Source organism: Mytilus trossulus, chromosome 3, assembly GCF_036588685.1.
Source record: "Mytilus trossulus isolate FHL-02 chromosome 3, PNRI_Mtr1.1.1.hap1, whole genome shotgun sequence".
NCBI lineage: Eukaryota > Metazoa > Mollusca > Bivalvia > Mytilida > Mytilidae > Mytilus > Mytilus trossulus.
In genome coordinates, this window is record NC_086375.1 from 30745120 (window position 1) to 30817208 (window position 72089).

General features: G+C 32.2%; 3 protein-coding genes across 3 annotated transcripts in view; all 3 read right to left on the reverse strand.

Moving 5' to 3' along the window:
* Positions 1-27676: 27676 nt before the first annotated feature.
* On the reverse strand, positions 27677-29161 carry LOC134710656 (uncharacterized). The gene has a single exon (XM_063571043.1). It carries the CDS (start codon positions 29159-29161, stop codon positions 27677-27679), a length of 1485 nt encoding a protein of 494 aa, XP_063427113.1.
* An 11512-nt stretch (positions 29162-40673) lies between these two features.
* Positions 40674-42065, reverse strand: LOC134710657 (uncharacterized). The gene has a single exon (XM_063571044.1). The coding sequence runs from the start codon at positions 42063-42065 to the stop codon at positions 40674-40676; it is 1392 nt and encodes a 463-aa protein (XP_063427114.1).
* A 14218-nt stretch (positions 42066-56283) lies between these two features.
* LOC134710658 (E3 ubiquitin-protein ligase TRIM71-like) overlaps positions 56284-72089 on the reverse strand; it is an 18652-nt gene continuing 2846 nt past the window's right edge. The window contains exon 2 of the mRNA XM_063571045.1: positions 56284-57955. Coding sequence (XP_063427115.1) covers positions 56284-57948 — 1665 coding nt within the window. The 5' untranslated portion in view covers positions 57949-57955. The remainder of the gene's footprint in view (positions 57956-72089) is intronic.

Below are 72089 nucleotides of genomic sequence, written 5' to 3' on the forward strand. Positions count from 1 at the left end.
AATATCTGTAAATAACTTAAGAAATAACTATAAAATCAAATGCAATGAGTAAAAAAACATGAAACATCAAAATAAACTTTCATTTTGTGAATATTTTATATGGTTACAAACATTTTCTGTTAATATTTATTATTTATGATTTTGATTATTATTATTTTAATGTATAATGAACTTTAAGTTGAAGAAATGTTACCAATACTAATGATGTACTAATGACAATATCTTAGGTTGAATATAATTCTTTTTGTTTTTAACAAAATAGTTCAAATACCTTGGAGTGGATGGAGTACTTGTATGTTAAAAAAGAAAAAAATAGTCTTCAAAAACCTATGTAATTTGCTAGGTATTGTTTTCGTAGTACGAAATCTTGTAAGAAATTGATACAATAAAATGTTTAAGCCGAGATTGAATGACGGCAATCTTTTATCATTCTGTGGAGTATTGTTGGAACTTCTTTCTCACAAAATTCTACAAACAATTACTATTATACATAAATTCAATTGCAACTTTAAAAGATAAATTCCAAAAATGTCAGCACAACAAATATATGCCATTTTAAATATATTTACAGAAATCTAAACACATATCATATTTTTCAGTTTTATTAAACACATTTCAAAGAATTGAATGGAATGATTGAATAAGACAAACATATTTGATAATTGAGTTTGTTAGCAGTTTACCATGTAAATGTAATTTGGAATGACATTTTCAATAACAGTATTAAATGTGTGCTGTTATTTACATTTCCGCCAACCAGTATTATTTGGTGTCGTAAAAGATTATACAATCAACAAAGAGCAATTGTTTTTGAGACTGACTGTCATTTTGTCCATTGACATGTCATAACCAATCATAATTTAATCTATATAATGTATTGTTAGATTGATAATTCAAATAAAACTGCGCTATTGTCAGAATTATATGTTATTTTATAATGCTTTTTTTGTAAATGTTTGTTTGTTTTGAGATTGTAACACACATTGATGACTGCTGTAACCATATTTTGACTATTTTACCGGTTATGTCTCTTTTGTTCACGCATCGTTGTAAAATAATGGAATTTGATGCGACTGTCATACAAGTGAGAGGTTTAGCGCTATAAAACCAAGTTTAATCCACCGTTTTCTACATCTGAAAATGCCTGTACCAAGCCAGGAATATGACAGTTGTTGTCCATTCGTTTGATGTGTTTCATCATTTGATTTTGCCATTTGATTAGGAACTTTCCGTTTTGAATTTTCCTCTGAGTTCAGTTCTTTGTGATTTCACTTTATACTACTAGTATAATGATAAATATTCAAATTCCGTAGGGATGTGATAACCATAAACAAGAACTTTTGAAATCGAACGGTCGGAAAGAATAATATGTAGCATATTCAAAATCATTGATATCAAACAGTTTACGGTTGCAGTTCTGTAAATATATAAACTATGCAACTCCTAGAATAGTAAGATCACTTGCACTAATATTTTTGCCATGGTCAAAATATTGGGTTGTACGGCATTTTTTCAACCTTAGTATGCCTCGAACTTTTAATAAGTTTAAAGTACACGTAAATTTTGTGCTACTCTTCCCTATTCTTTTAATCTCCCTGATAATTTGAGTTGTGACCACTATCCAACTGTGTTCATACTGGTAAAATCCAGAAGTTTTGTCTGTATGAGATCATATCTTGTAGCCATTATCTACACACAACAACATATCTATAAATATTAAATACCTCCCTTAAAGAGGTGAGAATTGTGATTCAGCAATAATTACAAAGTGTCCAACTGAGGGAGTTGTAACATTAGTTTTAGTACAATTTTATAACTGGACATTGCGATTTCCCAATCAATGGAATATTACATAGTATGAAATAACCGAAGAACAAACTGCAGTATGGCACATGAAAGTAAAAGCATCAAGTGTTCCTTCTAAATAAATTCTGAGCACGAAATTTATCATAAATGGGATCAACCTAATCCACAAAATCCAATATGATTACTATGGTTTCCTCCAAAAAAAATAATTTATCTTTTAGATAAATTTCATTTTTTAATGATAAATTATGACAATTATTTGAAGTATAATTTGGCTATTATTTCCGGGTACTCCAGTATTCCTTCAGAAAACAAAATAGTTATTAAAGGTACCAGGATTATAATTTAATATGCCCGACAATGGTTTCTTCTATATAAGACTCATCAGTGACGCTCAGAACTAAATTGTTATTTAGCCAAACAAGTAAAAAATTGAAGACCATGGAGGACCCAAAATTCAAAATAGTTGTGCCAAATTCGGCTAAGGTAATATATTCCTGGGATAAGAAAATCCATAGTTTTTCGAAAAAATCAAAGTTTTGTAACAGGAAATTTATTAAAATGACCATATAATTGATATTCTTGTCAACATCGAAGTGCTAAAATAGTGATTATACATCAAATGCAACTCTCCGATAAAGTGTATGCCAGGTATATTGCATTATATTAAATAGGAATTTAAAGAATTGTGAGTTTTTGTAGTAAACATGCCAAAGAATGAAATAAAATAGTTGACCAGTTGACTTCGACGAATGATTTATTGTAAGTGAATTTGAAAGCACTTTTCCATGTAAAATTTAATCTGAAATGCTATTTTCTTAACAGTATTAAATGTGCGCTGCATTTAGAGCTTAGCCAACCAGTATAATTTAGTGCCGTTAAAGTCATTTAGATTATACTATAAACAAATAGCAATTTAATTTGGAGACTCACTGTCAATGTGTGCATTGAACAGGAATACACGATCATTATTAAATTGATGTTATGTAATATTAGATCATGTAGATTGTAATTTTAAATGAAACTTCCCTGTTTTAAATATATTTTAGTTTCTAAAGGAAATGTATATAAAAAGTTATTTCACAACCCGACTACGATAACAAGGCCATCCTGTTTTTCGTTCTGTGCGTGCGTGCGTCCGACCGATAGTACATATTACTTTAAGTTGAGGAATAAGGTAGTAAACTAGGTAGTTGTAGTCAGACCAAATTATTAGATGGATTGTAAGAAGATCTAAGAAAGGTGTAATGTTTTATGAATGCATTTCGCTTTTCAATATAATTTAAGTCTACAAGCAACACATAAATACTAAAGACTTAGCAACACTCTTCACATCAAAGCTTAAGAATAGTAAGCAAAACTTATTAAACAAGTGGAGCCGTCATGTTCCTTATTGTTATGACACACCCAGTGATAAGTTTCATTACTGATATCACAATCGATAAAAAGGGAAGACAATTGTTGATTCGACAATTTGAAAAAAAAAGTAAAATAACAAATACACCGAACCCAAAAGAAAATTCAAAACGGTAAGTCCCTTATCAAATGGCAAAAGCAAAAGCTCAAACACACCCGACGCATGAAAAACAAATAAAATATAGTCGTGGTCATCTGTAACCGAAATATTCCATACCGGTCAACCAACTCTTGATGGCATCCGTAAAATTCTAGATGATGACTGAAACTTTATTACCCTTTCGGAGCACATGAGACCACCCCTAGATTTTAGTTGGGTTTCGAGTTGCTCAGTTTTTAGTTTCTATGTTGAGGTGTTTGTTGGAATATTTCTTTTTCAACCAGAGCGTTGTGAGTTTAGTTTCGATTTATAAGCTTTAAAGCCCCTTTGGAGTCTTTCGCCTCTCATCTGGAACATTTGGTTCAATTATTACTTGTTAGCAGGAACATTCTATGACGAAAATCATATAAGAAATGCAAGCTCTAGAATTCCGAAGGAAATGTATATTTCATATGCAAGAGGTGCTGCTTGGCGATTGTTGCTAAATAGAAATGGAGATTACATCTTTCGTCGTGAAGTTTAGTTCCCAACCGACCATCATTATTTCAAATTTATTGTGATAGAAAAAGTAAACAGTATCTTTGAATTATTTAGTAAAAGGACACAATCTTGTTTTTCTCAGTTTGAGATGATAACACTTATGTTGTTAATATAAAATTCTGGAATTTTTTATGATGTTAGTTTCCGTGAATTTTCTGCTTGGCTTCTAAGTAATTGTTTACAAAGTGTTATTTTCCTAAAACAATATAAAATTTATCTGAGTTGGCCATTCTTATGTTCAGGAAAATACAATTTTGGCCTATTTTTTATTCAATATGTCTACGAGTAGAATAAGGGAATACTTGTGTAAATAGTAAAGAAGTCAGTTGTCATATTTTATTGCATGAAGAGAACTTCAGGTGTGTGTATACTGACATAATGTTTATTATTTTTAATATTCACATCTGATTCACGCCACCTCTTTAGTACGTAGTTTCAATGTTACCCAGAAGATCAAGTTCTATTGCTGATAAATAATAAAAAGATAAATATTGAGTTTTTTTTTCAAGAGGTTACAGTCAAAGCAGTTTGACGTTTGTAAGGACACTTATGTAATTTCGGTATCCAGTAGAGCGAATATAGATCAATAAACTCACCATAGATACCAGGATAAAATTTTGTATTTACACCAGACGCGCGTTTCGTCTACAAAAGACTCATCAGTGACGCTCGAATCCAAAACAGTTAAAAAGGCCAAATAAAGTACGAAGTTGAAGAGCATAAGGACCAAAATTCCTAAAAGTTTTGCCAAATACAGCTAAGGTAATCTATTCCTGAGGTAGAAAAGCCTTAGTATTTCAAAAATTCAAAAGTTTTGTAAACAGTTAATTTATAAAGTTATTAATCTTTGCAGTTATTTAACATTGCAATAAAGAGCGAGGTTTGGCTAGCCACAAAACAATTTTTCTTAAAATGTCCTGTACCAAGTCAGGAATACGGCAGTTGATATCTAAAAGTTCGTTTCAATGTATGTTGCATTGTGGTTTGTTTTTTGTTGCACTTCAGTGTTCCGTTGTTTGTTGTTTTTCTCTTCTAGTTGATGTATTTCATATCCAACTAAAACAGTCATCACGTGACTTTGACGACATCACACATCACCCGTATTAAGCCCAAGTAAAATGTATAGAAATGCACAGGGGCTTTCAAGAATCGATAAAATAAAGTACTTTAAGTTCATGATACAAAAAGTGTGGGAATATGTAGTAATTCCTCATATATTAAGAAATATATTTATGCCTTTTGAAAAAGTTTAAATTTTAGTCTTCTCCCTTCCAAATGCTTTTGAAAATTTGTCTTGTTGCCTCGATAAGTTAATCATCCAACTCCGATAAATATTGGATTTTCTGTCGTTTTAAACCTAAAATTGCGATTTAAACAAAACAGATGGAATAATTGTGGGAATATGTGCTTATTACTATATTCATAAATATATGAAATATCGTATAGGCAATAGTTTAATTTTTATTATGTTCCTTCTAAATTGATTTGAAATCAGTCATTTTCAGAAAATCTGGTATTATTTTAGAAGATGGCGACCTCATTGACAGCGTGGGACGACTTGGTAAAAATATATTTTGTAAGATTGTTACATTGAAAATAAAATAACCGTTGGATGCTCGCGTTTTCAATCATTGTCTTACCTTTAAGCAGCATAGAATCAAACATTGGTTCCTTTTGATAAAGCTGTTACATGCTGTTTATTTTCTAAAATTTAAAAAAAAAATGGCGACCAAATAATTCTCAAACGTGGACGATGTTCGACACTTATTTTGTACATGCACATAATTCAATTTAATTTCACTGTTTACATTGCAATTAAATATGACATGTTATAGTCACTATAATGATAGCCAAGGACATAGCTAGATAAAGGAGATACTAATTAAGTCATAACATCAACGTGATCAAAGATCGAAAATAAACATGGCACCTAATCACGATGTAAGTTTTGACAATACCTAAATAATAAATAATGATAATACCAATGTAGATAAATTAGTGTTCTCGATGCAATTTATTACGATATTATTTTATATTTATAAAAAAAGACCTCGAATGGATATTAAATAACCAAGGTGAAATAAATATATTGTTTAATTTTCTTTAAATCATTCATCGGGTAACCAGTAAATTTTACATAATTCTAATTAAACCAGTAACATGCAGAGTTATCGAACGTAATTATGATTGGAATAGTTGCATATGCTCTCGGTTTCAGTTTGTAACCCGGATGTGTTTTTTCTCAATTGATTTATGACTTTTGAACAGCTGTACGGTTGACATTCAAAATCACCATAAAACCTTTCTTTCATTAATCAGGATTTCCTCCTTATAAATGTCGTGGGAGTGTATTTTGTGATTCAAAATATAAAATCACCAACTAATTCCTTTATCAAGCAGTTAATTTAATGTGATTTTTCTAACAAAATCGATATTGTCCATTAACTGACTTACATATCGTCAAAAACATTACTTACTGCAAAAATTTGTTGTAATGTATCTTTTTATAGCATTAAAGTTTGATATTATTTTCTATGTTTAGGTATAACTTACGATTCTCAATAGAATGACATAACTCGACATAACAAACCTTTCTAAATGTATCTCAGTCTATTGCACTAAGGCATGACAGAGGGGAGCATAGACTACAACTGCATGATATTTTTGCGGGTTGAATACACATTTTTGGTTGAAATAGATGTAATTAAAAAAATTAACCAAATCTGCAATTTTAAATATTTGCATATTTGCAAATAACCCAATAATTAATCTAAATACTGGCAATCAAGCGCACTGATCATTACGTGGTCATTGCACTTGACCTTCATTTTTGTTCTTCAAGAATGAAATCTTAAAATAACTGAAATCTAAACTAAGTTTGATGATATTCTCATTTTTGATTTATAAGTTATAAGGTTGTAAAAGGAGTTTCAAATACGCCGGAAAGTTAAAGGTGTACACTATTAAACTTACTTTTCATTTATTTCAAGATATCTTTGTCATTTGCAGAAATTCAGATCACTTTTGCATAAAGATATTTATCATTTTTCTGTGGAATTTTATCAGATGGAACTTATAAGAATGCATCTTCAAGAGAACAAAATGAATACACATTATTGTTACTTTTTGTTCTAAAATATAAAAATGCTTTGGTTCCATGGATAGGATTCATAGAACGTAATTTTACGTCATTGCTCACAAAATGTTTTAATGAAATGTTTGGCGTTCATCGTTTACAAACACGTCTGAAAAGACGGACATGTATGGAATATTTGATTTCAATATTGTTAAGTACGATACTTTTATTTTCATGAACAACTAATGATATCAAAGATGTTATATGTTTTGCTTTGTGCGTCCGTTTATTCGCCCGTCCCGTTCCAAACTTAAAACTTTAGAAGTTATTACCCAAATAAGGGTTTTACTAGGATTAAGTGGTTATAAACTTAACATACATGTGTGATAATGTGAGAGAGCACGGTGTCTTATGACCAGATACTCTAGTTTCAATATCGTTTTAATATACATATACATATATGTGTATTTAAAATATTCATAACCGCCTTAGTGACCTTGTGGTGGCGTGCTCGCCTCGACTATTAGTGGTCTTTGGTTCGGTCATCGTCTGGTTCAAATAAAACATTGGCTGCTCCTCTGCTAAGCACGCGATATTTAGGAGTAAGAGCAAAAACAATTCTGTCCAGAGTCAGAATAATGTGTCCTAGTATAATGACTATTATCCTGATTACTCTACTACAATTTCCTACATTAGAAAATGCCTGTACCAAATTAGGAATATGAAAGTTGATGTATTTGAGCTTTTGATTTGAAATTTGATAAAGGACTTTCCGTGAAGAATTTTCCTTGTAAATGAATATATTAGCGTGCCGTTTTGAATAAAATGCGAATCGGAGACTTATTACCTTATTGTTTTTTTTTTTTTTTATGTTTCTGACTTATGAAACATACACTTCAATGATGTATGTAGTAAAAACAAATTCTGAGACCCAAATTGTTTATCAATAAAATGGAAAAAGTACTATATTAAACAAGTGGCTCTCGAGAGCCTGAATCGCTCACCTGTAATTTTTTATTTGATTTTTTCATCAAAGTTTTTCTTATGCTTTTAAGTTATTAATGTATAAATAATAAGTGTTGACACAAACCAGTGTGGATAGTATCCACCATTCTGAGAGTATTGCATGGCAATAAGGAAAGGTGAGCTAAAACAATAAACGAAAGGAAAATATGAAACACAGCAACAAATGACAACCACTCAAATTATTGGATTTTGACTTGTGCAAGGCGGGATCAAAATTTATGTACTGTATCCAAACCCTGTCTTTAACATGGGACTGTAGTGTTACAGGACAACATAAGAACAAACATTTTTTGTAATTTTTTTTTTTTAAATAGACTAACTGTATGTAACAGTGTGTTTATTTATTCCACATTAGCTAGAGGTACACAATTTATTGGTGATAGGTCTATATCTCACAAAACATGTATAACTTGCTGAATTTGTGTGCATGTTCTAATTCAGGAACATCTAGGTAGCTTTTGTTAGTCTTGTAAGATTTTTTTTCTTGTTTCATATCTGTTTTTAAGTGAAGTGACGTCCATTTTGTTTGGGTACTTGAATACATTAATGAATAAGGCGCCAAACCAGCCTACTTCTGCGTATTGGATTACGGATTGTGTTGAAGGTCCATTGGTGGCCTTAAGCTATTTCCTGTTTAATTTTCAGGTTGTTGTTTCTTTGACACATTCCCAGTTTCCATTCTTTGTTTATTGTAATAAGTCAAAACGGGTACTATGCCAAACATTTTGTTTCATGCTAAACTTTGATTTTTCTTGACGTTTAAGAAAATAAAACATAAAATGCATACTAGTTACCCTAAGGTTCATTCAGCTTAAGTTTGACTGAATTTGCTGCAATAGTTTCAGAGAAGATTTATGAAAGTAACAAACATGATGAACAAATTATGTAAAATTACCTTTAAAGGGCAAAAACTCCTTAAGGGGTCAATCGACAATTTTGAACATTTGACTTGAACGTTTATCTGTATCTTTAATAATATTTAAGATAATAACCAAAACTGCAAAATTTCCTTTACTTTATCAATTCAGGGCTAATAACCTAAAAATCAGTTATCCAATTTTGCTGAAAATTCCAGGGCAGGTAAATCTTGTCCTAATGAACACTCATTGTCAGATTTGCTCAATAACCTTTGTTTTAGAGATATAAGCACAAAAAACACATTTTACTTCTATGTTTTATTTTTAGCAAGGACAGCCTTGTTTTTTATGAAACATTATATAAAAAACAAACTTTATACTAGATACCATGAGGATCATTCAGCTTAAGTTTAGCTGACATTGCTTCGGTAGTTTCAGGGGAGAAGGTTTTTTAAAGTTTATAATCATGATGAATAAATTGTGTAAAATTGCCTTTAAAGGGCAACACCTCCTGAATGGGTCAATTGACAATTTTGGACATTTGATTTATTTGAAACCTTACTTTGCTGAACATCTACTGTTAATATTTTATCTTTATCTATGTTAATACTCAAGATAATAACCATAAACTGCAAAATTTCATTAAAATTATCAATTTAGGGTCAATAACCCAAAAAAACGGTTATCTGATTCGTCTGAAATTAAAGGGCAGGTACTTCTTGACCTAATGAAAACTTGTAGCCTATAAGATTTGCTCTAAATGCTTTAGTTGTAAAGATATAAGCCAAAAACTGCATGTTATACCTATGTTCTATTTATATCCATGGCGGCCATGTATTATGACGAAACAGAAAATAAAACACAAACTTTATACAAGATACCATAAGGATCATTCAGCATAAGTTTGGCTGAAATTGGTTTTGTAGTTTCAGAGAGAGAGTGAAAAGGTGAGCTAAAAAGAGCAGATAACAAGGTATAATTTAAAATGAATATGAAAAAAAAAATATAAACCAAACCTTTGGCCAAAAAACTGGGTTTTTTTCATACATAGAACACTTGATTTCCTAGAATATAGAAAAAATAATACAAGAAATGAAATCCAACATTGTTTTGTGTATTTTAAAAATGTTCATTTACAATTGAATATCATAACATTGCTATCTAAATCAACATTTGAAACATACATTTTTCTGTAGGTCTTGTTGAAAACAATGGCAAAGGGAAGATCTAATCCGTCGGATTTCTTTAAAAGTATATCATCTACTTTACCATTTGATGATAGTCGATGTAAATCTTCAGAATCTATTTCTATCACATAAATGTTTTCCTTAGAATCTAATGCTAAAGCTACTGGTTCTTTCAAAACACATGAGAAAATACGTGTTCCATCGAATTTTATACAGCTTACTAAGTTTCCACCAGTATGTTCGCAGTAATATAACAGTCAACAACGGGAATGAGTGACGATATTATACCACTTCCAACATTCAAAGTCTGATGACACTCTTCAGTATTGAGCACTATGAAAGAAATTTTTCCATCACCGCAACCGACAAGCACTTTGTCTTTTACAACTCCCACACCATACGGGCGAACACCTGGTACCTCAATTTGTTTTCCTCCGGTGAAGGTAGTTAAATTGATGAACTGAAGTAACTCTTCATCAGATCCCGAGATGAAAGTTATGCCGAATACTCTTCCTTTAGTGCAAGTATAGGATTGCAAATACTGTTCCGTTTCTGTCCATGCTGAGATGTTGTTTTCACTTGTCATATCGTTACAAAGGAGCAATATTTTCTCGTCAGTTAATGTCATACAGGTGATTCTGCCTAATGGTATAGGAACCTTCTTTTCGAACTCAAACTGTGTAGGCACTATTTGATATACTTCTCCAGTTTGTGCTTGCATGTGTTTAGTTTGTTGATAGGTCATTGGGCATGGAAAAGATGTTACTTTTATGGATCCTAAAGGTCTTATTACAGAAATTATATCCCAAGGTTCGTAACATAGATCATTCGTTTCCAAAACTTGAATAAGGTTTTGAAAACTTTGAGACTGTTTTGATATATCTGAATTAATTTTGTTCAGAAGGATGAATAATTGACTTTCTGAACCATGTTTAGTAAAAAATTCAACTTGCTTTTGTATGTCCTCGATTACCTTTCGTCTTTTATCCGCATCACGGAGATTATTGTCTGTTTTTTGGCAAATTTCTTTGTCTATGATATCCATTTCAGAAAAAAAGTTTACTTTCAAGCTCATTTAGGTGCTCATTAATATTTTTTTTGCTATCTGTTTTAATTTTATTGATTTAATTTGTCCCACATGTGTCTCATTCTTCTTTCTATCTTCTAACAACTCCTTCGTCGATTTAAGTAATGCAGCAATGTCTTGTGTAATATCTTCTCATTTTGATGATGATCTACATCCTTTCGACGCAACATCTATTGGTTGAATTTTACCACAAGTGCGGTGCGTGTTTGCTATGCATGTTCGACATATCAAACAATCATGATCGGTGCAATAAAACTCAAAACACACGTTGTCATGGTCGTCGCAGTTCTTGCTTATGTTGAAAGTATTCCCACTTGTGACAGACACATCAACCAAGTGATGAGACGAAAGAACATTGACAACACTGTGTAGAGAAGTACATTCAGCAGATTTTGGAAATTTCTATATATATCTGCGGCTGTCGAACGGATGTAATTTAAGATATGCTAATCAACAGACTGACCCCCACAAGTTGGATGCTACACGAAAGCCGAAACCATGCTTTAAATGAATTAGAACGTTTTTTATTTACTAAGAAAAATATAGGCAAGTTGAAATAATTTACAATAGCATAATAGAAAATTGGATATAGGTAAGTGTACATTATCAAAAATAGTTTAATATGTCTGTTTATTTCACCATCTGCTGCAGTGACAAAAACAAAATCCATCTTGAAGTCCCGAAAGTTTTCAATTTATCTGAAACCCAATCATATCCCTTTATATACGAAGTTCCTGTATGACATGAAGTATTTCAATTTGCATATGTTTATCAGAGCAAAAAATTAATTCTGAAGTAAACCATTAATTTCTTTTACTTAAAAGGTTATAATGATTCTAAAAACAAATTTTAAAGCATAAGCAAATTTATAAACATGTGTATACAAAGCGCTTGACAGTATTCATAGCCTTTGTAAGAATTGTGGTACAGGATTAAACTCAGATATGTTTACCTTTTATGTATAATCGCTTCCTGTTCAATATCAAAAACAAAATCTATTAAATATTCTACGGTTATCTTCCTTTGATAGTCTGTTAACAGACTATCTTCCTTTGATAGTCTGTTGTATATAACACCAGAGTAGTTATTTTGATCTTTTAAAAAAAAAAAACAGCGAATAAAATCTTTGTGGCACTCATAAAAGCAGTCAACAATTTGCACTGCGCATGACACTTTCTAAGCATGACAAACAGAGCATTGTGGTATTGTTATCGATCCATTCGAAATTAATGTTTCAAACTAAGTATAAACATATACGAAAATTACTAACGCGATTTTTTTTTAGCATTTTCTAAGGTTAAATCAATAAACGTCTCAGCTTGCAAAACTATGAAATAAAACACTATGAATATCGAATATTTCTTAAAATATAAGCAGTAGGTTTAATATCACCAAATAAACATTCAGGTATTGATAAATAAACATTGTATAATTGGCACACAATTATCACTACACTTTTATTCCAAAGATATTTGTTTTCGATCTTTGAAATAATGAATTTGTCGACTCATTGTTACAAATCATATTTGTCAAATATCTTGATACAATAAAAAAAAATACAATTTTGCATGATATCATTAATGTTTTACATAGTTCGTTAATTCAGTTTGGCATTGAAAGTATATAGATTTGCAAAAGAATAAAAACAACACGTTATATAAATTTCATGCGTCCGAAGCACTTTTCAGAATTTACCTTCATCAGGAACGCTCAAAGCCAAATATTTGAAAGCCAAGAATTTATAAGAACAGAAAAAAATTGTAGAGCTATATGACCAAAAATAACCTAAAAAAATAGCCAAATACATCTAAGGCCAACTTTGCCTGAGGGAGTTAAATGTTAATCTATTTAAGTACATTTAGGTTAGGTGAAAATTGATAAATCAAGGACTTAAAATTGATACTATAAGCCGGTAGAGCATTCGCTAAGGATAAAAATAAGCTCAAAATAATGATAGGTCATGGACCTCCTTTTCGAAATATTTGAGATTAAAAATATGGCAGGAAAAGGCTGTCTCGGACTTTTACCTTACATTTACATTGAATTATTTGGGTCTCAAAACAACGGAAAGAAAACCAAGAATCTTCTAAAATTTTGGTAAATGACCTTTCATGAGATATTAAGTCTTATGAGAAAAAATAAATGGGTGTCATGGGGCAAAATATTTTACCTTGTATTGTATGGAAAAATTCCAAGAAGTCCGAACATTTGACATGAATTCCAAAACCTCACCTAAGTACATCCTTAACAACATTTTAGTATCAAACTATTCTTCACCAGCCCAGTAGTCAGCACTTCTGTGCTGACTTGAGTTACCATTGATATGTATATTATTATAAATTAACTGTTTACAAAACATAGAATTTTTGAAATAATAAGGCTTTTCTACCTCAGGAACAGATCACTTTAACTGTATTTGGCAAACATTTTAGAAATTTTTGGTCTTTAATGCTCTTCAACTTCATATTTTATTTTGCCTTTTTAATATTTTTTGATTCGAGCGTCACTGATGAGTCTTTTGTAGACGAAACGCGCGTCTAGCGCAGCTATAAAATTTCAATCCTGGTATCTGTGATGAGTTTATTTTCATGAAGTTCTATTCAAATTTTATGCAACTGTCATACAAGTGAGAGGCTTAAGTAGCTTTAAAACCAGGTTTAATCCACCATTTTCTACATAAAGAAATGCCTGCACCAAGTCAGGAATATGACAGTTGTTTTCCATTCGTTTGATGTTTTTGAGCTTTTGATTTTGCAATTTGATAAGGAACTTTCCGATTCGAATTTTCCTTCGAGTTCGGTATTTTTATTATTTTACTTTTTACAGCGGATTTTAAAGATTCATCGTTTAGCTTTACCATTGTGATTCGTGTTACGTACAGTTAAAAGGAAAAATGACACAGTTTTCAAAACATGATCATGTGACTTAAATATTTCATTTCGAGTGTACGATATATTTGGGGCTATGAAAAGAATTATTTTGAGATGGACATACCAATCAAAAGATACCAAAATAACAAAAATGATAACAAAATATAATGAAAAAATAGGGCCACCGACTTCGTTTTGTCGCTAAATCAACATCCGTTTCTTGTTTTTCCGAATTTTAATATTATTTGGGTGTTATATAAAGTTGCTAATAATCCAATAATATAGGGTTATTGCATGAATATTGGGGAATATTGTCCCGAGTAGAATTTTATATTGCACGAGCTTGCGAGTGCAATATATGTTCTACGAGGGACAATATTCCCCAATATTCATGCAATAACCCTTTTATTGTATAGCAATATACTATTTGAAAGTAAAAAATGGTTTTAGATAAGATTTTGTCGTTGATGACGTCATGAATATTGAAGACTTATTGCACTAGTGCAATATTAGAATTTATTGCACGCTAACTTTTGGTTACGTTCTGTGGGAAATATTATATTGCTATACAATAATATCAAATCTACAAGCATATTAAGTCTTTTTTTATGTTAAACAGTAGATATGTATCTATCAATTAAAGCTAGCAGAGTTTAAGATTCTTGCTGTTTTGATCTTTAAAAGTATTATTTATTTCATTCCCGCCCAAACTAATATGTAAGAATGAAAAGTGTTTCCAGGATTACTACTAACATGAGCAACACGAATGGTGCCACATGTGGAGCAGAATCTGATTACCCTTCCAAAGCCACCTGATATTACCCCCAGTTTTGGTGGGGTTCATGTTCAGTACTGAGTGTTCTATGATGTGTTTTGTGTACTGTTGTTTGTCTGTTGGTCTTTTTTAGCCATGACATTTCCAATGGAAATGTTGTAATATCGTCTCATGATGCTGGATAAGCCAATCAAATTTACGCAGATTTTCGTATCACTTTTTCGTATCACAATCCGTGCAGTGTGATACGAGATATATCTCTCCATGCAAGAAATAGATATCAGGCCACAACCATAAGAGACATAGTTATTCAATACGTGCATTTTGCCATCAGATAGTTAAAGCAGTTTACCATAAGAACGTTATTTTAATGAGTAATAAAATTTTCCAACATTATTGCTTGCAATTTGTTCCACTACAAAACAGTTCTCCTTAATAACCTAATAAAAGATTGTCAAAAGAGCAATGCTCCTGAAGAATTTATGGTTTAAAATTTGCTCTTTGATTTTAAATGTAGCTATGATGACTAAATCTAATTCAATGAAATTTGCTTTAAAACATCAAATCAAGCTTTCTTAAATTATGTTTCTTGAATAGGAAAGGAATATGTAAAAAAAAAATGAAATATCAAAGTGAATTACAATGAGGTTTTTGAGTCGCCAAAACTGTCGTCAATAACTACTAATGATGTTATGACTGTTACTTAAAGCAGATATATGTGTTTTTTTTTTCTCAAAAAGAAACAAACTTTTCAATATTCCCCCCTTAAAAAAACCCAATAGCGATATGTAAAATAAGGGACAATTAAGTACCGGTATACCCGTTTGATGGGTTTCCTCATAATAATAAAAAATTGTACCTATGTTTTGGTAAATCACAATTAAAATTGGTATTTCGAGTTGAATGATTGCAAAAAATTTAATTATGATTCGGATCATACATGCCCTTTGGTTATCACTTTGTGAAATGTTATTGAATGTAAGCCTTTCTCACTATATTCTGAATACAAAATACTGCAGAAAAATCAATTGCATTTTTTTTTTTGATAAATTTGATAAAAAAAATAAACATCACAATCGTATGTCATATATCATATATTTTAACAGATTTACATTTTTCGCATTTTGTTTTATTGAAATTAAAACAATTTATTTTTCAACGAATGAAATAGAATGATTAAAGGAAACAAAACATTTATTTTAAGACAGTTTGAAAGGAGTTTACCATGTTAATGTAATCTCGAATGAAATGTTCAATAACAGTATTAAATCGGAGATGCAATTTTTGTCTCGGTATAATAGTATTATTTGATGTCGTAAATGTCATTCAGATTACACAATCAACCTATAGTCGTTTCGTTTTAAGAATAACTGTCGTTTTGTGCATCGACATGACACAAGTAGTCATAATTTATTTTATATTATGTAATGTTAGATTGAAAATTTAAACAACACAATAATTTGAACTGTTAAGTACTGTATAATGAAAAGGTAGACGTAACCAAAAGGACAATACCAATATCATAAGTGGTAGAAAAAAACCAGACAACTGCATAGCAAGCAAGAAACGACAGACGTCGAAAAGACTGTGTTCAGCAAGATAAACAACTGAATTTCAGAACCGTGTTAAGCAAAATAGTTTACTTGTTTCTACAGATTTTCAAAAGTATTTTGCATTTTGTCCGCTTCATGCAGATCATTGCCTGCCTTTTGTTTTGTTTTTAATAATTCTTCTTATGATAACCACTTCAGACAACAGATTTTTTTCAAGTTGATCAAGTAGAATATTGATGTTCTCTTTGAAATCTGCTATCTTTTTTAGTACTTTTGTTTTAATTTGGCCTACTCCTGTCTTATTCTTTTATCTATCTTCTACAAACTCCTCATCTTCGCTAGCCAAGGGTTACGATCCACTCCCGCTCTCTTCACCCTTGGCAGATTGAGCCAACATTTGTGATATCAATGTTGCGCCATCTATCGGAAGTTTAAAGTCACGCCCATTCCGAATAAATTATTCTTGACCAATGGTAGCACTTGAACTCTTCAATTTGGAGATAAAAACACGGTAGCGTCTAGATTCTAACCACTTGGTAAAGCCGGAAACGAAAATATATGTCAATATTCATGCATTTGTGCATGAAACATACACAGAAACTTCTATAAGTTGATTAAAAACATTCAAGTTGTCACTAAATATAGTCCTATGTTAAGTGATGTAAAGACTTGTTGCACAATAAACACGTGGCAATTGTTTACAAACACTTTCAACATTTACACGTGATCATGTTACAGGCGATTTTTGATTGGATGCAGCGAGTATCTACTGCAACCAATAAAAATCCTTACCTTGTGTCTCCGAAATATTATCTCAATCCGCCAAGGGTGAAGAGAGCGGGAGTGGATCGTAACCCTTGGCTAGCGAAGATGCAAACTCCTTTGTCGATTTGAGTAATGATGCAATATCTTTTGTGACAGCTTCTAACAATTAATGCGAATCTACATCTTTTAATAGTGACTATTTTTTTTAACTTTACCATAGACTGTGAAAGTTTTAAACAAGACCAAGAAAACCAAGGTTATAGTAAGCATGGTCCGGAAAATATTGAGGGTAGACAAGACACTAAATTAGATGCACACTCAGATACACATTCAGTTTGTGATAACGACACCTTTTCCGAAAGTGGGAAAAATGACACTACAGATACTCTTAATATCCTTATTGGCGCGTCCAATTGTACAAGACTCGGCGAAACTAATGAAAATTTATTGAATGCTTCAAAATCAGGTGCAAATTTTGAAAATTTCACACAAATTTTAGACATCGCTGTTCAGAAAACTGATAGTTTCAAAGTTGACAAGGTTGCTATTTGTCTCGGTACAAATGATGTAAGTAAACATAAGGATGACAGTGACCAAATAAATTTACTTGTGACAAAAGCAGTGGCTCAAGTGAAATCTGCCTATCCAGAGTCCCATGTTGGTCTTTGTAGCATCATACCACGTAAAGGTAACAGTGCGCAAATAAACAGATTAAACCAATCGGCAACAAGCGTTAACAAGTTTATCAGAAAATTGTGCGCTCGCGAAGACAATGTAGATTATGTTGATTTAGAAAAACTATTCTTTAAAAATGGAACAATCATCAGATCTTTGTTTGACAAAGCCGACAACAGCGGTGTGCATATAAGCACTGAAGGTGCACAAAGTATAAACAGAAAACTTGACGATTTCTTTCATTCTCCGAAACCGTGCGTACAGGAAATACACACACCAATGGACCCAAAACGAAAGAGAAGTGACGGAACAACCACACCTACCTCCGCGGATAGAATGAGCAAACGTTCCAATACTGAACCGAAAAAAGCTTAACTCAAAATATGTCAAATCAAACTGTATATGTTAATAAGAAATCAAAAACCTAAAATTGAAAAAAAAAATGCATGCCTGAGTTTTTTAAATTTGTAAATATATCCACTACTTTCAAACATCATATTTGTATATTGTTTCTATTGATTGTAGACTGTAGTTTTTATTTCATCTATTATATGTATAAAAATAACTGTTTCAGGAAAGGTGAGCAGTATAAAGTCAAATTATTGAATATTTATGATAGGTTGTTATGTTTAACCAAATACGGTAATGCAAACGCATTATATGTGATATGTAGTGTATATAGTGTACATGTATGTGTTCAAGTTTACGTAAAGGTAAATACTTTTCATGAAGTCAAAAGTCTATTGTTTAGAAACAAAATTAAAGATCATCACGTGTCATTAAACGTTACATCAGAAGTAAACAAATTTACCTTTTCAAACTTCTACAATGAGTATAAAAATAGCATCAATAAACGTAAATGGCTTAAGAAATGTTAAAAAACGTACATTAGTTTATAATTGGATTGTTTTACAAAACATAGATCTTGTCTGTTTACAAGAAACACATTGTACACAGGACCAAACTTGGCTTTGGAGCAAAGAATGGAAAGAATTTGGGGGTGGTGAAAGTTTTTGGAATTGTGGTACAAACGAATCGAGAGGTGTGGGAATTTTATTAAAAAAAGATTTTACGCTTAGCTTTGATGTCCCAATGATAGATGATAAAGGTAGAATGCAAATTGGTGAATTTAAAACTAACACTGCGGTTTACCATATTTTTAATTTGTACACCCCAAATAAGGGTTCTGAAAGGAAACATTTTTTTGAAAACTTGAAAAACTTTAAAAATGACTTATATTCAGATGATAGCACAGACCATTATAATATCTTTTTAGGAGATTTTAACTGTGCGTTAGATAGAAAGTTAGATAGGTCCCCTTCACACCAAAATGATGATACAGGCTTAAACGAGTTGAAAAATCTTCTATTGCATTTTGATTTATATGATATATGGCGATCTAAATTTCCAACAAATAGACGGTATAGTTTTCAAAGAGGCAATTCAAAATCACGAATAGATTATATTTTTTGTACGAAATCCCTTAGCTGTAAAGTTTTAAACACACGTATAATCACATTTCCTTTTAGTGATCATGACATAGTTACTTCAAAAATAAAATTAGATGACATTGAAAGAGGACCGGGATTGTGGATCATGAATCTAAATACAATTAAGACTGATGAATTTTCAAATGCATTTAAAACGTTTTGGGAAAATTGGGTTAAAAACAAGAATCGATTCAATAGCATTCAAGAGTGGTGGGATGTTACAAAATCAAAAATTAAATTTTTGACCATGGAAATTAGTCAAAAACTAAACCGTTTATCAAAACAAAATAATGTCATTGATTTAGAAAAACAGCTTGAAAAATTGAAACTTCAATTAAACGAATCAAATAAATCATGTGACAAAATTTCAGAATTAGAAAATAAAATTAAGGAATACTATACTAAAAAAGCAGTCTCTGCAAAAATTAGATCAAGAACTAAATGGGCCGAAGACGGGGAAAAGTCGACAAAATACTTTTTTAATTTAGAAAAGAAAAATGGGCAGAACAAACTGTGGCAACGTGTAAAAACAGAAAACGGTGAGTATAAATGTGACATTGATTCAATCTTAAATGAACAAGTAAAATTTTATACTAAACTTTTTGCCACGGAAGGGTGGGACAAAACAGCGGGCGAACAACTTTGTCAATTTATCGTAGACAAGGTAAGTAAGGAAGATCAAGAGATGTTAGATAGAGATATAAATATCTCTGAAGTAGAAAAGGTACTAAAATTACTTAAACAAAACAAATCACCTGGCGAAGATGGTATAATATCAGAATTTTATGTTTTATACTGGGATATAATAAAAGACGATTTCTTTAGTTTATTACAAGAAATTTTTAATGATACTATATTGAGTAACTCTCAACATAAGGGGGTCTTAACCTTATTACATAAAGGAGGGGAAAGGGAAAATATAAAAAATTGGAGACCACTAACTTTACTAAATTGTGATTACAAAATTATTGCAAAGATTCTATCTGAAAGACTTAAAATAGTATTGCCTAAAATTATTCATACCGATCAGAAGGGGTTTGTTAAAGGTAGAAATATAAGCGAGGCTAACCGAATGATTCAGGACATTATAGAATATATTGACAACGAAGATGAAGAAGGAATTATATTATTTTTGGATCAACAAAAAGCTTTTGATAGGGTTGAATGGGAATGGATAGATTTTGTATTGGAGAAATTTGAATTTGGCGGGAAATTTAGAGCATGGATAAAGATGCTATTATATAATGCTACTACGTGTATCAAAACTAATGGGTTTGTATCAAGATACTTTTCTATTACTCGCTCCACTAGGCAAGGGTGTCCAATAGCGCCTCTGTTGTATATCATACAAGCTGAACCCATGGCATGTGCAATAAGGGGTGACATTAAAATAGAAGGATTAAAATTACCAGGAGGGGGAGGGAACTTTATAGAAACCAAATTATGTATGTTTGCAGATGACACCCAGGTATTTAATAAAAATGAAAAATCTGTAGAAAATACTTTTAAAGTTTTGTCCTTATACGAAAAAGCTTCGGGTTCTAAAATAAACTATGACAAAACAAAAGGCTTACTATTAGGGGCTTCTAAAAGAAAACGATTTAAATTTGATAAAATCAAATGGATCACAGGCAATGTTAAAACTTTAGGGGTGTGCCATGGTTATGAAATAGATGACAATGATATTTGGAGAAAAATAATAGAAAAGGTTAAAAACTGTGTACATGTATGGAAAAGTAGGAAGCTTACATTTAAAGGTAAAACACTTATAGTAAAAAATATGATACTTTCTCTTTGTTCTTACGAGATCGAAATACGAGGAATTCCGGATAAATATACTAAAGAGCTAAATAATATAATTTGGAACTTTATATGGGACGGTAAAGTGAACCAGGTAGATAGAAATGTCTGTTGTTTGGACGAAATAAAAGGGGGGATGGGAATGGTAAGTATAGATACGTTTATAAAAAGCAAACAAACAAAACTAGTATATCGTTTAATTCATGAGCCATTGGAAAGCTGGAATGCGATCGGTAAGTATTGGCTTCGGAAATTTGACGAAAAATATAATGACACTTTTTTTGTATGTAAATGTTCAAGTTTAAACGGTTTAGATATGAACCAACTACCACAAATTTATCAGAAAATTATAAATACGTGGTCAGGATTTATTCAAAATGTTGAAATACCTCCCTATAAAAGTGCTATTTTAAATACGAGGTTATTTGGAAACTCTTCTATTCGTTTCAAAAATAAATCATTGTTCTACTCTTCTTTTTTAAAAAGCGGTTTCACAACTATCCAGGACATTTGGAATTTAGAAACTACAGATTTCATCAGCTGCAATGAAATTTATAAGAAGTTGATTGATCGAAGAAATTGTATTTCCGAATTTTCAAAAATTAAACAGGCAATTCCTAAAGATTTCGTGCAAATTTTGAAATCTTGCGGAAACCAGAATTTGCATCATGAAAGTAAATTAAAGATTTCAAATGACCTTGAGATCATTAATTTAAACAACAAAAAAATCAAACCATCAAAGTTAAAACTCAATTATATTCGTACGGTTTTAAATAAAGATGTATCTCCAAAATGTCAAATTAAGTGGGAGGAAATATATGGAACAAATTTACCTTGGGAAAATATGTGGTCGGGACTAAATTTTTTGAAAATTGAAAATAAAGTAAAAGAATTCCAATGGAAATCCTTGCACAATATTTTATATACTGAAGAAAGATTAAAAAAAATGAAGATATCAAATGGAAAATGCCACATTTGTCAAAATGACAATAATATAGAAACCCTGCAACACTTATTTTTCAGTTGTAGTACATCACAGTTAATTTTAAAAAACCTCCAAGAAATACTTATTAAGTCAAAAATAGGAATAAGTAATCCTTTTGGTGAAAAGGAGGTTCTATTGGGTATAAACACGAAACAACTAAAATATGATAATTTTTTAAACATAATAATCATATATTTTAAATGGACACTATGGAAAATTAGGAATTCAATAAAATTTAATAAATCGCCTAAAACACCACAAGATATTTATAAAATCTGGAAACAAAACTTGAAATATAATCTAAAATTTGTTCTTCTTTTGAAAGGCGTTGATATCATTGATAAGACAAAATTGGAGTCTGTAATAATGAGAATTTAGACCTTTTTTATACAGCTTGAGTCAAAGTACATTTTTTATGGTTTATAGTATTAGAATAATAATTGTATCAAAAACAAATGATAAAAAAAAAGTATTAGCCTATCATGGTTATTGTAGTAAATGCACATCTTTTATGTGGGTATCTTATAATTATTTACTTACTATTTTGAAATTAAAGTGTAGAACTGTTAGATGCTTCTAACATTATATGGATATTATATTTTTTACACTAAATGTATTCCAAGGTTAAAAGTGGATAACTTTTTTTTATTGCCTTCTATTTCCCCTGGATAGATGGTTTCATGTTGTAAACAGGGACCCTTAGCCTGATCCTGGACGACTAAGGTAATTGTACACAGGAAATATTTAGAAATAAAACGTTTGTATGTCTTAAAAAAAAAAAAATAAAAAAAAGTTAACATCAAGCAAATTTCAAATTTGAAAAAAAAACAAAAAAACTTTACCATAGTTATAATGAATTTCGTCAATGCATGTTTGACACACCAGACAGTTATGATCGGATCAGTAAATAAAGGCAACAGTAGTATACAGATGTTCAAAACTCACAATACATGTTCGTTGCAGATTTTTGACTTTGAACACATTTCCATAAACATCAAATAAGTGATTAGAAGCTGTAAATTTGACAGTTGGTATATAAAGAGGCTTCACAATCTGTACAATAATTCATTCCTGATTTATTTTGCCTAAAGAGGGGGTCACAAATTACAAAAAAAAAATTAAATTAATTTAGTGGTTCTAAATTAAAAAGATGCATGAAATAAACTAGATATGGACAATGCCCCCCTTTTTTTTTGCTCTGCCATATGCATGGGTATTGTTCCACATATTTTAGATTTGACAAACAATGATGTTGGCCTACAACTTGAAATTGTTACGCTGTATGCAAGACACAAATGATGGCCCCGCCTGACCATAGGATATTCAACACTATGTATGATGATGTAACTGTAGGAGGTGATAGCCGGACAAACCATGATCTCTTTATACAGCTAGTCCCCCCTAAAAAAAAATGACTAAGTCCAATTTCCTGTCCTTTTTAGAATATTTAAAAGAAATCGAAATCCTGTGACCATGCACACCTTAATTATGTGTATGAACATCCTACAAAATATTACAGTTGTACCTCCAAAACTGTAGGAGGATATAGCCGGACAAACAATGAATCCTTATCCGGACAGACAGACGCACAGACGACCAAGGGTAAATTAATATGCCCCCCCCCCCCCCGACATTTTGTAGCGGGGGCATCAATATCGAGCAAAATGTATTCCAAAGTGTTATCTCACTGACGTTAACTCAACAGCTCCTCTTAAACAAAGTTGTAAAAATAACAGCTACTATATTTTGGACGCATCTATACATCTTTAGCTTTCAAACCTGTTTTGGTTTGAGTGTTTCTGACGAAGGTAAATTAAGAAAAGCGATTCGGCTACACAAAGTTTAGAGTCTATAAAAGGTTATTTTCATTTTCTTGAACTTTGTAGCTAATGCTGCTGATGGACAGGTAGTCCCAGGGATGTCATCATCAATTGTCAGTGATTAGGTACTGACATCATTTACCTTTTTTAAATTCTCTGTTGATAAATTTAGAAATTATTTAGAAACTAAGGTTCCAACTCTCTCAGGCAAAGTTCAAATAGATGGATTTGACTATTCTTTTAATGTCCGTTTTGGCAAAATAGCTAGTAGTATATAAACATTCTTAGCTTTAAAAAGTGCTCTGGTATGAGCGTTCTTGATGAAGGAAAATAAAAAAGGGCTTCGGACGCACCACATTTAAAAAGAGTTATTTTCATAGTTCAAATCACACGTAGATGTCGTTAATTGTCACAATTTGATGATCGGCATATTAAAATTTAAACAAATTGATATTTTGTTGTGCATATATTCGGTTATAGATTTCCAAAATATTGATAATAAAATAGCCACATTCTCAGGTAATCCTGTCTGATCTCCTCAGATTACCCACGGTGTTTGGTTTTGTTCGTGTTGTCAATCCCTTATTTTGTGTTAGGTGTTTTGAGGACGCGTTTGTTTATTCGTCGTGTTTCAGTTTTAGTATGGTATGGTTCGTTTTATCGACGACTTGTATATTTGATATCCCACTTGGTATCTTCTTACTCCTTTTTCTAAAGCATTAAAAGGCATAAAAAGTATATAGTAACATGCTCAGCATCTTATATCGATCAGTTTGTTGCCATGTTTTAATGACACATTGACGGACTGATTGCTGTTGCTAAATGCCCATTGGCAAAAGTATCATGGATGTTCAGGACGAATAAACAAAAAGACGATTATGGACAAGTCAAGTCTAGTCTACAGAGCTTTGCTTTTGGACTAAACGCATAATCTTTCTGACCCAAAACAGTGATTTAAAATCAAACAATGATGCTCTCAACTGGAAAAATAGTTGATATTGACTTAACTCTTGATCTTCTTTGATTAACAACTTTGTACAACTCACAAAACATATATAGTGGGGTCATTTTAATTTTACTTCTGTAAGATAATTGTTATTAGTATTTATTTATCTAAGTCTCATCGCTTAATAACACATTAGAGAGTCATTATATGTAGAATTATAAGAGACTATATATCATTAGATCAATGAATGATCAAGAGAAAAAATTAAGAGAAACGGACTTAACTCTTGATCTTCTTGAGTTGTATTTACTAGACAACTTGGTACTCAGTAAAAAACATGTATAGCGTGGTCATTCTGGACTTTAACTTTAAATCAATTTAATAATTATTAAATTAATAATATCACCTCTCGATTACCTTATCATGCTTATTTTACAACATTTGCTTTTGAATACGGTAAATATACAAATTAGAGAGTCATTTTATGCACAATTGTAAGAGACCATATATCATTGTTAGATCATTGAACAGAATTCGCTAACCGTGAAGTATGTTTATATTATACATACACTGTAAAATATTGTTAGCCTATTTAGAATAAGATGACATGCTTTAGTACAGCAACGGATCGTTTTGAATTATGCGAATCAAAACACTTATTCTGTTTATAATTTTTATTATATATAAATTTATCAAAACAGAATGTAAATGATATATAACAATTGTTAACATTCCAGTTTATAAATAACTAAATATTGTAGGTAAAAACAACCAGAGTACATAACTGTGCGTTCACTACAAAATCATTTAATATAGCATGGTAACTAGAGGTTCCAAGGAGCCTGTGTCACTCACCTGATATTTTTGTTCACAATTGATGCATGAAATTATTATACTTTTGCTTAAGTTTCAGAGATATAAGCCAAAAACTGCATTTAATCTTATGTTCTATTTTTAGCCATGTCGGCCATGTTGGTTGGCAGGCGGGGTCATCGTACACATCTTTTTTTAACTAGATACCCCAATAATGAGTGTTGCCAAGTTTGATTAAATTTGTCTCAGTAGTATCAGAGGAGAAGATTTTTGTAAAAAATGACTTTCAAGGGCAAGAACTTCTTAAGGGGTCAATTGACGATTTTGGTCATGTTGATTTATTTGTAGATCTTACTTTGATAAACATTATTGCTGTTTACAGTTATCTTTATCTATAATAATATTCAGGATTCAGGGGCAGCAGCCCAACAACTGATTGACTGATTCTTCTGAAAATTTCAGGGCAGATAGATCTTAACTTGATGAACATTTGTACTCATCATCAGATTTGCTCTAAATAGTTTTGTTTCAAAGATATAAGCCAAAAATTGCATTTTACCCCTATGTTTCATTTTTAGCCATGTAGGCAATTTTGATTGGCAGGCGGGGTCATCGGACACATTTTGAAACCTAGATACCCTAATGATGATTGTGGCCAAGTTTGGTTGAATTTGTCTATGTAGTTTTAGAGGAGAAGCTTTTTGTAAAAGATTACAAAAATTTACCAAAAAAAGTTAAAAATTGACTATAAAGGGCAATAACTCCTTAAGGGGTCAATTGACATTTTAGATCATGTTGACTTATTTGTAGATCTTACTTTGCTGAAAATTATTGCTGTTTACAGTTTACATGTATCTCTATCTATAATAATAAGCAAGATAATAACAAAACAACTGCAAAATTTCCTTAAAATTACTATTTATGGGGCAGTAACACAATAGGTTGTCTGATTCATCTGAAAATGACAGGGCAGATAGGTCTAAACCTAATTAAACGTGTTTACCCCATGTCAGTTTACTCTAAATGCCCTATGTTTAATTTTTAGCCATGGCGGCAATGTTAGTTGGCAGACGGGTTCGTCGGACACATTTTATAAACTAGATACCCCAATGATGATTTCGGCCAAGTTTGGTTAAATTTGGCCCATTAGTTTCAGAGGAGAAGATTTTTGTAAAAGTTAAAGCACGACGGACGCCAAGTGATGAGAAAAGCTCACTTGGTCCATTGGGTCAGGTTAGCAAAAAAGAGGCGGACGATACCAAGGGGGTCACTCAAAAGTCGTAGAGAAACTGACAACACCATTTCAAATTATAGAAAGACGACGAAAAGACGAAAAACAATACATTAAAAACAAAATCAGAGCAAACGAACCACACAAAAAATAAGAATGTCTCAGATACTCCAGAAGGGTAAGCAATCCATCTCTACTAGTGGCACACGTCATGTTGCGCATTTCATTTGGTAAGTACAAATTCGGTGTATCAACGACTATTCAAATATAACTATATCCGAAATGTTGAACATAAATTGATTCGAGACAGGGATAGGGTATATGTGAATGATGGATGGCAGTATGGACGAACGGTTTATAAAAAGTAAACATGACTGACGTCTTTGTCTCAAATCCTCCAAACGTCAAATATGCTAACTTATATTATATCGACCACAGAAATCGTTCATGTAGAAAGAAATGAATCCCCTTAGCTTATTCAAGCACTAAAGACTGCAAGGCTTAGCGTTGTCCTGTACAGAAATATAAAGCAGGAAGTACAAATAACAAACGTATAAATTTCATTTTTTGATTTCTTCTAACTGTTACAGTAGCGGTTTTTCACAAATTCTATTCTAAGGAATATTTAAAAGAAATACATAGAATGATGTCTCTAATCGTTTTCATCTGAATTTAAAGGTATGCTCAGTTACAGTTGAATATCATGAAATTGCTAATAGAACCAAAATTTGAAATATACATTTTGTTGTAGGTTTTGTTGAAAATAACTGCTAATGGGCAATTTAACCCGTCTGCCTCCTTCAGAAGTATATTATCTACTTCCCCATTTGGTGATAGAAGATGTAAATTGTTACAATTTTATTCTGTCACATATGCATATCCCTGAGAATCTAATGATAAAGCTACTGGTTCTTTCAAAACGCAACAGAAAATACGTGTTCCATCCAACTTTAGACAAATAACAGCGTTCCCACAATTATGTTCACAGAAATATAACCGTTCATCTTCTTGGTCGCACAAATTAGTAACGAGTGCCGTTAAAACACCTCTACAAACTTTCAGTTTCTTTTGACACTTTCCACTAGTTTTGTTAACGAAAGAAACTTTTCCATCTTTGGAACCGACAAGCACTGTTTCTCTTATGACTGCAATGCCATGCGGAGACACTGCCGACACCTGGATTTCTTTTCCTTTTGTAAAACTGTTGATATTGAAAAACTGAATTAATCCATCTCCAGGCATCGATAAAACAGCTTCGTCTGTTCCTGGTATGATAGCTATGGCGAAAACTCTTCGTCCAGGAATGGTTAAAGATTGCAGGTGTTGTCCTGTTTCTGTCCATGCTGAAATGTTATTTTCTCTGGTATCATCATTGCAGAGGATTAACCTATTGTCGTTAGTTATTGCCATACCAGTTATTCTTCCTGATGGTATATCAACTTTCTTTTCGAACTCAAACTGTTTCAACATCTTTTGACGATTGTCTACTGTTTGTACTTGTAATTGCCCATTATTTTGAGAGGTCACTGCTCTTTTGGTAGAAATTTCTTTTACGGACCCAAGAGATTGTATTACTTCAATCATATTCGATGGTTCGAAACTGATATTGTTCGTATTAAAACATGGAATCAAGGTTTGCAGACCTGACGCTTGTCTTGAGATATCCGACTTTAGTGTGTTTAAAAGGATGAATAACTGACTTTCTGAACCATGTTTAGTATAAAAATCCACTTGCTTCCATACATTTTCAACGAAATTTTGCCTCTCGTTCGCCTCACAGAACTCTTTGTCTGCCTTTTTGCAAATCGTTTTGTCTATAATATCCACTTCAGGGTTAAGTTTCCGTTCCAGTTGATCAAGATGATCATTGATGATATGTCTGAACCTAGATATTTCCTTTAATACTTTTCCCTTTATTTGCCCTACACTTGTCTTATTCTTTTGACTTTCTTCTACCAACTCCTTTGTCGATTTGAGTAATGACGTAATGTCTTTTGTAACATCTTCTAACATTAATGAGGATCTACATCCTTTAGCAGGTATATCTATTGTTTGAATTTTACCGCAGTTACGATGATTGTTGTCAAGGCATTTTTGACATATCAGACAATTATGATCGGAACAGTAAAAATCATAAGACAAGTCATCATGTTCATTGCAGTTTTTCTTGATTCTGAACGCAGACGCATCGACCAAGTGGTGAGAAGAAATATGTTGAAAAACACAGTGCATAGAAGTACACTCGGTACATAAAGTGTCTTCACAATCTGTACAATACTTTATTCCATTAGATGATTTGTTATGTCTAGAGCAGGGATCACACATTACAATTGTAGATGCCATCGTCTGCCTGGTTCAAATATAGAATATAACTACTAGTAATCAAAATGTTCTAAGCTTAAAAGTTACATAAAATACCAAACCGAATATCTTTTATTTCAAAGTTTCATGTTATATTAGTTTAGTCAGCTGCTGATTGACTAATAGTCTTTGAGTACTACTGTACTAGATCCTCTAGTATTTGTACATCCTTAGCTCTCGAATGTTTTGATTTGAACGTTCCTGAGGACAGTAAATCTCGAGAGAAAAAACATTTCCGGCGCACCGCATTTATAAAGTGCTATTTTCATTGTACCAAATGCCTACAATACAAGTTGTTTTGTTGCTATCTCACTGAGGTATACCTCACATCTCTTTTTTGTTTATTATTTAAGAATCAAAATATAAGGATTGCTACTTTATCACCACTTTAAAACTCTTAAGAGTTTTTATTTAAATTCTCAAATTTAAAAGTAAACAATATAGCGTACATGACATGTAGATGTCGTAAAATGTATGTCACTTTTTTTTTATTACCGACATATGCAAAGTATATTCGTTTGTAATCTTTTGTTGTGCATATAATCGGTTTAAAGCTTTCTAAATGAAAATAATACTTTATAAATTTCATGCGTCCTAAAGGCTTTTATGAATCTACCTTCGCCAAGAACGCTATAAAACTTCAATATTTGAAAGTCAGGGAATCCGATGTACATTTAACATCCGCAATTGCGCAAGAACGTAGCATTTATATGACCAAGAGGGATCCAAATTTATCCCAGGTCAACTTTGCCTTAGGGAGTTGGAACTTTTGGGAATTTTTCAACTGGGAAACTTTAGAAATATGTGTTAAATGTACTAAATCATGTCAGTACCGAAGCAATGACTACTGAGCTGACGATACAGTCCACCAGAAGTGGTATCGACCCAGTGTTAGTAAATGAAATAAAAATTTATAAATTGTGTGTAAATTTATCGTAAGATATAATTATTTAAAAAAAAAGCTTAATGTATACATCACACCAATTTATAATTGCCATTTCATTATGTTCATTATAAAGTTGAAGAACATTTGATTATTGACATATTTAAAAGCAGTCAAATTTAATTTTGTACATTTGGACCGTAATGTGGAACAATTTGAAAACAGGCCCTAAAATTAAAAAAATCTAAATACACGGTTGGATTCGCCATATCAAAGAACACCAATATTTCAATTTAGATGAAATCAAACAAAGTTTAATTTTGGACCTAAATACGTGCCAATTCAAAACAGGGTCCAAAACCTTAATTCTAAATATCCGGTTATATTCAGCATATCAAAGAACCCAAAGATTTCAAGACGTTGTAAATGGTCAAGAAATAATCAATTTATAGTATTGTTTTTGGCCTCTTTTTCCTAAATCGTTAGGGTCATGGTTACCAAAATCAATCTCAATCTTCCTTTTGCGGTATGAAATAGTGTGGTACAATTTCATAGCGATCCATAGACCTATACTCAAGGAAGTGTCCAGAAATAAAAAAAATCCTATTTTTGGTCCCTTTTCTATCTCTAATCATTAAAAGGTTTGGATCATGACCCCCCCCCCCCAAAAAAAAAAAAAAAACCCAGCCATAACCATGATAACAATAACCCGAAAAAGATTTTCATCCCTGCTATCCTATTGTGGTATGGAACCTTGTGCAAAAATTTAATGGAGATCCATACACTTATTCTCAAGTTATTGTCTATGAACCAGAAAAAAATTGTTTTTGTTAGGTCCTTCATTTGTCCTTTAGTTAAGTTATTGTCTGCCAACCATTTCATTTTCTATGAACCAGTAAAACCGCAGGGACAATAGACCCAAAAACAACCCCAACCATCCTTTATTGGTATGGAACCTTCATAGAGAGAGATCCATACACTTATACACTTGTACACAAGTTATTGTCTGCGAACCAAAATGTCATCAGACGCAGACGCAGACATCGCCATTACATAATATGAACGCAAAAATGTAGGACGTTTATAGATTGTCTTTTCTTTCAAATCATCTTATATGGTGTGGAGATTTTTTCGAAAAAAATGGAGCTTAATGTATTTCCCGAGATAGTATAAACAGATGATTTTATCAGTCTGTATTGTTGGATATATTTTATAAATAAATGTTTGCGATGAAAAAGGACTTAAACACGCGATGTATTAATACCAGTTAGGTATATTTATACATAGCCAACTATAATCGTTCTTGTTTATAATTTATTTCAATATTGAATTTTCTGCGTACGACTCTAAGGGTTGACTGGTGTAGAAAAATATTGTATCCTGAACATGCATGGAATAATTGCCACTGGACGTTAATCTAACAATAAACAACCATTCAATCGTTCGGTGAATTTATTGTCTCAATATTAAAAATAAATTGCTTCGCTCAGCACAGCTGGATACGACCGCAGATGTCCAAATCTGAAAAGTTGGGGCCAAAATGGACACAATATTCATGCTTGATACAGGTTTGAATTTGGATTGTAATTAAATATTTGACACATAAAAGGTTTCAGCCAAAGTACCTGTAGTCAAAGAACTTAAAAATTGGTTATATAATTTGAATTGATATTTTTTTCTTCTTTTGCTATTGTGCAATACACTATGTTGTTGCGAATTGACCCCCTCCCTTCTAAATAAAATTGACCCTGATTTTTGCTTTTGTGCAATACACTATCCTGTTGAATATTGACCTTCAAAAATATTTGAAGAAATTATATTTTCTAATTTCTGAAATTTGAAATGAGAAAAAATAGTTCCCCCCACATTTTCGTATTTCCCCTCCCCCATTTTTTTCAAGATATAGTCAAATCTCAATTCAAATTTCTAATAAAGTTAGCAACCATAATTACCCTTTTAAGTACAACATACAAGTCTTAAAATATAAACTGTAACATTGAGAAAGGAAATGGGGAATGTGTCAAAGAGACAACAACCCGACCAAATAAAAAAAACAACAGCATGACATACATAGTCTAAATTCAACATTAGTTAATAGTAAATTTTTAAAAATAAATTGACAGCTAACCCCTCATAGTCAACTCTTACCATCCCTTTGTTGTATGGAAACTTGTGGTATAATTTCAGAGCGCTTCATACACTTTAACACAAGTTATTGTCTGGAAACTACAACAATGTTTATTTGGGCCCATTGTTGGTCCCTAACTCCTAAACAGTTGAGACCATAACCCAAAAAATCAATTCCAACCTCGTTGTAGTGGTTATAAACTTTGTGTTAACATTTCTATTAATGTCTATTTACTAATACTTAAGTTATTATACGGAAACTATCTGTCTTTAGACGACACTGACGACGACGACGACAACGTGATACAAATAAAAATTTGTAATTTTTGCGGTCGTATAAAAATCAAACTGACTTAAAATGGATATGAGTACTGTAACATTGTACAAGTGAATACAAAAAAATAAAAAATAAAAAAATAGACCGACGAAGGACATATGATATACCCAAATATATGGCTTTCAATAAGATATGATATCAGCTTATTCGAATACAATTATATCTTGCACATATTACATGTGATTCATTTCCAAATTGAGAGTAAGTATAACCCAATGTATGGTATGCTTCAACTTGACAACAACACAAACACATCTAGAGGTCAGAGTACAGTGTTCAACAATAGACAGATGTCTTTACAATTTGTTAAGCTCTAGTTCTCCTAGGATTTAGAAAAGTTCTGACATGAAAAGTAAATTAATTTCAGAAAATTTATGTTATATATTAATATAAACACTAGATATACACTAAATATACACATTCAACAGTATGTATACTGAAGTTTTTGTCAAAAGTAATGGAGTAATATATAAATCACGGATAGTTGTCACATTGGAGAAGACGTTACTAAGTTGTAAAACTTGTGTCTGATCCTTTTGTCATTTTGAACAATAAAATATGTTTAAAATATTGGTTCTCATACCCAATTAATCAAAACAAAACCAAAACCAAATAAAATGCTTCGGTGAGCGCAGTCTGATACAACCGCAGGGGTCGAACCCTGAACAGTTGGGGCAAATTTGGTCACAATATTCAAGCTCGATACTGTCTGAATTTGGATTCTGATCAAAGTTTTGACCTAATAAAGGTTTTTGACACAAAATAAATGTGGTCAAAGATTTTTCTTGAAACTTTTCAAAATCGGAATTTGAAAAATTTTGCTAAAAAAATGAATCCCGTAAAAGAAAAATGCACCCCCCCCCCCCCCCTTATAGAAAACGACTTTGGGGCAATAACCCAAAACTCAATTCTATCTTTTCCATTGTAGTATGGAACCTTGTAGTACAATTTCAGAGAGATCCATACACTTAAACACAAGTTATTGTCTGGAAACTAGAAACATGCTTCTTTTTGTCCCTTTTTGGCCTCTAATTCCTACATGTTTTTGGGCATTTAACCCAAAACTCAATCCCAGCCTCCTGGTTGTTATATGAAACATTGTGGCACAGTTTTAGAGAGATCCATACAATTATACACGATTTATTGTCTGGAAGATAGAACAAAAATACTTGCTTTTGGCCCTTAATTCTTGAAACTGTTGACCCCATAACCCCTAAAATGAATCCCAACCTTCTACTTGTGGTTGTAAACATTGTGGTACAGTTTTAGAGCAACTGAAATAATACACAAGTTATTATCCTGAAACTAGAAAAATGCTTGTTTTGGACCCCTTTTGGGCCCCTAATTTCTAAACAGTTAGGACCATCATCCCAAAAATCAGTCCCAACCTATCATTTTTGATATTGAACCTTCTCAAATTTCAAAAAGATCTATTCATTTAAACTAAAGTTATTGTCGGGAAACCAATGTGTCTTAGGACGACGACGACGACGCAGACGATAACGACATCATACCATTATACGATCTCAAAAATTATTTTGCGGTCGTATAAAAAATCGAAAAAAAGGAGGGGTTCCAACCCCTTGCAAATCCCCTGGATCCGCCAATGATACCACATCCTTTTTGCTATATTTAAGTTAACAAATTCTTCTGATTGGTCTTATTAATTCACGTTGAAGTCAAAGCAATAATTGTCTTTACTGCCCCTCACTCCCTCCCTCCTCAAAAAACACAAAAAATAAAGAATAGTTAACTAAACTAGATATTCTATTTCATGCAATTTCTCAGTCAAAAAACTTTTATTTCCTTATTACAAATCATTAAGGTAGTTCAATATCTCAAATCGTTACGAACAACTGGTGTTTCACTTACAATAATGTTTTCTTTGCATAACCTTGTGAATTGGAAAAAAAAGTGTACATAACCATATAGATGCACTTTGACGTGTAACATGTATTCCTAGGTTACGAGGTATATTTGGATTACACAATGACCATATATATTTTTTATCATTTTAACAGTGAGTGGTTTACCTGGTTGAACCTAATGTCATTTCACAATCTTGTGTAATGATTGATTTAAATAATGAACAACTATGATAAAAGCAAAAACGAGCATCTAGAATATTTTGTTCTAGTTAAAAGTTTCATAAACTGTAGAAAACTAGTAGCTCCTAGCACATATTTGAATAGAGGTTCGAACAAATCGAAGCTTGTGTGATATTTATATTTTAACTATTAACTATCAATGTTTACCATTTACCTGTTTACGTTAAAAATTAACCTGCAAAGAAATGATCAGTCTCCGTAAACATGGTAAAGTAAGTTTCTAACTTTGTCACTTTGTGCTTGAACAATTTTGAAACCTATATAAACAATTTTTATTAGTTGATGATAAAATACATCAATGTATCTGACATTTTTAGCACAGTATAAACATTTAAAGGCGTTTACCTTTTATATATCCCGATATAACTGTTTTCTGTTTTACATCAAAATACCTGACAAATATTTTACAGTTATCTACCTTTGATATTCTATTTTTATAATCAAGGACACGCTATTTAATTTTCAGTTTGTTAAGTAAAAATCGACGAATTTCATCAGAAACAGTCTGTTATGAGCATTTGACATATTAGTTTTTTCTAACTACGACAACTAGAGGCTTTAAAGAGCCGGTGTCGCTCACATTGGTATATGTGAATTAAATAAAGGAAGAAGACAGTTCATGACAAAATTGTGTTTAGGTGATTGTGATGTGTTTGTACATCTTACTTTACTGAACATTCTTGTTGCTTACAATTATCTCTATCTATAATGAACTTGTCCGTGTAGTTTCAGTGGAAAATGTTAGTAAAAATTTACAAATTTTATGAAAATTGTTAAAAATTGATTATAAGATTATAAAGGACAATTATAACTTCTTAGCCCGGTAGTTTCAGAGAAGAAGATTTTTCTAAAAGATCATGGAGAAATACGAAAAATGGTTAAAAATTGACTTTAAAGGGCAATAGCTCCTAAAGGGGTCAACTGACCATTTTGATCATTTTGACTTATTTTTGAGTCTTAAAGTGCTGTACATTATTGCTGTTTGCAGTTTATCTATATCTATAATAATATTCAAGATAATAACCCAAAACAGCAAAATTTCCTTAAAATTACCAATTTAGGGGCAGCAACCTGTTGTCTGATTCATCTAAAAATTTCAGGGCAGATAGATCTTGACCAGATAAACAATTTTACCTCTTGTCAGATTGCTCTAAATGCTGTGGTTTTTGAGTTATAAGCCAAAAACTGCATTTAACCCCATATGTTCTATTTTTAGCCGTAGCGGCAATCTTAGTTGGTTTGCCCGGTCACAAAACACATTTTTTTTTAACTAGATAGCCTAATAATGATTCTGGCTATGTTTGGTAAAATTTGGCCCAATTGTTTCAGAGGAGAAGATTTTTGTAAAAGTTAACTAAGATTTACGAAAAATGGTTGAAAATTGACCATAAAGGGCAATAACTCCTAAAGGGGTCATATGACCATTTTGGTCCTGTTGACTTATTTGTAAATCTTACTTTGCTGAACTTTTTTGCTGTTTACAGTTTATCTCTATCCATAATAATATTCAAGATAATATCCCAAAACAGCAACATTTCCTTAAAATTACCAATTCAGGGGCAGCAACCCAACAACGGGTTATCTCATCCTGCCTTTTTTTCCTCAAAACTCCTGTCCTGCCTATTTTTTTCAAATTTCATCCTAGTCACCCATTACAATCAAATGGTAGCTCCCTTATGGAAGATTTTTTGTTGTCGTTTCTCTTTAATTTATATTATTTTTATATAAATAAGTGACGATATTGTGTAGACACCTTTCTATTTGAAAACTATACTATATGTTGCCCTCTAGATGTCATTAATTTAATTGTTTTTGTCGTTTGATTGCTTTCTTATTGACGTATAATCTACATCTCTTACAGTTTTAGTTCCGTTTGTTGTACTGTTTAAATGTGAAAGAAAAAAGAAAACTGAAAGAATTATTGAGTATAAATTGCTTGCCTTTCTTTCCCTCAATAATATGCTTAGAGGAAGATGAACCGAGGAGAGATTAACGTAAATTCAAAATATTAAGTAAACTGAAGAAATAAATGTTTCTCTTTTCAATCTCCAACCCCCCTCCGAAATTTTGTTTCATACTGTATTAATTTTTGGAGACATGTCTTAGCCTGATTGATCTCTTGCTCCCCCTAAAATATTAAGTTAACTGAATATTTTTTTTCTCTTTGCAATCTTGAATTCCCCCTCCCTCTCCAAATTTTGTTTTCTACAGTATTATTTTTTGAAGACATGGCTCATTTAATCCAAGTTCGATTGATCTGCTGCTTACCCCCCTTAAATATAATCCTCATCAAATTCAATTCTAGTCACTAAAAAGCCGGGCAAACTTATCTAATTAGTCGTAAAAAAATTCCATTTAGTATAAAACTGATTTATTTGTATATTCCAGAATACATCCCTATTTGACAAAAGTTACATAAAATATTTTTTATCCGGTTTGACTCTGAAACACTGATTTAATAATTATATTGATGTTATCAAATATTTTATTTCACACCCCACCCTTTGTCTTGAAAACATATCAATTTTTAGCATAAAATCGTCAAAATTTTGTTTTAGTCTCGCTACACTCGGTGATATCTTTTTAGTTTTATTGAATTACACGCCTTCCAAAATCCAGGGTCCGCCCCTATAAGGTCAGAGTACTTTTGAACTGTGCAGTATATCTGAGGTAGTCAAATTGAATGCACACCTTTGCTGTGCATTATCCAGATTATAGCACAGTAAGAACAAAGAGATTTCAGCCATGCCATGTGTTAACATTGTTTAATAGTTTGCTTATGAATTAAAAAAGATAAAAGCTTAAAGATTTAAGAGATGTTCTCCATTAAACTAATTTTTAATGATTTTCACAAGTTAAATCGTGGTCTAGATTCAATAAATTATAGGCAGAGTCTGAAGTAAAAATAAGGTAAATGATTTGAATAAAAGGTTCTAAACTTAAACAAAACGATATTTAACTTAATCGTATACTAGACAACTTTTGAGGTCCCGTTGTCATGCCGAGTCCAAGCTAGTTTCCAAATAATGTCACATCAACATGAGCAGTTCCCCACGAAAATAATTGATAAAATCATGAAAGAAAGACTACATCACGAATTACAAAGACGGGACTCAGTTCTCGCATAATATATTTTGGTGGAGGCGAAGTTGTAAAATCATCAGTACCTACAACAATGAACAACATACAAAGATCGACTTCAGCAAAGTTCGACAAAATACAACTTGCAGTCAACCGATGGACAACTAAAGAAAAAGAACAAGACAACATAATTTAACCAAGAGAACATCATGGCAAACCATATGGTAATGTACATTTTTATTATTTTAACATAACAACACCTCCTATGTACAATGGTTCGGGTAACCCGTCAAATTGGCTATTATACTTTAATTTAGAAAACGGATAAAAATTAATTCAATATTAAACGAAAATGCTTGGCATTACTTGCCGTTTTATTTGAAAGAATCAGCTAAAGTTTGGTTTGATTGTTTAAATGAAAATTTTAGAATAGTACAGAAAATTTAGAAATAGGTTTGGTTGAACGTTTTTGTAGAGCTGGAGACGATATTGGATAAGATGTAAAACAAAAGGCAATTAAATCTGTTTTCGAATTTTTCGACATACTAAGAATAATTGCAAAGGATTCAGAAATACCGGAAAATTACAATTAGTCATTGGTAAAAAGGGATTACAACTTCAGTTAAATACTAGACGTATAATTTTGAGTAACCCGAAACATTTGAATGAATTAAATCAAGAGCCAATAACAGCTAAAAAATGTGCTAACGTACGTAAAACGATAAAGATTCTGATTGTTCAAATTTAAACATAAAAGAGCATATAAAGATCTAGATGAAAAAATCGAGAACATAAAAACATTTAAAAAATTAAAAAACAGATGCCACAGATGCGGGAGTATAAAAATAACAAAGTCAACATAATAACAAAGCAAAAATTATGTTTGTAAATATTGTGGTATGTCATATTACCATAAAAACCATAAATGTAAGGCAAGACATAAGGAATGCTTTAATTGTATAAAAAGGTAGGACATTTAGCAAGAGTCTGTTTCACTAAATCTTATAGAAATGTGGTAAAAACTAAAAGTTTTAATAGTAGACAGAAACCACACAAGAAGAAGAGAGAACACATTATATAAATCTAATGACTAATATTGAAGGAAACACTGTAAATGTTGATATATTAGGAATTAAAACAAAAGAATTGATTGATACAGGAGCTGTTGTATCCTGTATTTCAAGTTTCTTATTTAATAAACAAAATAAAACTAAAATAAAAGTCATCTTGTCAAAGATACACAATATTTGTGGTGTAGGCGGTGAAATAATTTCTGTCAAAAGGCCAGGTAAAATTTTCACTTAAATTTTATAAAAAGTCAGTTGTTTACCAGAATTTTTACATAATTGATCAAATTTAACACTCTTTATTAATTGGAAATGACATTTTGAAATATAATAAAGCTAACAATGAATATCCTACTAAAACTTCAAACTTGTATGATGAAATTGCACAAATCGCACTTATAAGTATTAAACAAAATGAAGCTAAAACACTAAAATACATTGAGCTTACAGCTAGGAAAAGAAGCATTATTTCCTCTTAAAATTCCTATTCAATATATAAGAAAGCAAATAGTACTTGAACCTTGTCAATCTTTGCAAATTTAAAATAAAAGCATTGTAGATGCTGCTTGTCTTGTGCCGCCTTAAACCCAACAAGCAGTAATGCAAGTCATAAACCCATATAAAGAAAACGTGGTGCAAAACAGAAATGAAATAGTTGCTTTAATATCAGAAATGCAACCCAACTCTATTCAGAATTGGTCTAAAAAAACTGAAATATTTCATATAAATAACATTGAAAAAGGTCATAAAAAGCAAAAAACCAAACTTAAACATTGATCTTTCTGAAGCAGACTTAACAATTGAGCAAAAGGAAAAATTAAGATAATTTGTTGATAAAAATAGGAATGTGTTTGCAACAGATTTAAATGAAATTGGCATGACAGATGTACACTCTTATGCAATTGACACTGGGAACAACCAGCCTGTAAGTTTACTCCCACATAGAGCTGCACCCAATACCAGGACAGAGATTGAAAGACAAGTTAGAGAGATGTTGAAGTACAAAATAATTGAGCCTTCTAATTCTGTTTAGCATAGGCCCGTTTGTCTCACTCGTAAAAAGGACAACAGTTGGCGATTTTGCGTTGATTATAGAAGGATTAATGTTTTTACCCCTCGATGCATGCTACGCTTGGAAACACGCATGATGTCTTTGATAATATGGGAGAAATGCAACTACATATATTTAGTCGTTATCTAAAACTATTTGTATACTAAAGGAATAAAAACAAATTTCACGCAAAACAAATGAAATATTGACGAGCAAATTTGACAAGGTACAGGACTGTGATTAAAAATACTTTAGTCTACGTCTTTGGATACATGGGGATCTTCTTATTTATTTCATAGTAAAACAATACAGTGTAAATCATTGGCTTTCCTGAATGGATTTGAACCTCCCAGAAGTAAAATTCTTTACATACCGACAGAAATGAGATATAGAACGTTATTCTTATAACAAAAATGTTCCATTAAGGGGACAATGCAGATCATACCAAACATACATCAAATTTCCATCCCCTTTCTGTTCTTTGCACAATTTACAAACATGTATAAATAAAGGCAACAGTAGTATACCGCTGTTCAAAACTCATAAATCCATGGACAAAAAACAAAATCGGGGTAACAAACCAAAACCGAGCGAAACGCATTAAATATAAGAGGAGAACAACGACACAACACCGAAACGCAACACACACAGAAACTGATCAATCATTAGACAAAACACCACGAGAATAACAAATATAACATGAAAACCAAAAACATGAATTTGGGATAGACAAATTTTTCACTGGTTTCAATTCAAAGTGTGTCGGTGTAATTCAGTAACATTTCACAAGAAGTACAATTTATTGGTGAAATGAGTTTGATTTCTGAGCATCTAATTCGTTCATTTACAGTTGAAAATCAAAACACTCTTATTATTGCCTCCGTTTGAAATGTACAATTTTTCAAAGGTCATGTTGAAGGCAACAGCTAATGGGTGGTCTAAACCATCAGCATTCCCGAGGAGTATATCGTCTACTGTTGCGTCTGCTGATAGACGATGTAAATCATTTGAATCGTATCCTGTTACATACGAATTCCTTTTTGAATCTAATGCTAAACACATTGGTCCGCTCAACGAGTGGGAGAAAATAGGAGTTCCATCAAACTTTAAACCAATGACCATGTTTCCACCAGCATAATCGCAGCAATATAATAGTTCATCTTGATCATTCACAACAGAAACGATTGACACTATAGTTCCGAATCCAACATTCAGAGTGTTCAGCCACTTTCCGCTCACTCTCTGAATGAAAACTACTTCTCCCCGATTGGAACCTACGATCACAATGTCTTTCACTACTGCAACACCATATGGGTCAATGTCAACCTTGATTTGTCTTCCTAAGGTGAAGCTGGTAACATTGAAAAACTGGATTAATCGATTATCAGGCAATGTAACAATTGCTTCAGGTGTTCCTGTTATTAGAGCTATTCCCCATACCCTACCCGCTGCAACAGTACAAGTTTGCAGATGTTGTCCAGTTTCATTCATTGATGAAATTTGCTTTGTTTCATCATTACACAATAATAACGTATTATCGACTGTAACTGCAATACATGTGATTCTTCCTTTTGATATATTGACTTTTTTTTCGAACTCAAACTTTGTTGGCACTTTTTGAAGTATTTTACGTGTTTGTGCTTGCATGTGTTTATGATGTTGATAGTTCACTGTACATGGGATAGAACATTTTTTTACGGATCCAAAAGATTTCATTACCGAAATCAAATCTAACGGTTCGAATTCTAAATCATTAGGTTCAAGTGATGGAATTATGTCTTGTAGACTTGCAGCTTGTCTCGAGATGTCCGACTTTACTGTGTTTAGGAAGATGAATAACTGACTTTCGGATCCGTGTTTAGTAAAGAAATCCACTTGTTGCCATATATTTTGAATAACATGTTGCCGTTTGTCTGCTTCAATCAGTTCCTTGCCTACCGTTTTGCTAATTGTGTGTTCGAGGATATCCACTTCAGAGCAACATTTGTTTTCAAGTTGATCAAGATGGTCATTGATTTCCTGTCTGAACCTAGATATTTCCTTTAATACTTTTGCCTTACTTTGCCCTACATTTGTCTTCTTCTTTTGTCTATCTTCGAACAATGCTTTTGATGAAATAAGTAATGAGGTAATATCTTTACTTACATCTTCTAACATTGATGAGGTTTTGCATCCTTTGGCAGCGACATCTATTGGTTGAATTTTTCCACAAGTGCGATGAGTGTTAGCCATGCATGTTCGATGAAGGTAAATCCAGAAAAGCGCTTCGGACGCAAGAAATTAATAACGTGTTGTTTTCAATATTCGACATATCAAGCAATCATGATCTGAACAATACAACTCGTAACTCATGTCTTCATGATCGTTGCAGTCTTTTATTATGATGAAAGTATTTCCGGTTGTTACAGACACATCAACCAAATGGTGAGATGCCAGGAGTTTGACGGCACTGTGTAGAGCGGCACAATCTGTACACAAAGTATCTTCACAGTCTGTACAATATTTTAATCCCTCAGAGGATTTACTTAGTCTGGAACATGGGCCACACATTACCATTTTTGATGCCATCTCTTGTCCTGAAAGATGAACTTAGAGATATGATTTTGATCGATATTAAATTAAATTCTCTGAATATATTTAGGCTATGTCACGCAGAGATCTCTGACACATATATTCCATCATGGATGATAAAGAATGATTGATGATGTCCGAACAACATCTTATCTTATATTTTTATTTTCAGGGTTCTGAACGTTTCTAAATACAGAATTATTGAGCAGCATGATTTGATGGGAAAAAAGACGATGGCACAGAATGTAGGTAGATCCTGAAATTGAGAGGTTTTTTTTACTCTTACTAGTAGATTTTATCTATTTGTTATGGTTTTCTATATTTAATACATCTAATGCATCATAATTTTATGGTAAAGTTGAGTCATGTTTTTTGACTGACTGAAAAAGACAAACTTTCCATTAGATACTCTAGAAATCATTTAGCAAAGTAGCAAAGTATATTTTGAAATTGGTTTACTCTTTCGTAGGAGATTTTTAAGTAAAAAATTACTAGCACAAAAAATAGTCAAAAAATATAAATTTTTGAGGGATCATCAAGATTTCTGGCAAATTCACATGTTGGTAGATCTTGCTGATCATATTTGCCTAACAGTTTCTACACGTGTACCTATATAAGATTTTGAGATAAATACAAAGAAAATTAGCTAATAATCGTAATTTAGGGACAACTGCTCTTAAAGGGGCACTAGCTGTCAAATCCATGTTCACCAATTTTATTCAAATTCTCATATTTGATTTATAACCATGTAAATCACTCCACATCTTCCTTTATCTAAATCATTTATCCAACTTATACAAAAGTCTAAAATAAACAATTATTTGGGCATGGGCTTGATAATATAAAGCTTCGTTTCGTGTGCATTTTAGTCTTGACGCTATCTAATTAATTATCACGGTGACCACAGAAGACCTCCGATGGTCATATAACCGATATAACCAGAAATATAGAATGAAATAGAAATAGAAAGCCAACAAGTGCAATTGGATTTTTCTAGGTCTTTTTGATTTCATATTATAGATGACAAATATAGGTTAATCACAATTTTTAACTGTATAAGAATTATCTTTTTGTGTATCGAATCAGTCAGTCGAATTATTTAACTTTGTTTTCCTTTCAATGTTGACATTCTCTTCCTTCAAATAACCTACCACGATCACTTTATGCGTTATCTATCTCTAGGTATTACTAAGGGGTTACATTGAAATTCACTTGAATACGGATTCATTAAGCATGATGAGGTCGTATTATTCACTTGCAAATAAATAATTCATCATCAAAGTTTCTTTGCTTAATTTGACAAAATTGAACCATACTGGCTGCTAAAAGCGAATTATTTAACTTTCATAAATGATTGAACAACAAAAATCATGCCATCAAACTTTTATATATCTCGTAACTAGTGTTCCTGTGAAAAGTCGTCTGAAAGTTTTATTGCATGTATGAAAAGGGGTTTTCAATAACTCAGAAACTACATTTTGCCCCTATGTTCAATTTCTATTACTGTGGGTAATGGTTGACTGCCGAAAACATACATGGAAATGTTTTACTGAATACCATAATGATCATAAGTCTAAACTTAAGTTGAAATTGATTGTATGATTTTTGCGGAGAAGATCTGTGAAAATGACACACTCAAAATGGTGCCAACAGCTCACTAGGCCTTATTGCCAGTTGGTTCTAACAAATAAAACCGAACGAAATGAAAATCATATCGTGATATATATTTTACGTCAAAATGATTACTGTGTTCACTTATTTTTCATCAAGAAAACTACCATACGTATTGAACGTTTTAGATCACAAGCAAATGTCTCTATAAAATAACTGGTTCTTGATTTTCAAAAGATTTCCGAAATACAATTTTCTACTGATTTACACTTAAATCAATCAGATATATATCAGCGAATGGATTTAAAACAAAAAAAACCTACTTTATAATTTGGCCTTAATAGGCTTCAACGAGAGATGCGTAACGTTTTAAAGAGTATTTAGCCGTTAAATTTCTTAGTTGGCTGAAAAATTGTATGGTTAATATTTTAAGATCAGAGTTTGTTTCCCCATTATATTATGAACAGAAAGGGTAATTAAATAAGTTATAATTCTAACAGGAAGTAAAATGCTAATGTATTTTGTTTTATGTTGTTGTATATCTAAAATGTATATTAATTCGCAAATCCTCACATTGCACTGGTATCGACCGCCTCTATCGACAGTATTCTATAATATTTTTTGTTTAATTTAAATTCGTTTACCTTCTAAATATTCATAGTGTTATCTTCAATCACAATACCAAGTACACTGTCTCAATTTTACACAGTTGTCTACCGTGGATATTGATAACCTCTATGTGTAATCAAGGCCACGGTATATACATTTTATTTGTGGTATCAATGTTGTAAAAAAAAGTAAAAGAAAAAAAATACTGAACTCCGAGGAAAATTCAAAACGAAAAGTCCCGAATCAAATGGCAAAATCAAATGATAAAACGCATCAAACGAATGGACAACAACTGTCATATTCCTGATTTGGTACAGGCATTTGAAAATGTAGAAACTGGTGGATTGAACCTGGTTTTATAACGCTAAACCTTTTACTTGTATAAAAGTCGCATCAAATTCTAGTATATCATGTATATTATCGATGTGTGAACAAAACAAACAAAATAGGCAAAGTAGTCACGATATGTCAAACTTAACCTGTTGACACAGTGAACATAGAATTTTAAAAGTGCACTGTCTGTAGCTATTGCCTGTTACTACAAACGAACACTGATCTTAGGAAATCCATTTGTTTTCGTTGATCACCATCTGCAAGTCCAACTCTATGTTTATTCAACGTCATTTAGGAACTTAAAGGTATCAAAACTAAACACATTGTATTTGATATTACTAGATGATGACAATGTGTTAATGCATTCTTTTTTATCCTGGTTTTTCATGGACTTGTATATAATTTTTTTTTAACTTTATTTGTATTGTATAGTGCCTGTTTATTTTTCATATAGAATGTATTTATTACTTCCAGGAAAGCGTCTCTGTCTTTTAAATGTTTCACAATATGGAGGGATAATGAGGTACAGTAAGTCAGAACTTTCTGAAATATAAAAACCTGTTTTGGAAGTAAATTTATAAAACAAAATCATAGAAATTCCATTTTCTCATTGAACATTAAAGGCATTTACATTTGATGTTACATGTGTTTATAAATTCAAAATAGCAGACCAAAGCAGTAAAGCTGCAAACGTATTACTTAAACCAAACAACGATTATAAATCCATGATTTTCCTGAATAAAGTTTAGTATTTAAAAAATCTGTACACCACAGACTAAAACAAAGGAAACATTTCTGATGTACATGTACGCACACTTTGTTTTGAGTTAGTTTTCACGAAGTGCGCTGGAGATTCCAAGTTCGAAATTGAAACATATAGAATAATAGTGGGTTAAAGAACAAAATTCTACGGCAATCTTTTTTCTGGCATACTGTAAAACATGGTATTGTACGATGAGACGGTATGTGTTATGTAATTGTGGTATGGTACAAATACAACCATATTATGGTACGCGTGAATAGTACCATAATATGGTATGATGGTATGGTACAAGTTAATATACAATGGTAATATATAATGGTATGACGCCTGGTATGGTTTATTTTTTAAAAGAAAATACTACTAAAAGAGAGAGTGAATGTAGAAAAAACCGATTACTTACATAAATTTCGAACTTAAACCTTTTAGCTAAGATTATTAAGACAGAACATGATGTCCTTGCCTGACAAATGGAAAATTGCTGTGAATTATGCTTTAAAAGGAGTAGGTCCGGTAAGGACCGATTTTGGCCTCAAATTTCAGATTCATCTGACAAAAGGTTTTGACCACTTTTTAAACACTTAAGTGTCTATTTCATTAGATTCCATTAATTTATGTGAAAGATTTTAACTTATTTAGGAATTAAAAACGTTCTAATTCAAGCTTAAATAAGAAAAAATCTACCAAATATGCCGAAAAGTGTCACTTTTCAGATGGTTTTTGTCAAAAATAAAAGTTCATCCTCAACTTTTATATATGTTATGTATTATCATCAAATACAACTTACATTTCAATATTTAGGATTAACACGAATGCGGCCACTTTCGTTTTACAAGGAAACCGTCTAAAATTTAACTTAAATGCTAGAATTATGAAGATTTTAGTATAGCATAATTTATTGGTGTTAGTTCTCGATATATGTGCATTGTATTGTAAAAAAACAGCCCACATTTATGAAGCAGAAGCATTCTACAGTCTATTAAATAAATAAAAGTTTACATTTTAACAATTTTGTAAAACTGCTATATTTTGGGGCAAAAAAGGGGTCTTACTGGACCTACTCCTTTTGGTAAGTGCTACATATCTTATGATTATAATCTAGATGATGTAGTTAAAGTTATGTTACTTAACCTTCTGTCAATGACCAACTTTTATATGGTTTCGAACTATAACACTTTCAACAGTTGCATATTCTAATTAATACATGTATGCCTAAGAAATCAAATACCAAGTTTTCCAGTTTGCCATTTTTTCGTAAAAAGTTCCATCCTTAGTCTTTATTTAAATGTATTTGATTAACTTAAATTGTAAAAGTAGACGACCTAGTTTAAAAATGGGGATTACAGATATAAAGAACGGGAATTCATGTATTGATCACAACTAAGTGAACGAGTTTTGAAGACAGACCTAATTTTAGTACGGTAAACTTACCTCTGTTCAATTCAAGAAAAGAAGTACACACACTCTGAGGACATTTTCATAAAAAATACAATTTGATTTGGGAACATCATTTATACATGTTAAATTTAACACTCACTAAAATGATAATTATAGTTGGGCATTTGTAACATACGCGCTACCGTTAGTGAAACGGATATTCCATAAGTTCCAACCAACTCATGAAATTAACGAAGGATGATTTCAACATCACCTTTTGGAACTCGTGGCTTGATAGCTTCCTCGTCATCTATTTTATTCTTTTTAGTTGACTATAATGCAAAATCATCAACAAGAGGCTTATATGACCTCACATGGCATCTTTGTAAAAATAAATTGATATAATCCAACAATAATATTTATTCATTCATTATAAGTAATTTAATTGCAATGACTCCTTAACAATAGGTCTGTAAATTCTGCTGCACATAGAAAACATGTAGATTTTAGTTCTGAGAAACTTTTTCTATCAATAATGCAATCTTTTGATCTATTTCAACCACAATAGCCGTGTTTTTTAACTGACCATAAGGATGGTTGACCCCGGTTTTGATCGAAATAAGTAATATCATTTGAAAGGAGAAGATCTTTGATAGAGTAAAGGACGACAGACGGAGCTAACGACGAAGTTGGTCTTGTAATGAGTTGATATATATACAACTGACTCTTCTCATATATTGTTTCGATTATATGTTATTTTTATCGAAAATGTGTTTCGTAGTGAATAGGCATATAACACCGTGATTTAAAGTTTGTCTTCAAACTGTATTAAGAACAGGAAATAATATCTTCTTCACAATCAAATGATGCGCATGCATGACCAGACACAGTCGTCAATAAAAACAGAGAGAAAATCTGTATATACACTGAATATTTAACCGAGTCTATATTGAAAACTACGTTCAAACCTATGATTGCGTTGGATAAAAACCGCAATTTTTATACGTGTGCATGTCAAACAAATTTCGTTGTAGAAGGGTCTAAAAACAGCACAAACAACATTTTCCCAAAGAATATTTAATATATTTTATTTACATATCTTATTCCATTTGTTACCTGGAACACTTTTTTATCTTTAGATATAGCTACGGAGTGTTTTAGATATAACTCCACAAAATTAATTTCAATAACAATATAGCTCAACCTTTAGACCTGAGACTTCCGAAAACCGGAAGTAAACAAAAGCAGAATTAAAACATTCTTTTATTTTTGCACAAACAGATAAAAATTTCCTAAAAAGAACATTGATTTAAATACATAAGTATTATTGAGAGAGAAAAATCTTATTCTTGAAAGTTTAATCACAAAGAAAGACAAATGCTTCTCCCTTGTGGCTTAGCCACCTTCATTTAAACCTTTTGTATTAGAAGCAACGGGTAGTAGCTAACTAGCTTAACAAGTTGCTTTCTTTAAAAAAAAAGAAATGCAATCGTAAACCCAAATGCTTGTTTGGCATTATATATATATTAGATAATTGTTTAATAAAGATGTGTTGTCTTATATTACTTTTGTTGTGCACAAGAATTAGAAACTGACATTGCCTGTTTACTTAATGTTATACCGGCACCACACATCAGCGTATAGATCCGACGGACGTCGTCCGTGGTAAAAAAAATCATGCACGCTACCAATTATACGCTAGTAATTTTGATGCATTCAACCTGTCAATCATATCTGTATCGTGTGCACAACGTGCTTAAAGCGTGTATTGGGTGTGCGTGAAGCATGGGGGGTCACTTCCTATTATTGGGTATACGGGGATGTGCCCAAAATATGGGTCATAATTTTGCGAGATTTTATATAAAAATGACCCTCCTTTTTAATGACATCCTATATTAAAATGCATTTACGTTTGATAACTGTATATTGGTTTAGTGTATGATCTACATATCATATATAAATATGCTATTGAGAATATATAACGATAACATATATGTGCACCAAATGATGTCAATTCATATATAAAAATTTAAGGGTAGTTGGTATATTTATGAATTATGAGCGGTGATGAGTTAGTGCTTATATAAGCATGGGTCATATTTTAAATATTATATATAAGTATAGGTCATTCTTTCTTAAATATTTATATAACTATAGGTACTGGATTTCAGTGAATGTTATATTAAAATGGGTACGTTTTTTGAGGCAAAAATGGCACACCCCTACCAAAAAAATATCGAAGTTATCCTTTAGCTTTCGGTAAGTGCGATTATTTCAGTGATTTGTGTCTATTGTTTTTATGTAAGTGATTATTGTGCACCGTACCCATATTTTTAGGGACGCGAATTGCAACTGATATTTTACAGTTTTTTCTTGCGATGTGATGTCCTTAAGGTTTGGTTCATTTGGGAGGGTTGGGTTTATGGCAACCACATTGTTTATGTGCCAATATCCATTATAAAGCCAGGAACATGTAGTACAGTGGTTGTTGTTCATAATTCATGTCGGTCAAGTTTTTTTCGTAAATTATTTTGTTATCAATAAGGCTGTTTAGTTTTGTTTGATTTTTGTTTTTAAATCTTAATGGTCGGGACATTTAATAGCCGACTAAATAGTGTTTTTGTTTTCATTTTTGGAGGCCGCTCGATGGTCTTTAAAGACTTACTACCACGTCATTGTAACTCTGGTTGGTACTTGTATCATTAGTGCAGGACGATGGTCGATCCTATACACCTTTGAGGCAGGCGGGATATTTTTTGTAGATCTTGTACAGCTCAAACTAATGGTAGTAGTTTCTGTACTTCTATGTCTAGTCCCATGCTGCATGGTTGGAGAGGGTGTAATATCTTCCGTAGGTTTGATGAAGTTTCGCCCGTATCGGACTTCTTCTCCTGAATGAAAGCTTTAAGGCGACGAGTATTTTTGTATGCAATGTGCCCTTAATGTGTCTCAAACTTATCTGTAGCGTTTTCAACGTTGGTGAAGGGTGTATATATATATTATGTGCGTGCAGTTTACAGGTATACGCTGGACAAACGCTTGAGCTGAATGAAATTTTTTATGTTTCATTAAAATTTTCCTGAAGTAAAAGCGTTCACCAAGCGTATATATACCTTGGCATTTCGACGTACTTCAAACTTATGGAACGCGGGTTTAAACGCTTGCGTAGTGTTCCTCTGGTGAGCAACTAAGTTACGCATACGATGATACGGACTTTGTTAATTTTCTTTTTGGACTGATTGTTTTAAATTGACATTTCGGGGCCTTTTATAGCCGACTATGCGATACGTGCTTTGCCTGTTGTCGAAGGCCGTACGGTGACCCATAGTTTGTATTTCTGTGTTATTTTGGTTTCCTGTAGATAGTTGTCTCATTGACACCAAACCATATCTTCTTTTTTATATTCGATATCTTATCGCCGACCTGGTTAAGTCTGCTAGAAATGCATGCACGATTCATTTTTTGGTTATCAGTCGTAATTAAAGTGGCACATTTAATTCGTTGTTTCATTGCTTGAAGTATCATTTCTTATATTATCCGCATGGTCAAATGTGTATGTTCTAAAATAAATTTTAGATTTAGATTTCAGTCACGGTTATTCCCCCCACCCCTGAATATCTATACTTATCAGTCGCATTTTAATGACGAAAAGGATTCAGAGGTTATTATGTGACCTTCTTGTTTTTAAAAAAAGGAAATAATGTTGCAATATTTAAACAAAGTAAATAATTTTAAATTTCAGTATTAATGAAAATAAATACGGACAAAAATATTTTATTTTTAATTGTTCTCGTTCAAAATATTTTATTTTTTCATATTCGATATCTTTTTAATTTTATTTTTAATAACCATTTTTTTTTTATTAAAGTTGCAATATTTAACAAAAAAAATTTGTAATTTAATCATATGCAAGAAAGACTTCCCTTTAATTTCAGTATAAAAAAATAAATAGCTTGCTTTATAGAACATGTACATCTTCACTAAACGTAAAATCTAAAATAAAATGCTACTAAAACTCTAAAAATTTAATTTTTAATTTTTAATTATTCTCGTTCAGAATATAAAGCGCATTGTTTACATGAAATCTTATCTCATATCTAAACACAGCTTGTTACATCGTTTGACTAGTTATTTCTAGCCTTTTTCAATATAGCAAACAGATTCCTTTCGGATCTCTCGGAAGTAAATAAAGTTATGATTGTGCCTAAAAAAAAGTGTTAAGCCCCGTGTCAGTAATGTATTTTAAAAGCGAAAATTTCCTTGAGTTTTTGCTAATCTTTATCAATGATATTTATCTTAAACCATTTATGATAACTAGGTATAAATGAAAAACTACTAGCCATCATTTTCGGTGGTGTACAGGTGAAATCATCCATAAATCAGTCCGACACCTTCTGGAATTTAACTTCTAATTTGGGTACAGATGCTCATTAGTTTTTCCATAGGCCGTAATGGTAACGTTTTCTTCTGTTGCTCAGTCCATATAGTTAACTTGGATATGTGTGATGACTCGTTTCGAAGCTGACATTTTTACATATGTGGTTAAATTTTCGGGGTACGAAGTGAGATTACTTTTTCCGTAAATTAGCAAACCCCGAGTATCTTTTTGTGATGCGGCTTCTCATGGTAAATAATCCCTTTTTTAACACAATAAGTTCTTTGAAAATTTAATACTTTGAACACATTTAATAGCTCCATAGGTTTTACACATTTATTCTGTGTTCCCCTACTTTCTAAATGAACTCAAATGGTTAAGCTCAGTCACTTGTTTATCATAGAAAAGTGTCAAATATCACTACACAGAGAATTTTTGTTTACACGTGACTTTTGAGTTCCTCATTTCAAGGCGCATTAGGGATCTTGTCCCACCTGGCCTCCTACTGTAGGAATAACCCAACGATGAGTAGCACAGCGTGAGAAGAACTAACAACCAAAGTAAGAATTAACCTTGATACTATCATTGTTGCACTTCTGGCCTCATAAATAAAACAAGCACTAACACAACATCCTGGAATTTTTTAGCTTTGTTGTATCAATTTTATGGAATATGAATTTAAAGACACCTATCATATTTTACATATCCAAACATTTATTAGCCACCTATCTTGGTGTAGAGAGCTTCCTCCCAAAGGTAGAGACATTCACTAACAACATAAGTTGCGACAAATGGTACCACAAAAACTGCTTAGGCATGGATACTCATTTCTATAAAGGTTTGCAAAATATATCCTGGGAATATAATCTTTGCGGATTGCCTAATTTCCCATCATGCATATTTGACTCAACACATCTTGAATGCACAAACACGTATGAACCATTAATTAAACAAACTTGCAGTAAAAACCAGTTACATGTAAACTATGCAGACAGACCGTCAACCTATCAGAGTTCCAAAGTCTTGCCTGACACAAATATAACTGCCAATAAATCAAACACTAAATCAGTCAAAAAGGTATATTCTAAACCACCAAAATATCCTTGTGGATCATGCAATGGAGCAGTAACATGGAAAACTGCTGTTTTTTGTTTATTCATATGAGAAATGATAGCAGAAAGAATGCATAGGTATGAGCACTCTTGTTTATAAGGGTTTAAATAATGCACAATGGGAATGTGACCAATGTGGATTACCAAACTTCTCCAAATGTCTGTTCGATACATCTATAGTTATGAATACAAACACATGTAACTTTGATTTATCTTCTGATTCATCCTTTTGTGTAGGCAATATAGGGAGCCCATCAGCAGCATCTTTCCCTATTTAAGAACATCTAAACAGCCATACAATCTAACAAGAAATAAAAGGTCAAACTTACCATTACGCATCATAGTGGTTAATTGTCAGTCCATAATTAGGAGCAAAAAAGCTGACATTGATAATCTCATTAAGACAAGTAAACCAGACATTATTATTGGTAATGAATCATGGTTGCACAAAGATATAAGTTCTACTGAGGTTTTCCCACAAGGGTACATTGCATACAGAAAATACCGCAAAACAGACGCTCACGGTGGGGTATTCATACTCATATATGATAAATATCTCAGCTCAGAGCCACCAGATCTAAAAATGATAACATTAGTGAACAACTGTGGGTCATCGGATTTATACATAGGTAGTTTTTACAAACCTCCAAATAAAATTGAGGAGGAATATTTATCACACTTAGGAAAATCTATCTCCAGAATAAAGCGTAGTGAAAATTGTCACCTTTTGCTGTTGATTGTAACCTTGGCGGAATCGATTGGAACAACTACTCTATAAAACAGAAGTCATACAACTCAAAACAATGTCAACAACTTATAGACACATGCCAAGACAATTATTTGGAACAAGTCGTAACAAAACCAACACATTACACAGAAACATCACAGTCTACACTTGATCTCTTTTTTACTAATAACAGCTCTCTAGTAAATAAAACTAAAGTCATTCCCGGAATTTCCGATCACGAAATTGTTCATATTGAATCCAACTTAAAACCTAGAAGAGCTAAAAACGCCTAGAAAATTTTTCCTATACAAAAAAGCAAATACGGAACAAATTAAAGAAAAACTAAATAACATACACCTTAACGATATAACAAACCTAGAAAATCTCACAATGGACGAACTTTGGGATAATTTCAAAACAAAGGTATTAAAAACCATGGAAGAGTCAATCCCTACTAAAATGATAAATAACACCAAACAAAAACTACCATGGATTAATAAAGAAACTCACATAGTAAAATTAATAAACAATACAGGGAAACAAAAAAAATGCCTCAGAAAGAGACAAGAAAAGCTTATTGGACATAACTGGAAAACATCATTTGTTACGACGAAAGCTTACTAACCTCGCAAAAACAGAAGAAAAAAAATGAATTATATTAGGTCCACCAAAAAGACAGTTTTGGAGTTGCATCATTAAGATCTGAGGGACGACACAAAACAAAAAGCTGAAATACTCAATAAACAATACCATTCTGTTATTACACCTGAAAAGGATAAGGAACAAATACCAACTCTATCAGACAACTATCCATCTATGGCAGAAATACATGTTACACCAAATGCCATAGAAAAACTTTTGAAAAATCTTGATCCATCTAAAGCTACAGGTCCAGACGAAATACCAGCACGAATTCTTAAACAATTTGCACCTCATCTCGCTTTCATCTTCAATACATCTTTCTTGAACGGAGATGTACCAACAGACTGAAGACAGGCAAATGTGATCCCTATTTTTAAAAAAGGCGAAAAATACCTAGCCAATAACTACAGACCTGTCTCCCTAACCTGCATTTGCTGCAAACTGCTTGAAAACATTGTTGTAAGTAACATACTGAAACATCTGGACACACATAACATCCTTGAGGATTATCAGCATGGCTTCAAATCTAAACGCAGCTGTGAAACACAGCTACTTACTTTATGTCATGACCTACTTAGTAACCTCCATCATGGCGTACAAACCGATCTTATTATTTTAGACTTTTCCAAGGCATTTGACAAGGTACCTCACAAAATATTAAAAAGGAAGATGAATAATTTAATTAACGGTACCAATATTCTTGCACCAGATGCGCATTTCGACAATACATGTTTTTCTTCAGTGATGCTCGTGGCCAAAATATTTGAAATCCATAGCTTATATAAAAGATGAAGAGCTATAATCCAAAAGGTCCAAAAAGTAAAGCCAAATCCGTGAAAAGAACACTGATAGCTATGGCATAAGGGAAAATACCTGGAATTGGGTATCAGCCTTCCTTAATAACAGAACGCAACCGGTTGCCCTTGACGGAGAGGTATCTAGTCAAATGCCTGTGGTAAGTGGGGTGCCCCAAGGCTCAGTCCTGGGACCACTACTTTTTCTTATCTTCACTAATGTCCTACCTGCAACAGTAACATCAAAAACACGCTTGTTTGCAGATGCTTGTATATTATACAGAAACAAAACAAATCACCAAGATTGTACGATACTACAAAATGATCTAAACTGCCTAGCCAACTGGGAACAAACTTGGGGTATGCAATTCCATCCAGAAAAATGCAACTCTCTCTGTGACTGTGACAAGATCACAGTCACCATTCAAACATGACTACATATTAAAAGGCCACAAGAATCCGTCAGCACTGCAAAATATCTCGGTATCACCCTTGCTCACAACATGTCTTGGAACACGCTTATCAACAACATTACTGTAAAAGCAAATAAGATCTTATGCTTTCTTAAAAGAAACTTAAAAATAAACCAGGAAGAAACAAAAAATTTATCATACAAATCCATGGTACGTTCGAATTTAGAATACTGCTCTTCAGTTTGGTCACCTCACATCCAAAAACAAAAAAACAACATTGAAAAGGTACAAAGAAGGGCAGAACGCTACGTCACCAACAGGTACCACAACACTTATAATGTCACTTCCATGATTGACCATCTTCAATGGAAGTCACTTGAAACTATCAGAAACATCAATCGAGTAGCTATGCTGTACAAAATCTCACACCAACTCATTGCAGTAGACCCCAACCTTTACTTTTTTTACAACAGCTTGTGAAAAACACCAGATTCACTAATTCATTACAATATCAAACAATTAGCACAAGAACAGATTACTTCAAGTACAGCTGTTTTCCCATTCACAGTTGTATTGTGGAATTCACTTCCACATAACGTCATCAGTGTTAACTCCCTGGATCAGTTTAAAATACTGATCCAGAGTCAGTATATTTAGATATCCAACCTGTTTGTAAATATGTAAACGTGTTAATTTTTGTTTTGTTTTTGCACAAAATTGTCTTTTTGAATTATTGCACTCATTGGTTATTATATTTTATTAAGTGTCTGTTTGCGATGCGCCGACGTATAGTCATCAATGTAATGATGTATCGTCGTATGATGTAGATGAAGATGTGAAAACAACCCTTCTTTAAGTAAGTTATGCTAGCTGTTGTTGCAACTTGATAAAAAAAAAAAGCACATATTCCGAGGACAGTTTTATAGAAATTAAGATTACATTGGGAAAAGTCAATAAAACATGTCATCTGAAACAAACAAAATTAGAACAAATACGATTGTATTTCAAACAAATTCAAATCTGAAACATTTCGTTCACAAGCGATCGCGATATAGTCATATAGCAATATGTTAAAATGTTTTATCAAACAAAACGGTTGTCCGTTTATTTTTACTTGAATGTCTGTTCATTTACAATTGAAAATCATAACATTTTTAGCACCGGCATTTGAAATGTACAATCTGGTGTAGGTGTTGTTAAAAGCAACAGCCAAGGGTTGATTTAACCCATCAGAATTCTTTAAAATTATATCATCTACCTTACCGTCAGGTGAAATACGATGTAAGTCATTAGAATCGTATCCTGTTACATACAAACTTCCCTTAGAATCTAGTGCTAAAGTCATTGGTCCGTAAACAGGACAAGAGAAAACACGTGTTCCATCTAACTTTATACAACTGACAAGATTCGCACCACCATATTCGCAGCAATATAATCTTTCATCTCTATCCTTTACGAATGCAATTACAGCTGTAATAAATGTTCTTCCAATTTTTAACGTCTTTTGACACTTTCCGCTTGTAAGGTTAATAATTGAAACTTTACCATCATTTGAACCGACATAAACACTGTCCCTGATAACTGCAACACCATTGGGGCATGACACATCGATGGCAATTAGTCTACCTGTTGTTACAGTTGTTAAATTTATAAACTGAATGGATTTAGCATTACTCAATGTCACCACTCCTTCATTTGTTCCTGGGACGATAGCTATTCCAAACGGCCGACCATCAGCAGTACATGACTTTATGTGTTGTCCTGTTTCTGTCCACATTGAAACGTTATTTCCATCGATACCATCCTTACAGAGGATTAACTTGTTGTCGTTTGTAACAACCATGCCTGTGATTCTTCCAGCGGGAATTTCAACTTTCTTTTCGAGCTCAAATGTTGATGGCACTTTTGAAAATATTTCCCGTGTTTGTGCTTGTAAGTGTTTTGGGGGTTGATATGCCACTGTACATGAGCTAGACTTTATTTTTACGGACCCGAAAGATTTTATTACAGAAATAAAATCTGTTGCTTCGAAATCCATATCATTTGATTCCAAGCATGACATGAGGTATTGAAAACTTTGAGCTTGTTTTGAGACATCAGGCTTTATCGTGTTCAGATGAATGAATAATTGACTTTCTGAACCGTGTTTAGTGAAAAAAACTACTTTTTGCCACATATCTTTAATGTCATTTTGCCTTTTATCCGCCTCACCGAGATCATAGCAAGCCTTTTCGCGAATTGTTTTGTCTAATGTTTCTACTTCAAAGATCAATTTCTTCTCAAGTTGATCTAAGTGACCGTTTATGTCCTGTCTGATCTTTGCTGTCTGTTTTAATATTTTTGCCTTTATTTCTCCTACTCGTGTTTTATTTTCCTGTCTATCAACTACCAGTTCCTTTGTCGCTTTGAGTAGCGAAGTAATTTCTTTTGTTATATCTTCCACCATTGCAGATGATTTACAACCTTTCGCAGCGACATCTATTGGTTGAATTTTACCACAAGTGCGATGCGTGTTTGCCATACAAGTTCGGCATATCAAGCAATCATGGTCTGAACAATAAAACTCGAAATACATGCCTTCGTGATCACTGCAGTCTCTCTTGATGTGGAACTCATTCTCCGCTGATACAGACAAATCCACCAGGTGGTGAGTAGCAAGGATTTTGACAGCACTGTGTATAGCAACACAATCGGTACATAACACATCTTCACAATCAGTACAAACCCTTATTCCCTCGGATGATTTATTCAGTCTAGAACAGGGATCACACATCGCCATTTTAGATGCCATTTTTTACCTGAAATAAAAAATTGCAACAAAAATTGTTACAGGTAGTTTTACATATATTTGTAACTGGATATGACCATGAGTTTACTCCCGTTTTTGTAAAGGTTTATGTTGCTGGATGTTTAGTTTTTTATTTATTGTTCTGCAGAATATTTTTTTTTTTTCTATATTTAGTATTTTCGTTTGAAGACATTAATTTTGACTTTGTGATCAGCTGCACTCGTTGAGGGATGTAATAATCCAGGAAAGGAAGGCAGAATTGTTGCTTCTACAAAGCGATCGTATCAATGAATCGAAATATGTGGAACAGATATTCCATAACGGTTAATGAAGTTACGATGGTGTTCGTAAAACTTTCGATAAGATTTTTACTGATTAGGACACTTGGTATTATAGTCACCTCGACTTGTACAGCATGCTTTTTGTTACATTATAGTCTTAGATAGTGAACATAACATATAAAAAATACTGTCTACCATTTAAAGATTAAACCGATGAGATAAATAAGTGTCCCTGAGAGAGTGAGCTTTAAAAGGGCAAACGATTACAAAATGTGTAAAATTTGAATAAAAAGAACTAACGAATTGGTTTCTGTTAAAAGAAAATATCCAAAGCAAAACAGTATAAGATAAGTTGTAAGTATCATTTAAATGTATTTTTTTGGTATATTTAGAAACAATCTTCATTAAAATGGTGATGCAAAAATTTCGAACGGAACATTCATAAATCGAAAACAAACTTTAATCCCGCTGCAATTATTTGCACCTGTCTTAAGTCAGGAATCTGATGTTCAGTGGTTGTTATCTATTTATGTGGTTCATAAGTTTTTCTCGTTTTCTCATTTTTATGAAGATTAGACCGTTGGTTTTCCAATTGGAATGGTTTTACACCAGTATTTTTGGGGGCCCTTTATAGCTTGCTGTTCGGTGTGAGCCAAGGGTCCGTGTTGAAGGTCGTACCTTGATCTATATAACGTTTCACTTTTATAAATTGTTACGTGGATGGAGAGTTGTCTAATTGGAATTCATACCTACTTGTATATCTATTCACAACAACATGGCAAAAATCGGAATACGACCAAAATACACACAACAGTTTACAATTTACTATATAGAAAATTAAATACAATGGGAACCCCACCAAAACCCAGGGAGATTACATGTGCTCCGTAAAGGTACGTAGAGACTGCTCTACATGTTTTAAGTTTCTTTAACTGCTATTCAAAAAGGTCTTTATTGGAAATACCCCAGGGTTAATCAAACAATTATAAAAAAAAGTCTTATTTTCCATGGATGCAATTGATACCAACAGGCCTAGTAATACCAATATCCTACCGATAAACGATATTGAGGAAACCTTTCTAAATGTAGATGTGTTCATTAAATATAAATATTGCATTTGACAAAGATATTGTTAAAGTGTAAAATGATATGAATTCCAAATCGTTTGTGCCAATGAACCTGATAGAAAATTTAGAAGCACGCTAAACAGTTATTCGTACATTTTGTATCATCCATGCAAAAATTTGCACTTTATAATATTCATAATATATAAACACTATAACTCCATTATCAGATTAATAATGATACCAGATGACCTTGCTTATTTTCAAAGTTATAAATCTATAGTTAGGACGCTGTGACCTTAATGATTATACATAAATTAGTATCTTACTCTTTCTATTTCTTTTTATCACTTTTCTCGTGTCCATAGATATATCTTATTTAAAGTTTACATGAACATTTGTCTTCATAAACCATTACGTTACAATTTCGGATATATTTTCATAATGCATTGTTACTATAATTATTTATAAAACCAAGTTCTTTAATAATTGTTACTATGCATATTTAGTGGGCTTTAGAGTATTACAATAGTAATGGCTAAAACAGTTTATTAAATTGCAGTTTGAATTCTTCTCCAACAAACTGATAAATGGTAATTTAAAAATTAAATTATAGTTTATACCTATTTTGATAAATTCCTTGGGTTGAACTTCCCTGGTTTTATTTTCATTAATGATAAGGTCACCTTGTTAGCTTGTCAGCTTGGCAGTTTTGTTTTAATTAAGAGATTAAGGGATAGGTATTAGATCATAGATAGGAAACAGCTTGATGACAGCATTGGTGTTATCATACATGTCAGAGAAACATCTGTATATAATTTTGATGGGATGGTCAGTTTTTGTTTGAGCACTGCACTGTATGCAGTCATAGTTTTACTTGTGGATAATTTATTCAAACAATTTTACTTTTCGTTCTCTTCAAAGTGTAGTTTTATCAATTGTGAATCAAAACTGGACATTATATTTTTAGTGGATTATAATACGTTTTGTCTTTGGACTCTTCTCGTAGTGACAATACAACGGAAACAGTGAATATTTCAGACAATGCAGATGAATCAACTACTATATATGGTGGTGTGCGACCCCATGATGCATCAGTTCGCATTCAAGAGGAACGAGTGGCTTCAACTACAACTTCATCAAATGAGGGAAGAACTCTTATAAACTTAGTTTCGAGACTATCCTCGACCGTACAGTCTCTCCAGCAGAATGTGTCTTCTTTAAACGGGAAGGTGAACTCCCTTTTAGTGGTACAACCTAATACTCAACAGGAAGAGGTAGCTGTCTCTACTTTCACTTTAACCGGAAGTCAGCGTGGCGAAGCTATAAACAACTCTGGGGATTCCCATAACTTAGAGTCGGCATACGCATCTTTATATAGAACTACTATACCAGCAGAGGCAGCTGGGAGCGAAAATCAGGAAGCGAAAAGTGTAAGAACGTCTAGGGGATATTCAGCAGAAACACTGCCATTCGTAGAGACTATTTCTCCCCAGCTTAGGAAGAACATAATTTCAGGTTTGAACATTAACCTTGCATCCGTCCTTATTCCGTATTATGTGGGGTCGGGGACTAATGAAATGTTTGACGGGGATGATAAGAATTACAAAACTGACCCTAGGCTTACTAGATCTCTTTCCATTGGAGAGTTCATCCAGGCGTTTAGTATATATAAAAGTGTAATGTGCTCTGCCTTCCCCCACAGGAGTAGTGAACTTGATTCTTATGAGAGGGATATCGTCGATATGGCCTCTCGCTACCCAGGTAAGGGTTTCTACGAATACCACAACAGATTTTCATTAGATGCCGCAGCTCATATGCGTTTTAACAACATAGCAGTCGATTGGTCAATTAGAAATAATATTCTCTTTTGTAATATTTTTGTAAATTCACGTCCTAACAGCTGCAACCTTTATGGTAGCACTTTCCACACTTCTGGGTTTTGTAACCAAAACAGTCAGAATAGCAGAGTAAAGACTGATGAATCCGTGGACTCCTATGGAAGAAACAGATCATTTCATTTAGGTCGGGAAATTTGTAACAATTTCAATGGCATAAAAGGATGTTCAGCTGTAAGGTGTCACAATAATCATATTTGTTTGAACTGTCAAGGGGAGCATCCAAAAACAATGTGTATGCAGACAAAAAACGGGAACAATGGGCCTCAGAGGAGTTGAAGAACTATGGGAGGCATCCTTATGTTAAGTACAAGAAAGACTTCTAATTCTGGATTTCTATGTTTTAAAACATTTATGGCTATGACTAATCAGAATCATATAAATAGTGTACCAATAATAGATGAAGATAGTTTAATTTATTTTGTAACCTATTGCAGAATTCTCTAAAGCTAGCCCATGCTACATTAAATGGTATTTAGCAGGGATTAGGCATAATTACTTAAGAATAGGACATCCTGACCCTTTGTCAAATTGTGCACGCTTAGAGTGTGTATTAAGAGGTATTTAAAAGTCTCACAATAACGTTAAACAAAAGAGATTACCTATTACATCTCAATTTGATAACAGTTGTGGTGTATATTAAGCAAGTGTTTTTTTCTCCATTCGTCGACTTAATGTTACAGTGCTCTTTTAATCTAGCTTTTTGGATTTCTCCGATGTGGTGCATTTGTGTAAAGTAGTAAGATTGCCAGGCAGGACACACTATTAATTACAAATATCGATTAGGCATAAATTTTCAAAATTTCACATTACATCTGAATTTCTCCAAATGTGACCCATTTTGAGAGGTATTAACATTACTATTTTTGAAAATGATATTTTCAAACCAGTTGATTTGATGAGAAGATATATACAAGTACGAAAAAATTATGGAGCTAGACCAGATTCTTATTTATTTGTTAATGATGAGTATAATAACGCTCCTTTGTCTAGAAATACATTTATATCTCTGCTTCGAGAGTCCCTGTTCAGATTAGGGTATAATGAAAGTGAATTTTGTGGTCATTCTTTTCGAATTGGTGCTGCTACACTAGCAGCAGTGGCAGGGGTTGAGGACCACATTATTCAGACTTTAGGTAGATGGTCATCTGATTGTTATATACGTTACATTAGAACTGACCCATAAACTGTTTGCAAAGCACAAAGCAGAATGTGTTGTTCCAAAATTTTTATGCATGTTTTGTACTATATCAAGGAGTTAAAAGAACTACATTTTGTTAAATCTTTTTAGTATGATAGTTATTTTATTTTATGCATTTTCATTTTCATATATGAAAATCTATTCAAGTACTTATTCTTTTAATGATACAAATGTATATTATTTTTTTTTATAAATATGTATATGTATCATTTCTTGGGGGCTTTCACTCATGCTACTCGTTCAATTTGGCCTACTAGTACTTAATTTCAGGGAAATTATTTTCCCCCAATTCATTAATACATTTTATATTGATATGTACCCCGGATGGGTCATTTTTATCAAACAATGTTTTAATGGGGTTGACACCCATGCCTGGTCGACAAAAATCATCCCAAAGATCGATAAAAGATAGCCTTTGGTCTTTTGAACATACCTTTTCCATATACAAATTAACAGAATGAGATGTTAAATTACATTTTGTTAAAGTTTGACCTTTGCCCTTTCTTGGCAGTATACTGAATATGCATATATCCGCATTTGGAAACTCTGCTTTAACTTTATTTATAGCATTTGTCATATTAACACAAATCATTTCTTTATCTGTCATGTTTCTTGTGACGTCGTTTGTACCCAAACAAAAGATGACCTTCGACACATAATTTTTATCAACACTTTTGTCCAGTGTGACTAAAAGTTTGTCAATGTCTTCTGCTGTACTACCAGAAACAGATGCATTGTGTATTCTGTTGTCAGATATCTTGAGACGGCAACAGTTTGATGCACCTAAAATGATTGTAATAGGGGGTAATGGTAAACAGTTGTCTTCGTTTTCAGGAACAGATTGTTCATAATCCGAGTGTTTGGTGGTATCGTTGTCAATATAGACATTCAATTCCTCGATCTGATCTTGTTCCGTAGTTTCTCGTCCCTCCCTAATTTCATGAACATAGTCCCCGTATTCATTATCTTCGGTTATTTTCTCATTTTGCTCGTCTTTTCTAACGGTTTGTTTATTTCGATTGCAATTTCGTTTGATATGACCTTCTTGACCGCATTCGAAACATACGTTATCTGTGTGCGGACAGTCTCGAATAATATGGTCGTGGCTACTGCAACGAAAACAGTATCGCTGTCTTTCTTGTCTTTGTGGTTTCATATCACAACGGTATGAAGGGTGGTCCGTTCGACTACAGTATCGACATTGGGTTCTATTGTTGTCAGCGAAAAGTCGGATTTCAAATCTTCCGAGTTTGGTGATATTGGGGATGGTTGGGACACAATTTATCAGCTGAATATACCGTGTACCGGTTTCAATGTTAGCAAAACAACTTGTTTCTCTTGTCAAGAACTTTATGAGTATAGACAGATTAGGCGAATACCAAACACCATGTGGTAAAAAGAGAACTCGAAGTTCAGCTTCAACACCAGGATCAGACGAGAAACAGCAATCAAAAAGACAAAACTCTTCTTTGGAAGAAACTGTTTCTAAGTAAATTATCCCGGCATATTCCTTAAACGAGCTTATGGAGAACTTTGTGTAAAATGTATATAATATATTATTATAAATTTTTATCATATAATGAAAAACTTACAAAAAATACATGCTATTATTGTGTATGCAAAATCTTGCATTTATTGTAAATATTTTGGAAAATTTTTGAACTGTATTATGTTAGTGATACAAATATGTGTATTTGTTGGTGAAATAAGTAGGCAGATAATAATTATATATGAAATATATGGTATGGGAGATAACTCTAAAAAAAAATGCATTGCAAGTGTACATGCAAATTCATTTATTGTAAATATATTGAATATAGGTTGGACTTTTATTATGTTGTATAACATAAATGAAATCGGTGAACTGTATAGCAAACTAAATATTCAGAATTTTGAAGACAATAATAAAAATATATATTTTCCCCATAAAGTATGTCTATTCGTTTAGTTTCATTAAACGCAAACGGTATGGGAGATAAGTCAAAACGAAATGCATTATTTCAATGGTGTCAAAAAAAGAATTTTGATTTTATATGTTTGCAAGAAACACATTGCACAAAATTTGTTGAAAATGAATGGAAAAAAGAATGGGGAGGTTTAAGTTTTTGGTGTAACGGGACTTCCGTTTCCAAAGGGGTAGCAATTTTAGTGAAACCAAATTTAGATATAAACATTACTGAAAAATATAAAGATGCAGAGGGAAGGAAATTAATAGTTGAATTCAAATTAGACTCAAACGAAACAATTAGAATTTTTAATGTCTACGCCCCTAATAATGGCATAGAAAGAAAACATTTCTTTAATAAGTTAAAAATAGATAAAGAAAATGATATTGTGAATTACGTTATGGGAGATTTTAATTGTTGTCTAAATAGGAAATTAGATAGAAAACATATGCCCAAACGTGAAGATGCGGGAAATTATGAACTAAAAAATTTCATTAAAAAAAATGAATTGACGGACATTTGGCGTCTCAGATATCCAAACAAAAAACAATATACATTTTCAAGGGGTCAATCATACTCGAGAATAGATTATATATTCACCAGTGAGAATATCGATTGTAGAGTAAACAATGCAAAAATTGTTTATTTTCCCTTCAGCGATCACGACGGCGTAACAATTACTATGAACATCGTCGAACCAGAAAGAGGCCCGGGTTACTGGAAAATGAACAATAGTATAATTAAAACCGACCTTTTCAAAAATACTTTTGAAACATTTTGGAAATCTTGGAAACTTAACATAAATAATTTTAAAGATAAAAAGGAGTTCTGGGATTGAACAAAAACTAAAATAAAGGACATAACAATAACGGTTTCAAAGAAACTTAGATTAAATGAAAATGAAGTTAAAAATTGGGAAGATAAATTAGAAAATCTGCTAGAAAATGATGGAACACAAAAAAATCTGAATGAGGTTGAAAAACTAAAAAAAGATATATATAAATATTACGAACAAAAAGCAGAAGCAGCACGCATAAGATCAAAAATAAATTGGTATGAAAAAGGTGAAAAATCCACAATTTTTTTTTTCAGATTAGAACAAAAACAAGGAAAAGAAAAACTATGGTCAAAAATAAAAGCCGAAAATGGCACATACAAACATAATATTAATGAAATCTTAGGCGAGCAATTAAAATATTATGAGAAACTTTTTACCTCGGGGGGTTGTAATAGAGAGGCTGGGGAAAAATTACTATATAATGTAAGTAAAACTCTATCTGAAGCAGAAAAACGGTTATGTGATAGTGAAATTACAAAAGATGAAATTTTTAAAGCAATTAAATTAATGAAAAGGGATAAATCACCAGGGGACGATGGCATAACTGCAGAATTTTATCAGGAATATTGGTTTTTGATACAGGATGAGCTTACGCAAATATTAAAAGAAACCTTTTTTGATAAAACACTTTCCGAATCGCAGAGACTTGGAATGATAAGCCTATTATATAAAAGTGGGGAGAGGGAGGATATTAAAAACTGGCGACCTATAACATTATTAAATGTAGACTATAAAATTTGCTCAAAAATTCTGGCTGAACGTTTGAAAATAGTTCTACCATCAATTATAGAAACAGATCAAAAAGGGTTTGTTAAGGGCAGAAATATTTTTGATTCTAATAGAATGCTGCAAGATATTTTCGATTTTATAGATATGGAAGACGAGGAAGGATCAATCCTTTTTCTTGACCAAACAAAAGCTTTTGACTATGCAGAATGGGAATGGTTAGATGCATGTTTAGAAAAATTTCAATTTGGGGAAAATTTTCGGGAATGGGTTAAAATGTTACTAAAAAATGCTAAAACTTGTTTAATGACTAACGGTTTTCAATCAAGATACGTCCCAATTTCTAGATCAATCCGTCAGGGCTGTCCGATATCGCCGATGCTTTACATTTTACAAGCAGAGCCGATGGCAGCCACAATTAGGGCTAATCCGAAAATTCAAGGAATAAATTTACCCCACCCTGACATAGAAAATGAAAAGAAAGAGGTTAAGATTAACATGTTTGCAGACGATACACAATTTTTTAATAGAACAGAGGAATCAATAGAGGAAACATTCAAGGTTTTAGAAATATATGAGAAAGCATCGGGTGCTAAGATAAATTATGAAAAGACTGTAGGGGTATAATTGGGTCGTTGGAAAAATAAAACACCAAAATATAAAAAAAATTAGGTGGTCTAGCAAACCAATTAAAGCATTGGGAGTCATGCATGGATATAGTGTTGATATAGAAGCTATATGGTTAGAAAAAATAAAGAAGATTAAGGCGTGTCTTGAGGTTTGGAAATCTCGTGACCTAACATTGAAGGGCAGAGTCTTAATATTAAAATCATTGATCATTTCTAAAATAGGGTTCGAAATCGAAATGCGAGGTATACCTGAAAAATATAAAAAAGAAATAAACAATGTCATGTGGAATTTTATATGGGAGGGGAAAGTAAATTTAATTAAAAGGGACGTGTGTTGCTTACCGTTAGAAGAAGGGGGGATTGGTATGATCAATATAGACTCGTTCATTAAATCCAAACAAATCAAAAGTTTGCAAAAGATTTTAAGATCGAAAACCGATAACTGGAACACAATAGCCAAATGGTGGCTACAGAAGTTTGATATCAAATATAATTGTAATAATTTTTTAGCAAAGTGTTCGGACTTACGAGGATTGCAAATGGAAAATTTTCCAAAATACTATCTTGAGTTAATTAAAACGTGGTCAAAATTTTTAAGTATACAAAGTCCAATAAATAAAAACGATATCCTAAACCAACAACTTTTTGGAAACATAAAAATTCAATACAATAAAAAACCTAATTTTTCCCTAACTTCGGAAAAAGTGGAATTCATACAATAAAAGATATTTGGGATGAAGAAACGAAAAACATCAAAAGCGACAACTTTATATACAATACTCTTAAAGATAAGAGAAACTGGATCTCGGAATGGAAAAGGCTGAAATTAGCTATTCCTAAATTGTTCAAGGATAGACTAAAAAACGTCCACGTTGATCCAGAACCCCCCAAAAATGGTTATTATATTAAAAATACATTTGAATTTTACGATAAACAGAATAAAGTAGTAATCCCAATTGAGATATCTTTGAAATTAATCCAATATTCGTTAAATTTAGATATAGTTCCAAACTGTCAAATAAAATGGAATATTCAGTATAATTCGGAATTACCGTGGAAAAAGATCTGGATAAATTTAAATAAAAGTATGTCCTCTAGGAAAGCAAATCAAATTAGCTGGAAAATTGTTCATAACATTATCTATACGGAGCAAAAACTATTTAGAATGGGCAAATCAAATAATGGCAAATGCCATTTTTGTAAAACAGAAAACGAAACTCTCACACACCTTTTTCACAACTGTAACATTATAATGGTTGTTTGGGAACACATTTTTGATGCGCTTAAAACATATAATGTACTAAATAACACAGTATATATTCCATTGAGCGAAGAACTTATCATGCTAGGAATGTACGATTACAAAAAAAAGTACAATGTCATAACTAATACGATTATGAATACAGTTAAATGGATTATTTGGAAATGTAGGAATATAATCAAATATCAGTCTAAAAGTTTTACTTCCAGCCAATTGATAGCATATGCAAAACGGGAACTGGGAAGTTTAATTGAATCTATGGACAAATCATTATCATCCAAAAAAGAAAATTTTGCAGCTGAAATAAAACTTATAATAAATCTTATACATTAGTAAGTGACGAAATAATTAGGTCTTTCCACTTTTCCGTGGAAAGACCTATTGAATTTGTTCTGATTATTAGGTCTTTCCACTTTTCCGTGGAAAGACCTATTGAATTTGTTCTGATTATTATTTTTTTTTTTTTTCTTCCGCCTAAATTTTTTTCTTGCGTAGTATTGATGTTTCAAAAGATGTTGCTCAGATATTTGGAATATGATGTCGTATAGTTTATACGCTTTAAAAATTTACAACTGCGTAACAAAATACTTTACGTTGTAAGAGTTATCTCCCCAAACACTGTTTTTCTTGTGGCCACTACTCCTTCGCAACCGTAAAAGATTACGACAAATTTATTTTACCAAATTGCTCGTTACATCTTCAGGATTAGGATATTACTTTGAACCGAAGCTATCCGGAGACTCCATATGAGAGTTATTTCCCCTTATGCATTTGATATAAGTGATATGCGTTTCTTACTGGTAAACCATCAGTGATATAGGCCTAGGGTCTTTAGATTTGAGGTCCTTGGTCCAAAATAATGAAAATAAGGTCAAGGTCAAAGGTCAAGGTCATATTCTAAATTTTGATTTTGGCTTATTTTCTCTTATTTTCAACAACCATGAAAGATATTGACAAATTCTTTTTTACTAAATTGTGAGTTGCGACATGTTGTAACTTATAAATTTTGGTTGGAAGGGTGCGTAAACAATAAATGAGAGTTTTTGCTCATCTTATGTTTTAAATCATGCATATAGTGATATAACTCATTAACCATACATATTACAGACCTAGGGTCTTTTTGTTTGAGGTCCTTGGTTGCTGACCTTGAAATTGAGGTCAAGGTCAAAGGTTAATAGGACGTTCTAGATGTTGATCTTTGCTTTAAATTCATATTTATACATTATAAAGTCATAGGAACTGACATTTTAGATTGATTTTTAATATTATGATAATTAAATAGATCTTTACTTGTGGAAAGACCTTCAATTGTTTTTTTTTTTTCTTCCGCCTTATTTTTTTTCTTGCGTAGTATTGATGTTTCAAAAGATGTCGCTTAATTATTTGAAATATGGTATCGTATAGTTTATACACCTTAAAATTTACAACTGCGTAACAAAATACTTTACGTTGTAAGAGTTATCTCCCCAAACACTGTTTTTCTTGTGGCCACTACTCCTTCGCAACCTTTAAAGATAAGGACAAATTTATTTTACCAAATTGCTCGTTACATCTTCAGGATTAGGATATTCATTTGGACCGAAGCTTTACGGAGACTCCATATGAGAGTTATTCCCCCTTTTCCATTTAATTAAGTGATATGCATTTCTAAATGGTAAACCATAAGTGATAAAGACATAGGGTCTATAGATTCGACGTCCTTGGTCCAAAAAAATAAAAATGAGGCCAAGGTCAAAGGTCAAGGTCATATTCTAAATTTTGATTTTGGCTTATTTTCATTTATTTTCAAATACCTTATGACATATCGACAAATAATTTTTCATAAATTGTTAGTTGCGACATGTCCTTACTTGTATATTTTGGTTGAAAGGGTGCGCAGACAATAAAAGGGAGTTTTTGCCCATCTTACATTTAGAATTACGCGTTAAGTGATATTACTAATAAACCAAACATATTGAAGACCTAGGGTCTTTTAATTAAAGGTCCTTGGTTTGTGAACTTGAAATTGAGGTCAAGGTCATAGGTTAAGATGACGTTCTAGATTTTGACCTTTGCTTTAAATTCATATAAATACATCATAAAGCCATAGGAACTAACATTTTAAACTGATTTTTCATATTACAATATTAAAATAGATCTTACTAGTGGAAAGACCTACAATTGTTCTCTGAACAATTGGTTTTTAATTATTATTTTTTTTTTTTTTTTTCTTCCGCCTAAATTTTTTTCTTGCGTAGTATTGATGTTTCAAAAGATGTCGCTTAGATATTTGGAATATGATGTCGTATAGTTTATACGCTTTCAAAATTTACAACTGCGTAACAAAATACTTTACTTTGTAAGAGTTATCTCCCCAAACACTGTTATTCTTGTGGCCACTACTCCTTCGCAACCGTAAAAGATTATGACAAATTTATTTTACCAAATTGCTCGTTACGTCTTCAGGATTAGAATATTCATTTGGACCGAAGCTATGCGGAGACTCCATATGAGAGTTATTTCCCCTTATGCATTTGATATAAGTGATATGCGTTTCTTACTGGTAAACCATCAGTGATATAGGCCTAGGGTCTTTAGATTTGAGGTCCTTGGTCCAAAAAAATGAAAATAAGGTCAAGGTCAAAGGTCAAGGTCATATTCTAAATTTTGATTTTGGCTTATTTTCTCTTATTTTCATTAACTTTATTAGATTTCGACAATTTTTTTTACTAAATTGTTGGTTGCGACATGTCGTAACTTATGAATTTTGATTGGAAGGGTGCGTAGACAATAAATGGGAGTTTTTGCCCATCATATATTTAGAATTATGCGTTAAGTGATATTACTCATGAACCATACATAATACAGACCTAGGGTCTTTTGATTTGGGATCCTTGGTTTATGACCTTGAAATTGAGGTCAAGGTCATAGGTTAATTGGACGTTCTAGATTTTGACCTTTGCTCGAAATTCATATTTTTATATCATAAAGCCATAGCAACTGACATTTTCAACTGAATCTTAATATTTTCATATCAAAATAGATCCTTATTGGTTGAAAGACCTTCAATTGTTCTTTGAACAATTGGTTTTTAATTCGTACTTACTTTCTTTTCCTTTTTAGAACATAATACATCCAACGATAGAAATATACAATACACGCATTTACAAGGTCGAGCATGTGACCTATAAAACCACTGACCGACACATAACAATGTAATCCAGGTGTTAAAAGTACAAAAAAATAAATGCCAATTATATAAGTAAAGGTAAATTATTGTGTAGATTGTAGTGTGTTTTGGGGGACTTTTATTAATGTATTTTATTTACTGTAGAATATTGTGAACATTTTATACGCAAACTCAATCTGTGTAATTAATATGAATGTATAACTTATGTATGGAAAAAAATATTAAATAGATTTTTTTTTATGATAGAGTCCACCGTTTATCCCTGGACGTTGGATCATTGTAAACACAGGGCCCCTTGTGTATTCTTCCCTGAGTTATACAAGGAAAATGTAATCAGGTGATTTTCAATAAATGTATTTCAAGTCTTAAAAAAAAAAAAAAAAAAAAAAATACATTTTATAATTTATTTAGGCTTTTTTTTTATTTAAGGGTGATAATTAAGTTATTTTTTGTACCTGTTGGAATCTACCGCAGGAATTCTCATTTTTCAAATTTATACTTGTCTGGGCTCTTCCAGTCAGGTTCTAATAGTACCTGTTGGGATCTACCGCAGGAATTCTCACTTTTCAAAATTCATACTTGTCTGGGCTCTACCATTCAGGTTCTAAAAGTACCTGTTGGGATCTACCGCAGGAATTCTCAGTTTTCAAACTTTATACTTGTCTAGACTCTACCACTCGGGTTCTAAAAGTACCTGATGGGATCTACCGCAGATATTCTCATTTTAAAATTTATACCTGTCTGGGCTCTACCACTCAGGTTTCGAAAATTAATTTTCCACCTGTCAGGGCTCTACTGCAGGGTCTTAAAATTGCATAATTTAAACAATTTACTTTTTAATTGATTTAAAATTATTTTGAGTAAGTAGTGTTTTTCATTTGGTTATTTTAATTTGTTTTATTGTAAGTTTTAACGAGTAGCCCCCTAGAAAGCCAAATGATATATTTATTATTATTTTCATATGTATTTAGTATATAGACTTAGAAATGATGGTGAATATGATATTAGTATACTGTGTATACAATGGTGTCTTAGTTTGTTAATTAATTGATTGTTGTTTGCTTAACGTCCAGTGGCAAATTAGTTTGTTAATAAAATAAGAATAGTTATTATAAAGTTTTGCGTGTGATA

What these genes read in the sequence shown, in the direction of transcription:
- LOC134710656 (XM_063571043.1), bottom strand. Translation starts at nt 29,161, where the DNA reads ATGGCATCTACAATTGTAATGTGTGATCCCTGCTCTAGACATAACAAA.
- LOC134710657 (XM_063571044.1), bottom strand. Translation starts at nt 42,065, where the DNA reads ATGGCTAACACTCATCGCACTTGTGGAAAAATTCAACCAATAGATGTC.